The sequence below is a fragment of the Pinus tabuliformis genome, chromosome Q (assembly GCF_031772625.1).
Source record: "Pinus tabuliformis cultivar Carrire ecotype Pingquan chromosome Q, CPIR1, whole genome shotgun sequence".
Classification (NCBI taxonomy): Eukaryota; Viridiplantae; Streptophyta; class Pinopsida; order Pinales; family Pinaceae; genus Pinus; species Pinus tabuliformis.
Genome location: NC_142296.1, coordinates 801,054,293 through 801,126,381, shown reverse-complemented (window position 1 = coordinate 801,126,381; position 72,089 = coordinate 801,054,293). Strand labels below are relative to the sequence as shown.

General features: G+C 43.0%; 1 non-coding gene and 1 pseudogene across 1 annotated transcript; both read left to right on the top strand.

Moving 5' to 3' along the window:
- Positions 1 to 56,817: 56,817 nt before the first annotated feature.
- On the top strand, positions 56,818 to 58,628 carry LOC149221920 (18S ribosomal RNA). The gene has a single exon (XR_016249919.1). It is a non-coding gene; the product is annotated as an 18S ribosomal RNA (ribosomal RNA).
- A 1,778-nt stretch (positions 58,629 to 60,406) lies between these two features.
- On the top strand, positions 60,407 to 65,818 carry LOC149221919 (25S ribosomal RNA; annotated as a pseudogene).
- Positions 65,819 to 72,089: the final 6,271 nt, after the last annotated feature.

The following is a 72,089-nucleotide window of genomic DNA, read 5'->3' as shown; positions in this document are numbered from 1 at the left end:
CTATCATATTTACTTTCCCTCCAAGTGCAACCCTCAAGTCCAATATTTTCCCTTATGTTTTTTCTCCTCACTCTTTTGTCCCGAGGGAGAAATTCAAGGGATGGTCAAGGCTGTAGCCAGGGCCATGGTTGTGGTCATGGAATAACTCAAGCTCAACCTTGAACTACCCGAAATCAAGGTTGCATAAATAAGAATGATTTAAACTTGGAAGAAACTCTGTCTTAGCAAACTAATGCACACCCACATGCTCAGATTATTTTGGGTTGGGAGAATGAATTGAAGCAAGAAACATATAATGAACTGGAGCTAAATTAATGGCAGGATCTCATCCCTAACCCAGGCCATACCAAAGGCTGATACACCTAGTTCCACAGACCCTTTACCTTTTCTAGATGATGAAAAATCTCTTGGCAAAAGCTTTAACATCCAGCTTTGAAGGAATTTCATAGTTAGCAACAAACATACATGAAATCGACAAGGAATTCCAACTCATTCAATGCCAAATTCAACAACAAAATGCTCGTTTAAGTCGTATTGAGAATCATGTTCCTTGCCTTCCAAAAATTGAACTATCGGGCTCCAGTGCCAAAGACTTGACGCCAACTGAACCTTTTGATGCTTATCATTTTTCTTAGCATTGTTTTGACTCTTATTTTTTCTATGTATAAATGAATAGTTGGAATTTTTTATCTTTCTGTTATAGACATAGAGTAAATAGGAGATGTGTAGACACTCAAGTTTATATAGCCCTGCTTAACATTCTCAGGCTTTTCAAATTTTGGATGGCATATAATGTTGTCAGATGGCCAACATACATGGTTTCCCAATGAGCAAGTTGAGGCCATCTAATTATGGATGATGTTTATGTAATTCCTGCCTATTTTTTAAAATAGAATAGAAAGGATCTGCCAAGCTTACTAAAATTATTTATTTAAAAAAATATATATTTAAAATTATAATAACTTTAATAATATAATTGAATTCTAAATTTCCAAAAAAAATAATAAATTACTTGCAAGCAGCACCACAACCTCCAAAAATTAAAAATTAAACCTACCTAACAAGGATCACAACATATAGAATAGGCAAAATACCCACAACCATAGGTAATGCACTGCAAAATTTTCTATCCTCTCTCCAACTACATGGATGTTTTCATGGCAATGTCGCATGTCAAATTTTTGCAAGTCACCAAACACATATATTTTTGGTTGGTTGATGGATGGATGTTATCAGTGACAAGAAGATAAGAAACCGATATGTTAAGGTACAAACAACACAACTATAGAAGACTCACATCGTAAGAATTTGAGATAAGAAAACAAAGAACCAAATGAAAAAATAATTGCATTCGAAGAGGCCAAGTGTGTTTACAGTCCGATGTGCATTTTTATAGGTCGTAATGTATGTTTTCGACAGTTTTTGGCTATATTTGTTTGGTCAAATTTTCCTACGCAATTTGTTTGCAATTCATTGGAATCAAAATTTTGATTTGTGAACTTTGTATAATAGTGGCGGTTTTTTAAGAGCTGAATTCAAAAACAAAAAGCAAGATTTCACCCAAAAATAAATGTTTCCAGCCAAAAATTCCAAAGAAATAAAATATAATAAGGACACAATATCCCTTTTATAAAGTAATAAGGAAAAATGGAAATTATTTTATTATTATTAAATTGATATATTGAGTTTGTCTTGAATAATTGGGATTCTTTTGTCATAATGACTTGGAACCTTATTATTAAATATAAACATAAACATTCTCGATATATGTGATAACATTCCTTCCATAAAAATGGATTTATAAATCCATTTTTCTGCACAACCAAAAAGGACCATCTTTCCTACATCAATGTTCATAATGATAAACCTTGTGACTTATTTAGCTGAAAGTCTAAAATATTTCTCAAGCAGCCTACTCCCAACAATTTTTTTTTTTTTTCTATGTAAAACTAAATCTATTAATAGAAATATAATGTACAGTGAGGCCCCGACCTCTGTGGGTCTAGGTCAGCCATATGACCATTTTAAACAACAAGACTTAAAATCGAGACTGCCCCAGAGCAGAAACCAGTCCAAAAATGAGAGAAAGATAGGTACATTCTGCCCATGCAGAGGCTACAATTCCAGAAATCAAAAATTACTGCCATGGTAAAATTCAAAATTGACTGCCAAAATTAACCACTGTAAAAGATAAAAAAAGAAAAGCAAAAAACTCAGAAGACTGAGCTTGACATGTGACCTGTGGCATGCGAATGCTAGGCGTCTTAGGATGATGGCTTTTCTTCCACGATCGGACACCCATAGTCTTCTGAATCTGTATCCTCTGCCTGCTTGCCACCCGTGTTGTCCTATCTCTCTCTGTCATCAACCTGAATGCCTTTGGCTTTGCTAGTGGCATTGCCACCCAATGTCTTTGAGCCGCTTATGGATGGATAATCCTTAGCTTTCTGCGAATGGCTTGAGCTCGGCTCCCTCTGAACATTTTCGTGTGGCTGAGGAACCTGGTTCTTAGCAGGGCTGTAGGTTGGAGCAATGCATGAGCCAGCTTCCTCCCTAAAATCCACTGAGATGGTGGCAATGACAACCAGTCGGTCCATGGAGCAAGAAAAACAGAATTGAGTGTACTGGGTTGTAGCATTAAGATTGGTTGACTAGGTGGCTCCGTCAATCCGACGAGCCTCACAGGGGTGAGCTCGTCCTCTTCCACTTCGCATATCCGGATATCTGCCATGGAAGTAGGAAGAGGAAGGACTAGAGGGTGGGGAGGTTGACAGGGAAGACGAAGCGGTGGGGGGAAACAAAGAGGGGTGGATGGCACTACCGCAGCTACCACCACGCCTGCATCTCATACGATGACGATGATGCATACTGCTCTGAGTGGGATGCTGCAGCGAGAAGGAAGCCAAAGTGGCAGGAAGCGGGGCAAGAGCAGCTGAGGTGATACTAAAAAGAATAGGGGATGTCAGGTCCGGGATAGAGGCAGGGGCCAAGGCCTCAATTTGCAGGGTGTAGTGTATAGACTGGGAGAAGTGATAACCATTGCCTAATTCGATGAAGTAGAGCAGTGTGCAACGCCTTCCTGTTGCGGTTCGAGAGCTTGGCTCTACAATGGCGGGGTGGCAAGAGCAGTTCATAGGTAGAATGGATGAGTGAAGAGGGCTTGGCTCCATGATTTTGTGCTTGCAGGTGAAGTCTCGATCTGCATAGTGGAATAATTGTGGCGGCCAAGGGGCGGAGTTCTGCCATAAATTCCCATAGGGGAAGGAACGGATTACCATGTGACAGGCCACCTGCCAGGCCAGTGTCGTATCCCCTTGAATGCTCATCTACCACCCGCATCCAGGGCTCCCAACAATTAATTTTACTTTGTTGATCATAACATGATTGTTTCTCATTATTATCACTTCCCAGTTTTCTTTGGAGATTGAACAAATACAAATGGAATACAAGACCATAGAAATCTCAATTCTAGATTTGAACATTTAGAACTCACTCTTTTTGTTTGTTTCTCACCAATTATTCCAAAACCATTAGATTTCTATGCTGAAGTTTTAAATATCACATAGCTTCCATGAGAGAAAATATATTTATGTACTGAATTTGCCTACGGATTTTAAAAATTGAAGTTGCCTCATCTTATCAAGCAACCTAGTCATATATTCCACCTCATCCCCTTCTCAGGTAACACTCAATTTAGGCAATTTCTTCAGTCTCATAATGCAGCAAAAAATGTCTCTCTCTTCTTAGGAAACACACACCTAATTTAGGCAATTTTGTGAGTCTCATAATGCAACAATAGAAATAGATGTCTCCCTTTCACCAAGTTAAATCAATAAAGAGGTAATCCAATTTGTCCAAATGTCTAACTTCAAACTTCAGGGATTAACTCATAGTGTGTCATCCTTATCTCTTCACATACCCTTCGTTGTAGTTAAATCAAACCAGTCTCAAGCCAACTGGGAGATCCTGGAGACACACCTTCACCCACTGATCCCTTTGGAATTCCACATGCTTTGCAAAAAAAAAGTGTTTCCTCCATCCACTATCATGGTTCATGAGTTTTGGCAAGCAGGCACCTAAGAGAGGACATGTAATAACAACCCATTTACCACACAATAAAGCATGGAAAGAGTACTATGATCAAGCCTCACAGTTTTTTGGTGCTAGCAGAGGAGGCTTCCCATAGTCTACTACAACTCAAAGTGCATCAGAAAATTTGATATATGAATGAACCTATGATTTATAAATTTGCATACATACATAATCAATTATAGGCATGAGGTATATAAATAAATTTACAACAACTCAATTTTGGATACATAAATTATTATCTTTGGATATTCAAACAAATTTATAATTCCTTGTGTATATGTTTTCATAGTTATTCATGGTCTTACTTCAATTTTTTGAAATGTTTTTGGATGTTCCAACGAAGTTACAATGTAAGTTTTCACAATTATCCATATTGTTACTTAGACTTTCTCAAAACAAACTATATAAAAAAAAAATTGAAACATCAATATTTATAGTGAACACTCCACTTAGTCAAAAACAGATAAACAAAATATCTTACCCTTGCCTACAAGATCGGAGGGTGGGGTACTTTCAAACTTTGTTACATGGGAAAAAATGACATCATACTACACATGGGTGCATATTCAATTTAAACCTGGGTAGTTATTCACATCACCCTGGTTAAATGCAAAGCCTAATCAACAAGAAATGTTGCATCAAAAGTAAGTGCAAAAACCCAATCCAGATTCTGTTATATGAGGAGAGATAGAATCATTACAAGTTAGGAAGAAATTTTAGCATCGTTGATCCAACAAGTGGTACACTAAGCCCAAGATAAAAACCATTACTTGGAAATTGATGGTGACCATAAACTTCAAAGGGGGAGGTTTAAATCTCTAAGATCAAGTTCAAAGATTTGCATTACAAAGGAAGCTACAATACAAGACATTGTGACCTTAGGGTCAGTTTGCAAGTTGTATAAATCAACTTCTGAAAAAAAGATAGTCCTGTAGGCTGTTACTGCGGGTTTGGAGAGTAAATTTTTGAAGGTACAAGGTGATGGTTTGCAAGTGGAAAATGTGTGATTTGTTTCAATTATTGGAGAAGGGTTTCTTGCAAATCTTCTGCATATTCTCAAATTCTTTGCATTCAATTGCATCTTCACATATATGATATGTCCATAGAAACAACCTCAAAACCCCGTGAAAATGTTCATACTAATGGTGTATATCATATTTAAAAGCATGTTACAAGTTTAGGATCCATTGCATGAGGAGATAGTGGGGATTGGGGCTGCAATAAGTATAATGATGTCTACTAAGGGCCTTACACCTACACAAGGGAAAATTGTTTGCATATACAAGGTAATGGTGTAAACATGTGAATCACATTTGACCCCCATGTCCCCGTATTGTGTAACACAACCCTCCCCCCCACCCCGGTTTCTTTATGTAGTTTGACCAAGTCAAAATTATTTGGGGACAGGATAAGACAAGACATTAAAACATCTCTACCATACTGGTCTAGAGAGTGGCTCTTAAAGCAACTAGAAATATTAGGGTTCATGTGAAGCACATCTTAGCAAAAACAGGGCTTTCCCAAAACCCAACTTCCCAGTCCCATACATTTACAACGATTATCCAAATTTTCCTATACTTTTCACGCATATATATTCACATCGAAAGTTATGGAATTCCTATGTAGACCTTACACATATATAACAACAATGTACTTTCTATATCTAAGATTTCTACTCTGACTTCTCTATAATTTAAACCTATAACAATCTAACTTTCCCCTTCCTGAACGTAACAAGTATCCCCTTATTTGGATCTACTAGTGGAGGTATGCTCAATTTACCAAGCCCTGTTGCTTTTAGTCTCTCTCGGCAGAGGGAATTTGCATTGGCTGAATCTCTGTGAATTTTGCATCAACTGAAATGAAAATTGGACCCATAATCTTCCTATAAGTCTAATTTTCTATGGACTAGGTTCACTTTAATTTTATCTTGGCATCCCCTAATAGTTTTAGCACTAGGCAGTAACACTAGCTTGTATTGATTGCACCTCCATTGTTCTTATGCCAACTCTGAAGAATGTTTAACCAAAGATTGTCACCAGTATCTTCTATCCAAAATTGTAAGCAACACCTAAAACTGGAGGTGGTCCCCATAAAAAGTTCACTTATTGCTTCAAGGTGTCAAAATAAGAAACCCCTGCCACAAATTATCAAAAATGGAGCACGCATTGATAGAAAAACATAATAAAGCCAATATAATACATATATTTATGAAATAACGATAAAATGGAATTATTCGTGAAAGAACAAGTGAGATAAATAATGATTACATAAACAGTGGGAGGCACCACTTCCAAAAGAGATGGATTGCACATTTCTTTCCTTGGGAATGTAAAGAGGCACCCTACCACAGAAAATAGGTGTGATCCTCTGATAACAGTCTTAAAGAAACTAAAGCATCAGTGTCCATCATTTTATTGCACATATGATGGCACTCAATGTACAAAAAGGGTTGCCCTGTCCCAACAATTTGGATAACGAGATATAAAACACATAGATTTAGATTGACTCTAAATAAACCTGCAGAAATAGTACCCGTGTATAGCACATATCATGGACAGTTTAATTAATGCCCAAGATTCGCCATGTTGACTTCAGGAGTTCAAGGATTCCAATTAGACAACTTTTAGGCAAACTAGATAGAGAGACTGATCAAATACAATCCATCCTATGTAATGTCTATTAAGAGAGATCGGTGACCAATGTATGCGATTTCAAAAAATATATGTTTATATCACATCCAATAGCATGTCAAGTCTTGGCACAATACAAAATAAATAGAGAGCATCGAACACAATATGGTGCCTAGGTCAACAGGAGTTGGACAAGAACTCACATCATCTTTACCAGTACTAAGAAACTGTTAAGGTTTATTGACATTCTCCAGCTTATATATATACATATATGGGACCTAATAAGCCCTGTAAGTAGTTACTAATCTATAGAACATGATTCTCCATAGAATCATGAGTTCTAGACCTCACAAGAAAATAACCAATCATTTCATAGCAGTGACCCAAAACATTTGTCACAAAAGTATGTCTGTGTAACCTCAACTACCTTAAAAGTAAAAACCATCTAGTATGGGTTATATGTTATCAAGCTCGCCATGAGTAATATTACACCAATTTATCACTACCATAAGAACAAAGGTCATACTTCTCGCTAATATGAAGCAGAGTTTTGAGAATTCAGAACAACAAGATAGAGCAAAGCACACACTCAGAGATATATTGTCACCAATATACACATCAATACAGCAACACTCATAGATGTATTCATATATGCTATATCACACAGTTGTATATATATTTTTTTAGAAATCTAAGTGTCATCAAGACGTGATCATCCTTGCACCTTAAGAAGATGTGTCTCATGTATTCATTGGACTTAGTAACAATTTCACGAATTATAACATAAGGTCAACTAGAGTGATAGACATGTATCTCTGGGTGACTGAGATGGAGACTTCAACTCTCCTCCCAACCTTAGATTGGACTGCACAGTGGTCCTCCTTGCAGTCCAATAACCCCCAATCTAGATTCTAGAGCATTGTGAGAAACATGCTGATGGTATGCTTGGCTAGAACCAGGTCTCGATAGGGCTGACCACGTCCATGAATTTCATAGGAGAAATGTGACAATAGTTACCACGTCCATGAATTTCAACAGGCCCTTCAACAACTTCATAGTCTACAGGGGCGTGGTGCCCATGTTCCTCTCAATTTCTCAGCGCTTACCCTTCTTTGACATGGGAATGGGTAGAATTGGAAATGAGAATTTACGGGTATGTATGGCTGTCAATCTCTATAAATTTATGTTAATCTTTTCTGGCTTAGCATTATTGATACTACAAAGAAGCCTTTTGTAAAAGCAGCATTGTCTTCTAAAATATCTAGAGTAAGGAATTTTTCAAAGCAACACGGTCCTATAAAATCTCTACATAATAAAGCATTATTTCTACAAACCATACTATTATATAAAAATCAACAATTTTGCAAATGACATCTTAGTTTACAGAAGGGTGAAATTCCCCAATTTTTAGCTTTTATAGGAAAATTTAGGCACCTTCCATCCACCTTTTTACACTATGAATTTGTAATTATAGCAAGAAAATAGTTCTCCTTGAGCCATATCCATGATTGTGCTTTCACGATTGTGATCATGCAAGTCTCAGCTTTCATTAATGCCCCATGCTTTCATCAATCCCCTATGATGACCCACATCAGCCATATTCGGAAGCACCAAGTGACTGATGTTGGAGGCAACACCCAATGACTAATGCTGTTAGAGCATTCTATTATCTTGAGCGCTTGTCCTACCATTTTTAGGAATCAACACGCCCCATATTTCATGGTTACCTTAATGGACAGTGTTGATCTCTCATGGAATCAGAGTGCAGTCTTCATGAGTGTTGTTGCCAATGAAATTCTTAAAAGATAAATTACTATATGGCACAATATTGTGACTTTATTATAAGTGGCCATATAATTTCAACAGGCCCTTCAACAACTTCATAGTCTCCAGGGGCGTGGTTCCCATGTTCCTCTCAATTTCTCAGTGCTTACCCTTCTTTGACATGGGAATGGGTAGAATTGGAAATGAGAATTTACAGGTATGTATGGCTGTCAATCTCTATAAATTTATGTTAATCTTTTCTGGTTTAGCGATATTGATATTACAAAGAAGCCTTGTGTAAAAGTAGCATTGTCTTCTAAAATATCTAGAGTAAACCATTGTGTGTGCAGGGAATTTTTTCAAAGCAACACGGTCCTATAAAATATCTACATAATAAAGCATTATTTCTGCAAACCATACTATTATATAAAAATCAACAATTTTGCAAATGACATCTTAGTTTACAGAAGGGTGAAATTCCCCAATTTTTAGGTTTTATAGGAAAATTTAGGCACCTTCCATCCACCTTTTTACACTATGAATTTGTAATTATAGCAAGAAAATAGTTCTCCTTGAGCCATATCCATGATTGTGCTTTCATGATTGTGATCATGCAAGTTTTAACTTTCATTAATGCCCCATGCTTTCATCAATCCCCCATGCTGACCCGCATCAACCATATTCGGAAGCACCAAGTGACTGATGTTGTTGGAGGCAGCACACAATGACTAATGCTATTAGAGAATTCTATTATCTTGAACGCTTATCCTACCATTTTTAGGAATCAACACGCCCCATATTTCATGGTTACCTTAATGGACAGTGTTGATCTCTCATGGAATCAGAGTGCAGTCTTCACGAATGTTGTTGCCAATGCAATTCTTAAAAGATAAATTACTATATGGCACAATATTGTGACTCTATTATAAGTGGCCATAGAATTTCAACAGGCCCTTCAACAACTTCATAGTCTCCAGGGGCGTGGTGCCCATGTTCCTCTCAATTTCTCAGCACTTATCCTTCTTTGACATGAGAATGGGAAGAATTGGAAATGAGAATTTACGGGTATGTATGGCTATCAATCTCTATAAATTTATGTTAATCTTTTCTGGTTTAGCGATATTGATATTACCAAGAAGCCTTTTGTAAAAGCAGCATTGTCTTCTAAAATATCTAGAGTAAACCATTGTGTGTGCAGGGAATTTTTTCAAAGCAACACGGTCCTATAAAATCTCTACATAATAAAGCATTATTTTTGCAAACCATACTATTATATAAAAGTCAACAATTTTGCAAATGACATCTTAGTTTACAGAAGGGTGAAATTCCCCAATTTTAGGTTTTATAGGAAAATTTAGGCACCTTTCATCCACCTTTTTACACTAAGAATTTGTATTTATAGCAAGAAAATAGTTCCCCTTGAGCCATATCCATGATTGTGATTTCATGATTGTGATAATGCAAGTCTCAGCTTTCATTAATGCCCCATGCTTTCATCAATCCCCCATGCTGACCCACATCAACCATATTCGAAAGCACCCAGTGACTGATGCTGTTGGAGGAAGCACCCAGTGACTGATGTTGTTAGAGCATTCTATTATCTTAAGCACTTGTCCTACCATTTTTAGGAATCAACACGCCCCACATTTAATGGTTACCTTAATGGACAGTGTTGATCTCTCATGGAATTAGAGTGCAGTCTTCATGAATGTTGTTGCCAATGCAATTCTTAAAAGATAAATTACTATATGGCACAATATTGTGACTCCATTATAAGTGGCCATAAAACTTAAGCAGGGACACATACGAATTAATTACACCCTTTAAATCAGAAATCACTACTATAACTCCATATAAAACTTGGTCCTTTTGCATAAACATGTCTATTTGAAGTTAAAAATCTAAATAGCATAGTCATTTCGCAAAATCACATCTATTTGAAGTTAAAAATTAAAATAGGACGGCCAAGCAATGATAAGTTTACTTTCTAATGCATTTTATTCAAAAAATTAAAACAAGATGTTAAAATGGTAATAAAATTGATTTCTAATGCATTTTAAGCTCGATTCATCTATTTATTTTTTAATTGAAATGTTGTTGTTTGCACTTTTTCATCAAAATGTTGTCAAACCGGATTTACCTTTCACAAAATTTCCAAATATATCTGAGGAATGAGTTTTCTGAAATCATTTATATCTTTAGTGAGGCTTCTACTCCCTTAAACTAAACAATTTTTGTGCTAAGAACCTCCATGTACCTTTCACAAAACTTCCAAATTCATATCAAGGAAGAGTCTCCTGAAATCATATATTTCTTTAGTGAGGCTTCGTACGTTGGAGATCTTCCTACACACCATTGACAGGCAAATAAATTTTAGTGAAAAAATTTTAAACTAGCACACCCTCAACTGAGCAATGCTGCCGATAGGGGTGATAAGAACAGAGTGCTCAGGCTTGTGGGAGAGAACGTACTACTTTCTCACTTGCTAATAGTTATTCTCTCTCGCAAGCCTGAGAAAGCCAATAGGTTCTCTCTCGCAAGCCTGAGAAAGCCAGTAGGTTCTCTTGGTTTTCTCACTGTATGTTCTTACCATGCCTAACAATGTTCCCTTAATGAAAATTCCATGTTCCTATCATGTTTATTAACATCCAGTTTATTTTAAATTTCATACAACCAGACGTATTCTTGCTAATTCCAAAATTTGAATTCCTGGCAACTTGGAAGCACCAAAACTCAAGTGTGGACTTTTGTGCTTCTTGAGCTGAATGAACAAGCTCGCTTAAAGGTAGTAGCTAAAGTGGCACAAGTAATACTAGATGAATTTAATCCAGATTCGAGCTTCATTTTCAAATACTATGCTTATAAGGTATAAATCCTGTCCTGGTGAACTGAAGAATGTTTTCAATTTCTGAATCAATTTTGTATATAAACTTTCATAACTGTAAAGAATAATATATAATGTAGAATACCTATTATGGCCATGAACTTAGTTTCTCATGGAACTGGGCTAATCGATAAAAAAATTGGTGTCTTCTTGGCACATCATATTAGCTGAATTCTCTTTATGGCGATCATAATTTTATTTGTTTATAATCTGTTTTTTTGAATCATGTGATAGATATTACTGCATTTTTTTTTGCAATATTTGGTGCCATTGCTTGTTCCTCCTGTATGAATAAATCATTCTACTAATATTGATTCATTACCGTGTGAATAAATCATTTTGCTCATATTGATTCGTTACCGTGTGAATAAATCATTTTTCTAATATTGATTCGTTAAAGAGAGATACAACAAGCCTACTGACCTCAACAAGCTTCTCAAAAGAGACGGCCCAGTGTGGGATCCAGCCTTTGATCACTTCGCCAGCGACAACAATAAACCAGGTCAACCATCCTGCATTAACTCTCGCCTTCGATGTTCCTGGGACAATTCCCAAGCCTGGGATTAGAATTGGCATTCAGAGAAAATTCTCCCTGTGGCTGCAGAGGATGAGAACAAAAAGGATAATGTTGTTGATGCTAATAGTGTCGTTGCTTTTTGGCGTTGTCTAACAACAATGAAACTGGGTCGGAACCATTGTTTTTTTTCCTCTCAATTTAGTCCTATAATCCCCCATGTGTCTGTTCTCAGCCTCAATGCCATGGTCCATGACTACAGGGGCTACCAACGGCCTAGACGCCATATAAGAAGATCAACTATTGGAGGATGCCCCCTTCTCTGTGGAGCTCTCTCCATAATATCTGGCTCTTGTAAAGGGTTTGCTGCAAATGCACCCTATAAGAATAATTACAAAACCTACTCCAGAAGCCCTCCTCTGACAACCTGAAAACCCCAAGAAAATCCTCGAGGAAAAGAATTTAAACCCCAAAATGACGTTGCATCCAAGGCTTGCCTTTCCCGTATTTGCTCTTTTATGAACAAGTCTTCAGCTTGGATCTATCAAAAAAGTAATAAATGCCGCACGCAAAAATACCCTAACCAGTTCATATTCACATCATTTTGTGCGGAGGAAAGAACAAGCTGCATTGCGTCAAGACCTCCTCTTCTTCCTCTAGTATTCTTCTGAAACACGCATCATGGTTTCGAACCCTGTGATATGAAACCAAGCTAGTTGCTTGAAACCCAGAGATACAAATGCACTTAACGACACAGTTTTTCTTCTATTTTCTCTGAACCAGCACGTCCCGGGTTCGAATCCCAGACGCAGAGTGCTTCAATAAAATCTGGAGTTGCACACTCACTAGGTGCAACGCTAACCCCAGCTGAATGGCCAGCATTCTAATTCCGTAAAATGCATGTTAACTTCGACAACCATGGTCTTCTTGTTGACTGTCCCCTAATGCGGGGAGACTATGCCCGCCATTGGGTGCAAGTTTGAATTACTGAGAGATCTATCTTTGTCTCCCATGGATCCAAGGAGGTCATGGCTACCATAGGGTGCAGGTTCGAATCCTTCAAAAATCCATTTTTGGCTAATTTTCTAATTTAGTTTATTGATAGGCATAATATATGTATTTCATTGTGATGATTGATCTAAGATAAGATTTTTTGTTTTTTTTAATCATAGTTATTATTTCTTAGTTTTATAAACTTAATTTTTAATTTATTTTCTGATTTAGTTTACTCATAGGCATAATATATGTATTTCATTGTGATGATTGATATAAGATAAGATTTTTTTGGTTTTTTTATCATAGTTATTATTTCTTAATTTTATAAACTTAATTTTTTAATTTAGTTTACTTATAGGAAAAATATATGTATTTTATTGTGATGATTGATATAAGATAAGATAAGATTATTATATTTATGTCCAATTAATGACCATAAAGTAGGTAAAATGGATTGTTGAGTATAATGATGTCCATACAAAGCGGGAGAACCAAATGGTCTCCCTTAAAAAAAAGATACAATGCGTGAAATAAATCAACATATGGCTATAGCGGAGAAGATCCAGGAGATAATAAGTCTCAGGATTAGATCTATCTCTCCTAACATGCAAGGTTGAATGAAAAGCACTAAAGAAACTCAACAAAGTCTGTTGGGTTGATGAAGAGTCGATGGAAAGTGCAGACTATCCACTAAATCATCGCCTGGGGGGTTCACGCATTGCTGAGGTATGGAAGACTTAGTCCGTCTCCTAGGAATGGATCTAAGATGGATTTTCCGCTGAGATCTCGTGTGGCAAGGTGAGGTCCCATGGATCCTCACCGATCTAGTGTCTAGATACATACTAGTATCAATCAATTTCTTCGTGCCCCTGTCTGAAGGTAGTACCCTGAAAAATGTCGTGATCCTCTATGTGGGGTCTAGTCTGATGGGAGGCTGAAAAATATCCGCTTTGAACATGAGAGCCTCTTGAATATATAGGGCCAAACATCTTTGATTTGGAGAGAATCTCTAATAAAACAATGAAACCTTCCTCTAATCTTGTAGTAGACAGGGCATTCAATAATGAAGTGCACATCAGTCTCCACTTCTTGTAAATGACATACCTGGGAGATTTTGTATGGGCTATCCACCCAGTGGTCCATATTTACCTGAAGTCTATGAGAACCTACTCTGAACTGGCCTAGAGGAATGTGAATATCATGCATTCAATGGTGAAATGTATACTGGGGTCAAACAATGAGCTCGTCTCTCAACTCCAAGAAGTGCTTAGCATAGAAGGCCATCTTTGAGCACAACCCTCTCAGAGGATTGACCTAGGTGACCTAGACGAACTGCCTATAGATGTCCTCCTTCATGATCTTGTTTAGCTCATGTCTAGTAGGTAAAAGGTGACCAGGAGCATCTAAGGAATATTAGAAAGGAGGGAGGTGATCCAACTGAATTCCCACTAACTCTAAGAGATTTGAAAATCCTGTAAACCAACATCTAGCTCAGCCTGAGGGAGTAGAATGGGCAATTCTCAGAAGATAAATATTCCAAGTAAGGATATTAGTCCCTACTCTTTATCGAATATGCAAAGCCTTGGACACAATGCAAGAATGAAACCAATCTAAAGATCGTCTCATGCTGAAAGGGTCGAGCTCCAAACTCTGCAAGGATGATGTGTTGCAGTAGTGTCATTTTACTTCTAATGATGTGGTGGAGAAGAAGAATCTAGACTCTCTGAGATGAAGCCCAATATGACTGAACTAAAGATGATCCCCAAATCTCTAAGCCCTATAAAACAATGGGACAAATCAATGTGTCCATGAGGATCATCTTGGATGAGATGTCCTGGAAGTGATGTCAAAAGCTCTGTCTCTCGAGAAGGGCTAGGGATCCATATTCTTTGTTGATTTGAGGCTGAAGCATTGGTTACAAACTGAAGTGGGGACCTGAGAATTGCACCCCCAAGTAAGTATACGTGCTAGTGATCTCAATATCTCCCCTTTGAATAGGAATTGAAGGTCTGAGGTTTTCTTCACCACATTGAAGATCATAACAAAGGAGATGGCAATAAGAAGCTTTGATGTTAGAGTAGAAGGGTTGAGAGTGAGTTTAGGGTGGGCCCCAAGGGGAGGGATCAGGTGTGTTATCACAAAATCATGTACTGATGGCTGCTACCAGTTAGATTTTATGTAACTACTTCAGACCAGGCTTTAGACTAAGGTTAGCCTCCTTAGTCAGAGAGGGCTCTCTCACAGATTTGTGATAGGAATTATTAACAAGAAAAGATGGCTAATTCTTCAAACATTTTATGAAAACAAGCTGGTTGGAACAACAAAATAACATCTCTTCCATTGGGCTCATGGAGTCAAATACTTCTGCAGTAAACTATAAACCACTCAATCATAGAAGCCAAGGCATATAATGTTTAACACTCAAAACATCTCTCAAAAAGAACCTCAACTCATAAATATACATAGGAAGTCTGAGCACTAGGTGAATTCAGAGTGATTGCATATTTAGTGAGCTGTAAAATATATAGAGGATAATGACAAAACCACACATATTCTGAGCATTGAACACATGATGAATCTTGGGAAGAAAAAGTAATCCTTATATTACTGTCAAAAAGCCTTTTTACATAAGCTGATAAAAACTCTGTTTTTTCATAAATCTCCAACCCCAATTACATCAGAGTTTTCACTATATATAGGAAAACATATTTCACTACTTCGAGTCTCCTCCTCAAGCATGAGGGGAGAGCTCGATGGTCTATCATTAATTAACCTTATCTATTTCTAAACAAACTTATTAAATACACCAGGTATTGTGCTGTAATTACACAAAATCCTAATCAAACTAAAACACTAATTCCATTCTCCTCGTAACATGATTCTTCTTGGATCCTTGACAGCTGTCCTCCTTCAGTTAGGCTGAGATGGCTGAGCTAAAGATGAAATAAACCAGCTAACCTTGGATGCTTGAAAGCGCTGATGGCTCATTAATTGACCAAAAGATGTGCTCTGTTTTTACGGTCTCTGTCTCCCAACATTCTCCGAAAATGTAGCAGCATGTTCCCAAATCTTTAATAACTCAAAGTATTGAACGTTGCTACCAAATACCATGTCTCCAGATGAGCTGTAGGCTATATTGATGTACAGGTGTCTCTCTTCTAACATTCCCAGTCAAACTGTTTATTCTGCATTGAAAACATCACCTACAGCAGTTTCGTAGCGCGCTACGAAACTGCTGTGTGATTTAAAAAACACAGTCTTCCTCTAAACTCCTGTTGCCATTCTTCAGTTTCACCTTTGCTTGTGTACTGTTTAGTTCACGGCATTCTTCAGACATGCTAGAATGTTCTGCATCAAGTGAAAAAAGTTGATAATCCTTTATCCAATTAATAGTACCCATGGAAAAACCGAGTTCATGCATCATAACACATTCATGATAGCCAGCACATTCCTGTAACAGTACTTGAGATGCATTTTCTGTTAAAGTACTCAACCCTGACCAAAATATATTTGCAGTAAAGGTGCGGAATTCTGAAGGTATATAAACAAGGCAGTCCAATATAACTTTGGCTATAACTCTGAGAGCCTGAGTGTCTTAATCAACCTTCTGAGATCTGTCATTATAGTCATATAGAATATGTCGCTTTCCCAAAATCGATGTATGCACAGAAACATCATGACCCTACATCTCCTTTTGCTGCTATTTCTTACAGTTAATGTAATTTTCTGTCTTATCCAAAGGCATAAAAGTTGTATGTTATGATGCTGGTCTACCCATCCAATACAATCAACAAGAAGACTTTATCAATTTCTTCTGTTGCCATACACACAAGTCTGAATCATTCCTTGAACTCTTTCGGCTCAAAAGTGCTGTTATTTCTATTTTCTCACTGTACTTGACTCATGCAAATTGCACCTACCCTTTCGTGAGGCCCTGCATACATATCTTATTTACTGTGAAACCCCTGATGCAACCCGACATCAAGCACAAGCATGCTTCAGTGTAACTTCAAGTCAGCAACATGCATTGCCTCCTCTATTTTCGTTGAAGCCCTGGATACACAGCCTTTTGAAAGAGCCTCCCTATTGGATCCTGGTAGATACATGTTTGAGCCAATGCCTAATCCATAGTGAAGGGTTCCATCAATCTCAACCACATATATAGTGTGTGTAAACCCATGAATACTGCACTCAAGTTCTGGCAGCTCATCCAATAAAGATTCTGCAAGTGCTCTAGGATGGGTCTGTAATCTGAATTTTAGTTTTCATAATGCTTTGCAATCCAATAAAGTTGAATCCTGAGAATCAAATGCACCACCAGATCCAGAAAAGACATTTTCCTGCATTCCTTCATCATTTTTATTGCATGCCCAAGGTTTAGAACTCGGACTCAGAAGTTCTATCAATGACCTGATGTGTGACACCATCTGAACTTTACTAGAGATAACATATTGGCACCAGTACATCCTCATAATATACCCTCGAAGAAAAGTACATAAAATATGTTGTTCAAATTCTTGAGGTGGTACTCTACAATTCCGTAGCAGAACCAAACATGGCCCATTGTATTCCGATTCCACGGAGCCCAATTCCTCGGCACTATCACAGAAGCCATTCTCTCAAGGAAAAGCCAACAGAGTTGGAGAAGTTGCATAGAGCACAAGCCTATGAGCGAAAGCCTGAGATACTGTCTATAGAATCACATCCTGCCGCTTGCTTTCGCCTTCCATCACTGCAGTAGTTTCGAAGTTCAAATCCGTCGGGACTCGGGAGTATCATAGAGCTAGATGGCTCTTTCGAAAGTTTGTAGCGCGAACGGTAGAATGAGAGAATGAATATGCATAAAGCATGAGGTTTTTCTCGTCATTTTTTGGTTTTGTGAAGTTTCATGATATTTTAACACCCTTCAAAACCTCGCTGTACTTGCCCCCTTTTCGCACAACCTCATAGTCTTCCTGATCACTTTTGCAGTGCAAGTAAGGTGAATCGATCTCAAAACCCTCTGCCTTTTCTGTTTCAGTTCCTTGCCATTTCTACAGAAGCTCGTCATGCAAACTATCTACTTCTTCTGGGGATTTCTGAACCTTCCCAATTTCCTCTGCGCCGTTTGCAAGTTGACAAAATCGTTTTCTTTGATTACACTCTGACTTCGGGCTTACTCTTTAGCACTTAACACCGTGGCACTTGTAACAGGTAAACATGTACTGAATTTATCCAAGAAATGGGAAGATACCGAACATTTCCAATGAAATGAACCTTGACAAAAATGGCATCGAAGAGGTCAATCCAGTTCTTTGAGCGCGGCCATGAAGCATAAAAAGCTTCCAACCATTCATTCACCGATTTATCTCGAATTCTTTGGGACATAGTCATTGCCTCTCTGCCACCCGTTTGCGTGGAAAAAGAACTCTTGTGGAGCTAGGCTACAAAGATAATGAACTACATCTCTCTCTCTGGCACTTCATCAAACACTTGCGCCCAAGACATAAATACTATTTCATGAATTTGCCACCTGCCAATAATCGGTTTCACCCACAGCGGAAAGAAATCTCCACCGGCCATGATATGAAAACGGTGCTCTCATATAAACCCGCGTATTGACACATATCTGAACGAAGCACTAAATTATCCATATTACACTTGTTTATACTCTCGATAACCATCTGGGGAAGCCCGCGAAGTGAATGCCCTGTCCATCTTGGAGTTCATAAGATTGTTGTTGGAATGTTAGAATAAGAAGATTCATCAAAGACTGTGTCTGATACACGGCAGACAGCTTCCTTGAAATCATTTACAATAAACAGCTGTGCGTATCTTTTATAGCTTGCAGTTGTATTAGGAAAATCAATATCTACAATTTGAAATTCTCCCGGTCGAGCCTCCTTTCTCTTGAATGAATATCGAGGCTTGACCAAAATCCCTTTACTCTCCAAAAACCTCATAAGGCAGTCAGTTAAAACCTCACCGCCAATAGGAGAAGACACCACAGCCTTTGAACAACATAACCATCATGGACTGCAGCAACAGTTGTCGATCCACCACCACAGTCAACAACTAAAGAAGTGGGATGTCCTGAAACAAAGGAAGTTAATACCGCATTCTTTGCTAAAGTAGGGCTGGCACCTTGTGACTTTCGAACATAAGCTCTGCTGCTCTCTCCCTTTGTTGTCGTGAATTGGAGGATGGTTCAGCTAGCAATATAGGATGCTCCTTTGGGTCAATTAGCAAGCGCTCCCGAAAAGCATGGTCCCATGATCTCCTCAGTATGAAGTGACAATATAATCAGAAATCTCATAAGCTATAGCCCCAGCGTTTGCCAGAAACAATGAAGTGACAACAATGAGAATATGCATATTGCAAACGAACCATATCATCCCCTTCCTTCAACGGAGTATAGGCCCACACATAATAGTTTGATAAACCTTGTTTCCTGCAGTGTTTCCATCAATTCACCTTAAGTATTTGTCATTTCCCAATTTCGCAGCGCAGCCAATGCAAGGTCAGTGTTTTCGCTACGAAATCACTAAAACAGATGGCGCTGCGAAACTGCTAACGAATTTATGCACTGCGAAAACACTCTGTCTTTAAGCTAGGATAAAATTTTTTACAACAGACTTTTCAGTGATAACAAGGTGGATGTGGTGGGTCAAACTAGAGAGAGACGGAAAGAAGTGCATGATCGGCAAGGGGGATGGAGGAGACCGAGAAATGGTGAATAAAAGGGAGAAAGTTATGTCTACTGAGGACATAATCAAGTACACTTGCACCCCCGCCATATGGCCGACATTTGAAAAAGTGAGAGTCTTGGAAATAGGGGAGGCCATTTAGAATCAACACTCCTAGGATCCCCCAACTGCATTAGATGCTTACCATAAAATGTAGTGGGCCCCAAAGCATCATCTGACCTTCGATGAAGCCCTACTGAATTTGGATCTATCCCTTGGGTGCAAAACACATCCTCTGATTGGTCGCGGAGAGGGATCTGGAGATCTCTAGTACGAGCATTGAAGTAACCTAGGAGGATGACTTCCCCAACAATAAAGTACTTAGTGATGTCAGTGTACAAGTCTATAAAGGGATCTCCAAGTGATGTTGAAGTTACCCTTTAAAAGACATAAAACAAAGAGAAAAAGACCAAAGGAAAAGGCCCATCGCAAATCGCAATCAGAGCTTCCAGTAACAACAAAGGAGGGCAGCGAAATCAGCGATCGCCGATATCACAAATCGCATGTCGGAGCTCGCAGCAGTCAAGAAGTATCGGTGAGGGTAAGATCAGCGATCAGTCAATCGCCGATATCACAAATTGGCTATCGGCGGGTCCAAGGCAGAGCAAATATCGCATATCGATAGTCGAAGGCCCATGGGACATAGTATATCGAAAAATCACAATGCAAAGTGCCAATATCACATATCGGCGATCACAGGAACAAAAGGGTGCACACAAACACATGGTCATGAAGCCGCAGATGCTGATAACATGAAAATCACTGAAATTCGGGCCCTCAATGTTAAATCATCCGGAAGGCCAAAAATATTTATCAAAGGAAATCGACACAAAAATAGGGATAGGTGAGCCTTCTTCTCTCTCCTCCAAGGGACCATGTTGTAGAATACCATTGGTCCTTATATATGGCATGGCAATTGACGTGATGATGACATGGCATTACAGAGATGACGTGGCAGTACAAAGGCGACGTAGTAGTACGAAAATGACGTGGCAATACGAAGGACACGTGGCACACAGATTTGGCATTTTCAGTGGTCCTATGGGGAAACTTCTAAGTGACATGTGTCACCACTCACAAGGTGACACATGGCAGGGATGATGTCACCCATTGCAAATCAACTATCGACGATCGTGCAAGTCAAGGCCCCCCTCCATCGAAGATCCTTCCAAGCTGCGATTGCGATATGTGAAGGACCCTCTCAAATGCGAGTTTTTATGAGTTATACCTTATGAGGATTCTGCGTTCAGACAATCGACCAACGCTATGAGAAGAGGTAAAGAGGTCCTTCCTCCTGTATTTATATTGTAATATCTTGGGCGAGCCCATTCCTGCAGATCGACGATCCCAGGTGTCAAGGGGAGACAACAAAGGTTGTGTCAAAAAATGTTGATTACCGATCTCCGATTTAAAGCTTGTTCCCCAGGTCGCAGCCCTTGGTCCTATTATGCAGAAACACAGAAGGGGGTTAAATCACAGGGGGCCAAAAGCGACCGAGATTCATTGTTCTGCGATGCCTCTTAGCATAAAGGTCTCGATGTGGCAATGCCCCAATAGCATGGTACAAAGCTTTAGAGGTGGATGATTCAACAACTAAGGAAATGAATAAAGGTACGGGGTAGTGGGAAATCCATATGGTTCGGTCCTATAGAAGCCCCCACAACACAAAACCAAGGACTATGAGTGGCAAAGGGATGGATTCGACTGCTTCACTGCTCGTCTCCTGTAAGTAAATGAATGTATTGAAGCTTAGGAAGACTTAATGGCTCAGCATGGAGTTGTAATCTGATACTTAGCAAAGTACTACCGGGACAGGCTCTATTTCCACTCTGCGATAGGCATTCATGATTGACTCACTCCCAACTCCGGAGAACGCGCTACTCAAGCAGTTAAAGCAAAAGCGACAGGGACCAGATGAGCAGCTAAAGGGATGCACGGTGATAGAGACGTGGCCTAACCAGAGGTTTTCGCAGGAACAACAAAAGGACCTCTTTTTCCATCATCATCTAGTTTCTTATTATTTCTGGAATTTCCTTATTTCCAAGAGGGACCAAATCCTGATTGTAATCATTTTGGGAAACATAGCCCTACATTTGTCGAGACAACTAGTCTAGCAGATAGCTGGAGCTCTAGCTAAGATCCTTTTGTAACTGTAACCCAAGCTCCTCCTCTTCTAATAAATAGGGGGAAGCAACACTTTAATAAGGCTCCAGAATTTCACACCCGCAAGGTCTGAATATGAGATGCCACTTTTGGTTCTAGTTTCTTATTCATGGGGGACTTGACTGATGTTGTGTTGAATGTTATGGACTAGTTATTTGGACCCTCTAAGTATTAATGAAACTTTCCTAGTGATTCGAAGTAGATCAATGTGCAGTATGTTTCCTCTTCGTAAATCTCATTTCATTGTGTTTTCCCTTCTTTGAAATAGTGTAATGAAGCTGTTGGATTCTCTCTTATTAATGGATTTATCTAAGCTACTAAACAGAGAACAATACATGTGCATATTGCAGACTTACTTGTGTTATTCAATAGCCTACAATACCTGTAGTAATTACAAATTTACTTGTGTTATTGGGTTAACTTGCAATACCTATGAGAGCCCAGATTTACTCATGTTGTTGGCAAATAATAATACCCATGTTATATGCGGCCTGAAACCTTAATTAGCACTCTGTTGTTTCTCCCATTTCACCTCCTTCCTCTTCCATCTTCTTGCTGGAACATTGTTGCTGAGAATTCCGTTTGTTTACAACCCTACACATCATTTTTCTCCTTCCTCTCCTCCTCTCCACCCTTACTCCAAGGTCAATATTAAGTTGTCTCATTATTTTTTGTCAGCCACTAGAAAAAGACATTTCTCTTTGAGATTTCCCCGATATACCCCCCACATTTGGATCCATGTGTTGGCTTGAGTCTACCTTAATGAAAGGCTATTGAACCAAGCCCCCCTTTCAATATATTTTTATTGCATGACAATTGAAGTGTTGCAATAACCCCTCACATATAATCCTCCATCCACTCCTCTACTTAAGATGTCCTAGGCACTGGTCTAGAATCAACCCAGAGGCTGTCTCTAGGAAGATTTCTGTATCTCCTACAACACTTGTGCTACATGTGTTAGAAAAAGCCACAACACAACAAATGATGTTCAAAGCAAGTTGTAAAGATCTAGAATCTATATTCAATGTAAAATCACCTTTTTGTTGAGAACTATATAGGCTGGGAATGAGACTCAATCTATACATTGTGTTAAGTCATTTCTTTGTAGCTTAAATATCTATTCCACATAGTTACTTAGGGTACATTGTCCAGAGTGATTCCTAACAATTGACATTAATCATTATGCTTAAGGTTGATTACTACCTTATTCCATGAATTAGGATAAATTTTGGGTCATGTTTTAGTAGAAACTTGATCAAGTTAGAGGGAAATATCTACTTCTATAGTGAAACATGCAACACAATCTTTAATGCAAGACAATATACACTGAATGCACTAGGATTTATTGCTTAATGCATTTGTCTATGCTCAATATCATCTTTCTATTCGTTGCATTACTTACAACTTTGATCCCATGAACTAGCATGAGGTTAGGGGATATCGGTGCAACCATATAATAGGGGACATTAGCCCATGAATCAACTAGCATAGGAGGAAGACACCTAGTGATCAAGTCAATTTTGAATAATGGTTTTGGATTAGAACCATTATTAATTTAGTGAGAATAAATTAGATGATGTGGCAAATGCATGGGTTAACCCAATTCAATATGGGCACTCATAATTCTTTATTGTTGACAAGTGTGGAGATCAAATCTAGTGTATGAATTATGATGCATGCACTAAAACAACTTAGGTGTTAACACAAATAGTTTTTTATTTTTTATTATTATAGTTGTTTCTTTAACTATTAATATAGATAATATATACAAATTCTTAACAATCCTTGATCACTTGTGAAATGAGGGTGGTGACATTCCCTCACCAAAATTATATATCCCCCTACTACAAGTTAGTCTTTGTAACTCATCATGGATACACAATTTTGGTGAGGGAATATCATCACCCTCACTTCACTAGTGATCAAGGCCCATTAACAATGTGTATATATTATTTATATTAATAGTTAAAGAAACAACTATAATAATAATAAAAATAAAAAACTGTTTATATTAACACCACATTACACACATGCACACACATTAATTTTGGTGTTAATTAGGCAACAACACATTACACACATAAAAAAAATGATCCCTAATGATAAACATCAATACAAATTTTTATAACTATTTAGCAACTTTAATAGAGATTCGAGTGCCAAAAAACAAAGTGCTATATCGACACACACAATAAGTAGATCAAACAATTATGTAATAACATAGATCAAAACAAATGCAAGTGGTAGATCTTCTTTATCATTTTTCGGTGGCCAACTCCACCTCTCATTCAATAGCTCCATGTTCAATGGGACAACTTTTCAACCACCATTCTCTAATTGCTTCTATTATTTTGAAATGCCACGTTGAAGAACCAATAACTTATTAACATTGGACGTCCTGTTGTGGTGAACTTGCTTTGCTCTCCAATAATCTGCTTCTCAAACTTGATCTATCTAAATAAATCATATATGCCACAGACATGTAAAAATAATTACAATATACAACTATAATATAAAAACAAAACTTAATATCAAAAGTTTCAATACAATATACAATTTTTTATCTAGTTTATATTAAAATTGATTTAATACACTTACTATGCCTCATTTCATTTATTTTTAAGATAAATAAGAATATATAAAAAAGACTATAAAACTCTCCAAAAACAATCAAAAACAACATACACATGATTCAGGACACCCCTCTCAATATTCTTTAATATTTCAAAAATTTAAATATTTTTTAACATTTAATTTTTATATTACTCGATCAAAATAAATAAATAAATATATATATATATATATATATATATATATATATATATATATATATATATATATATATATATGAAATTAATGAGACCAATTTTACACTCAACTCTGCTATACAACAATACCCTTTTCAATTTGTTGAGAATGGAACCTTGTAGAAATCTCACAGTAGTCATCCAACCCATCAAGGGTAGATTTTTTAATGTTAACGTAGCTATACAAAATTGAATTAATCCCTCACATGAAATAGGTATTAGTTCCACCAGGTGAACCCTTAAAATATTTAAAATCTTTTGATCCCAAAACTACACAATCTTAAACTAAGCAACTAAACAAATTCAAAGGATTGCTACTAGGCTTTTCTTAGTTGTTGGACTTCAGAGCTTCATTACAGTGGAAGTTCGTTAAAGCTTCCCATGTGCGGGAAATTTGGGGTTTCCATGTCTCGTCGTGATGGAAATCACCCCAGGTGTAGTAAACTTGGTGTACATCAAGTCTGCAACCTCACATCAAGAAAAAGGCTCAGTTCGTCAAGAGAATGAAGGATTCTTCATTGGTAAAGGATCTCACTAAGGATCAAAGGTTGGAGTCTCTTCTAGATATTCCACCAAGGACTATCAAAAGTTGAAAGAAGGACACAGTGCCATTGAATGAAGTGCTGAAGAAACAAAGTGCAGAGAGGAGGAAGCACTCAACTTGTGCTTGGCGGATATTATTGTCAAGGGTGTAGGGCTTCGCAATGACCAATAAGAAGTTTCAATAAGAGAAATTTATGAAATGGTTTTCCTCTTTGAGAGAGAGGTTTTTCCGTGGTAGAGAGCCAACATCTTGTGTTCCTATTCTTATGTTTTCGGCATCAGTTTGATGAAGTAAACACATGCATTAATAATAAGAAAAGAAGATTAAGATAACAAGATAAATTGTAAAAAAGCTTCACAAATTGTTATCCAGTCTAGAAGAATCCCGCTATACCCCATTGCCCCAGATTCTTCAACGCGGTATCGGAGCTAAGGTGACACATCAAGGAAAGGGAATCTCAAGAACATCCACAAGGTTGAAGCATCAAGCCAAGAAGTCTCAATCACATCAAGGACAAGAAGGTCTACCATCTATCATTCATCATGGAAGACTACAAAGCAAGAAGAAACACCTTGTATAAAGGCACCTACAAGAAGAAAAAATCAAAGAGGGACCTACATCAAGCTACACCATCTTGAAAATTGAAAGGCACTACGAGTCAAGTCATCAGTCAAGTCCATTTGAAGAAAGCAACTTGAAGAAAATCAAGATCTAAGGAAGGAAAACCATCAAGTCTTCAAGAAGAAAGCAAGTTCACTACATCTCAAACTCTATCAAGTAATTATAGGTCTCCTTCTTAGTATACCTCAATGTCTTTTTGCAAGGAAATTAACGAATTGGTTGGGACCACTACATGTCCAAAGTCCAATGATTTGGATGCGAAGAATATGGACGCTACAAAAGGGATTGTCCTAAACTTAAGAAGGACAACAACAATAAGAGAAAAAGGGAAGAAGCTCATGTAACTCAAGAAGTGAAAGAAGATGACAAGAAGCAAAAGAAGGAAGATCCTCCTATGACTAAGTCAACCTCTTTGCTTAAAGAGTATTCTTTCAAAGGGGGTATATGTCTCATTGGGGGTCCCATTTATGGGATTCAAGAAATGATGATATACAAGAGAGAGCAGATGAAGCAAGAAAGGCGACACCAATTGAGGGGAACTATCAAATAAAGTCGAGATGATAAAATCATAATCAAGATGAGGTATGTATGCATCAAATTTAAGTCATGTCATCATATATATTGATTGGGTCATGGGAAAAGCTCTAGAATCACGATCAAGAATAAAAGGATCTCTTTCGCCAATGATATTCTCAGAGGCATGTACTACAATGGAGTAAAGGTCACATGAAGAAGTGCTCTCATAAGGAGTATAAGGTGGTTGACTAATCAATCCAAGAAGAAGCAAATGAAGAAAGAGATCAAGCATGTGAAGAACAACACGGTCACAAAGAATAACTATTTGACAAGATTCATCAACATCTCTCGAAAGAAGGCATGACAACTCTGACAAAGGAAGAAAAAGATAAAGGACCCTTGACACCTACGAAGGCCTTGGAGATAGCAAGGTGCAGATAACCGATTCAACTCTACAAATATTTCATGATGAAGAGGCCATCCAACAAAAGCACCATTTGATGTTGAAGCAATATCACGATGAAGTCATGAAGGGCCACTAAATCAAAGTATGGGAACAAGCAAGTACAACTAAGCATCCATGTGATAAGTATTATGAAGGATAGACAAGATGACAAAGGAGTAGCTAGATGACAAAAAGGACCTGATATATATCAAGAAGGCCACTTTCCACGAAGGGAGAAATGACATGACAAACCAAGAGGGAAAGTGATCGATGGTCATACCCTGCCAAGAAGAAGTTCAAACAAAGACTTCATGACATCGAAGGAAAGAAGGAGATCAAGTAGCTGAAGGACCCATGAAGAAGACGTTGCTGATGAATGGACAAGTCCCTAGCTAAGAGGGAGTTCTAACAAGTTCCCAACTACAAAGGAGCTTGGGCATGTTCCTTGTTAGAGGAAACTTGGGCATGTCTTCCTCAATCAAGGGGAAGAGATAGACACAATATTCTTGTCTTCACTTGGCAAGAAAGAATGGTAGGATTAGGTAATCATCTAGCATCTGATTCTCTTTGATGATGTGTAGGGCATCCAAGACAAGAGTAGGCAAGAGGAGCAATATCCTTTGAGGGTTGGGAACCCAAGACAAGAATTGTCCTAGAAGGTCATACTCAGGGAACACCTGGGTGTGTATGTACCTTTAGAGATAATGACTAAGGTGTTTATAAGCCATTGGCCTTGCCAACATTGTTCTCTGATCTTATGAGAGATAAAGTTGTTAGTCAAGGCCTTGCTGTGAACAATGTTGGCTAATATGATAGTATAACGGATTGGTTGCCAATCCGGTTTCTCTTATGTGAATTATTCAAGATTGAAAAATAGCCAAACACCTTGTAATGATTGATGAATACCTCCCTAGTTAAAAGGGGTTGTTGAAGAAAGTGTAATTGGGTTTAGTCTTCATAAATATACTTTTGATATTTGTATTTATTCAAGAAAAGAAATATATATATATATATATATATATATATATATATATATATATATATATATATATATATATATATCATTGACTTTTGCTCATTGAAATAGGCCTAGCACATGTTAAAGTGCTATATAGAGTCAAAGTAAAATGTTGAAGACCTTAAGGGCATGTTACATCAGGTATATTTATGTATTAGAGTCAAAGATATTCCTACCCTCGTGCCTTCGTTCAGGTCATGTGCCCATTCAAACCCCAAATTTCCTTCGTGCGGACCGGGTCATCCCGTGTCGTGCTGTATGTGGGTGCCCGCGCACACTGGCCATGCCAAAAATGCTAAGTCGTGACCGCTTGTGTGCCTTCTGCATGTTCATGTGGCCCGTTTTCCTAACACTCCCTCATGCCTTTGTTTGGGTCGTGCACCCATGGAAACCCCAAATTTTGTTCGGGCAGGTTAGGTCGGCTCGCCCAGGGTGGGTCAGGTCGTGCCATGCCATGTGTGGGTGCTTGGGCACACGTGGCCGTGCCAAAAAAATTAAGTTGTCACCGCCCATGTGCCTTCTGCACACTCATGCAGTCCATTTTCCTGACACTCCCTTGGGCCTTCATTCGAGTCATGCACCCATGGAAACCCCAAATTTCGTTTAGGCCGTGCACACATGGAAACCCCAAATTTCGTTCGGGCAGCTCGGGTCATATGGTGTGTGGGTACCCATGAAAACGTGTTTAGGTGAGTCGGTTCGGGTCATGTCGTGCCATGTGTGGGTGCTCGGGAACATGTGGCTATGCAAAAAAAGCTAAGACGTGACCACCCATGTGCCTTCTGCACGTTTGTGTGACCCGTTTTCCCAATGCTCCCTCGTGCCTTCGTTTGAGTCGTGCACCCATGGAAACCCAAAATTTCATTCAGGGGGGTAGGGTTGTGTCATGCATGGGTGCTCAAGCACACGTGGTAGTGCCAAAAATGCTAAGTCATGACCCCCCGTGTGCCTTCTACACGTTCGTGCAGCCTGTTTGCCCTACGCTCCCTTGTGCCTTTGTTCAGGTCGTGCACCAATGGAAACCCCAAATTTCATTCGGGTTGTGTATACAAGGAAACACCAAATTTTGTTCAAGTTAGGTCATGTTGTGTTGTGTGTGGGTACTCGTGCAAACGCGTTTGGGCGGGTCGGGTCAGCTCACCCAAGGCTGGTCGGGTCATGTCGTGCCATGTGTGGGTGCCGGGGCACACGTGGCTGTGCCAAAAATGCTAAGTCATGACCGCCCATGTGTCTTTTGCACATTCATGTGGCCCGTTTTCTGGACGCTCCCTCGTGGCTTCATGCGGGTCGTGCACCCACGGAAACCCCAAATTTCGTTCGGGTCGTGCGCCCATGGAAACCCCAAATTTCGTACGGGCAGGTCGGGATGTGTCGTGTGTGGGTGCCCAGGGCACACTCGAGTCGAGTTGGGTCATTTCGTGACATGTGAGGGCACCCAGGGCACATGTGGCTATATAAAAAATGCTAAGTTGTGACCAGGGGTGGGCTTTGTGCACGATCATGCTGCCCATTTGCCCAACTCTCCCTTGTGCCCTCATTTTGGTCGTGTGTCATAGCCCATGTAAAGTCATTCGTGTGGGTCATTTTCCATGTAAACACGTTCGGGCAGGTCATTTGTCCTTGTAAACTCATTTGGGTGGGTCATTTGCCTGTGTAAACTCGTTCGGGTGGGTCGTTTGCCGTGTAAACTCTTTCGGGTGGGTCATTTGAGGGCACCTATGTAAACTTGTTTGGGCAAGTCGTTTGCCATGTAAAATCATTCGGGCGGGTCGTTTGATGGCACCCATGTAAACTCATTCGGGAGGGTAATTTTCCATGTAAAATTGTTCAGGTGGGCATCAGTGTAAACTCATTCGAGGCCATTAGTGTAAACTCGTTCAGGCGGGTCGTTTGAGGGCGTCTGTGTAAACTCGTTCGGGCGGGTCATTTGAGGGCATCCATGTAAAATTGTTTGGGAGGGTTGTTCGGGTGGGTCATTTGAGGGCATTCGTGTAAACCCGTTCAGGTGGGTCATTCGAGGGCGCTTCTGTAAACTCATTCGGGCAGGTCGATTAAGGGCGTTCGTGTAAACTCGTTCGGCCAGGTCGTTCAGAGTGCACCCACGCACACGAGCTCATATCAAAAATGCTAAGTTGTGACCAGTGGCGGGCTTTGTGTACGTTCGTGCAACTCGTTTTCCCAGCTCTGCCTTGTGGCTTAGTTTTGGTCGTGTGGGCACCCATGTAAACTAATTCGTGCAGGTCGTTTGAGGGCGTCCGTGTAAACTCGTTCGGGTGGGTCGTTTGAGGGCATCCTTGTAAACTAGTTCAGGCGGGTCGTTTTAGGGTGTCCATGTAAACTCGTTCGGGCGGGTCGGGCGAGGGCATCCATGTAAACTCATTCGGGCGGGTTGTTCGGGTGGGTCGGGCGAGGGTGTCCGTGTAAACTCGTTCGGGCAGGTCGGACGAGGGCATCTGTGTAAACTTGTTTGGGCTGGTCAGGCAGGACGGGCGAGGGCGTCCGTGTAAACGCGTTCGGGCAGGTCAGGCGAGGGCGTCTGTGTAAACTCGTTCGAGCGAGGTTGGGCGGCTCGAGTGAGGGCATTCAAGTAAACTCGATCGGGCAGGTCGGATGAGGGAATTCAAGTAAACTCATTCGGGTGGGTCGGGCGAGGGCATCTATGTAAACTCATTCGAGCGGGTCATTCGGGCGGGCTGGGTGAGGGCATCCATGTAAACTTGTTTGGGTGGTTCGGGCAAGGGTGTTTGTGTAAACTCGTTTAGGCGGGTCATTTAGGAGGGTCGAGTGAGGGCGTCCATGTAAACTTGTCCAAGCGGGTCGGGCAAGGGCGTTCGTGTAAACTCATTCGACTGGGTCGTTTGGGTGGGTCAGGCGAGGGCATATGTGTAAACTCGTTGGAGTGGGTTTGGTGAGGGCATTCGTGTAAACTCGTTTGGGTGGGTTGGGTGAAGGTGTGCCTGGGCACACGAGCCCGTATCAAAAATGCTAAGTTGTGACCCAGGGTGGCCTTTGTGCATGTTCGTGTAGCTCGTTTGCCTGGCTCTCTGTTACACAGTAATTTGTCACTATCTCCACTCCAGTCTTCCTACTGTGTCATGTGTCCAAGTCATACATGTTCATATTAGACAAATGCTCTCTGATCCTACCAAATGACCCAATTTTCCAAAGGTTTCTACCTCATCGCGTCTGTTGGCTAAATAGACACAGTGATTGGTGCTCCAAAACAGTCCAGAAGCGCTGCCATCACGGAAGTACACGTGATTCCCGCGATGGTCCGATTTTATGTGCCAGAACAACTGTTGCTTGTAATCTTCCGTGATGACCTGACTAGCTACATTATTCAATAGCGATGTTAGCGCAAAAGGCCAATTATGTGCCCACGATGATCCAAATTGGGTGAATTTGTTCCAACAGTCGACCTTCCAGATGGCTCCAAACTTGGTTGTTGGCCTAGTTTATGTCGCCCTCCTTTCTCTGGTGTGGCTGTTCCATCATTTTTGCTACCTTCCTTGGAGATAAGCTCATCAAACCACCTTTCATGGAGACTCCTTCTCCTATTTAAACTCTCACCATTCCTATGTGCTGCTAGTTTTGGAGTTCTTAGTCTTTGGAGTGGTTGCTGGTAGTGCTGTTAGTATTTGTGAGTTTTCTAGATAGCTGGTGTGAGTGTGACAAGTGTGGGATTGTTGATAGCTTGAGGAAGGTTGTGAAGTGACTTTAATCTTGTGTAAAACTTGTGAGTGAGAGAGACTTGTGTATTGGGAGATCCATCTTCAAAGAGTGAATTCTTGAGGAACATGTTGGTTGGATCCCTCTGAGAAGGCTTGTGACGTCAAGACTTTGGTTGTAAGCTTACTCTTATTTCATAATTAATGCAATCAATGATGTTTTCCTATGTCTTGTATGTAATGTACTTGATAGCTCATGACTTCTTGACTTTGTGAGTAAATAGATCATTGTTGTTCCGGTTACGTGCTTTGTTGTATTTCCCTTGCATTGTTTCAGGTTGATTACTCATTAGGAGAAGGAAGCAGAAGCTGGAGCAGTGCAACGGAAGACCATCGACCACTGGTTGAGGTAGGCCTCCAACTATGACTGTTTAAGGAAAGCTATTGTTGATCTGTCCTTGTTTGTGACTAGACCCACTCTAGGGCTAGAGGGGTTGCCTCTGTCTGCAGAAGGAAAACTTTCCTGCATCACAAATTGGCGACTCCGTTGGGGAGGCCTTTTTTCTTTTCTTATTTACTCTTGTCTTGAATTTTTGATTTGGTCTCTTTTGAAGTTTCGGTGATTAGTTACAAGTCTTCTGAGTTTCCTGGCCTGATCTGGGAAATGCCATTATTTGATTAAAGATTGAATGTCTTTGATTTGGGAGTTTTTGTTTCACCTGTTACTATTTTTAACATCATCACGGCTTCTAATTTAACAATCGCGTTGTCATCGTGTCACCCCTTTTTGTAGTATCCTGTTCATCGTGTAATACGCTTAACAGTCGCGTTGGTTCTGTAAATCGAACCATCGCAGAAAAGTCATGTACTTCCACGTTGACGTCGCTTTGTTGCTACGGTGTGCTCTTTATCAGCGGTTGTTGCTTGTGTATGACCCGCGTTGATTACTGTAGAATTGATTTTTTCAATTCTGCCTCCTGAATCCATCAGTCTTGTTGGTCCCTTGTTATTCTCACTTGTTTGATGACTTGTTTTTAATTGTTTAGAGGTTGTGGCACTCTCTTGCGAGCTTTGTTAAATGAATCTTGTTTTTCTTGCTTTCTGACCTAGTTTCATTGTTTCAAGTCTTTTGGGTCAATTTCGCTCGGTTTCTTGTTTGCAAGGATTCATTTGCTGCTTTATGTTGGTTTGATTGCGCCTTCCCCTTTGCTTACTTTTGGTTGATTGTTTTTGTGATTGTTATTGGACCAATCTCGGCATTGATTCGATTTCTCTTCACTACCCGTACATAGATTAGAATTGTTTGGATCAACCATTTTTCCACATTTGTTTGTTGCTTATTGGTTTCTTTTATATTAGAGGCATCAAAATTGAAAAGGTTGCATTTCATTTAGCATGCGAAAGTGAAAGTGAATTTGCATTTCAGGTTGCATTTTGAAAAGCGAATGATTAAATCTCTCATTAGTAGTATCCGTGCACTTTAGGAATTGATGTCTAGTTGCATTGAGTGACTGTTTTGTTGTTTTGGTTTTCTTGGTTTGGGAATTATCTCTCTACCCTCCCATAGGTAGGTGTTCATCAAAGGAAAAAGATATTTCATTCATTCTAGCTGCATCCTAGGTTCTATTATATACGTACGGTAAGGCCTGAAAACTGAAACTTTATCCAAGATCAACTTTAAAATGAACTAAATAAATCTAACAACGCATTGGAACATAACGCACACATTTAGAGGTCTAGCCTAGAGATGTGCTCCGGCGTTGTTAAACCTAGTCACTTTTGTTTCCACTCAAGGTTGGGTGATTCCTCCTTTGGTGACCTAATAGTGGTCTAGCACGCATTTGTGCTCCTATGTACCATCGAGTATATGCTGGGAGACCCCACTAGGTTGTCATCCTTTATCCATAGGAAGCTGTGTCTGCCGCCTTACAAGCCATAACGCACTGAACACAGCATTCGAGAAGATTGACTGCCGTACGGAAAGTCCTTGGTTTTCATATGACTGCCAAGGTGTATATGCAGTTTTAAGGATTTGTCTGGTAAACATTTTGCCTAGTTCTCTAGAGTAGTCACTTTCATTCCTTTTCGGACTCCCTAAAAGAAAATGTCCATCTGAGCACTTGCCACTTCAGGCTCATTAAATATTCGAAGGTTTTGTTCTTGTGTCTTAAAATTTATTCGGCCACGATTCACATTTACCCCGTTAGATCTTGTTTGCGTTAGCTTGAGTAGGGTCCTTTCTCATTAGTTTGCCTAGGATATTTTGAAGTCATCATCCTGGCAGAATCACTAGTCCCATCTCCCGTTCCAAGTGACCAAGGGTCTCCTTCTTCTATTGCTACTGAGGTACCGGTTGTGAGTGATACTCTCCCTGTTATTCCGAGTATCCAACTGATTAACTCTCGCGTTCCAGACAACAAGACTTACAAGATTCACTGGAACCCCGTTTGGGAACCTTCCGAAGAAGATATTCCTGGTACTCCTCCTAGTGTTTCAGTCCCAATGTCTTCTTTCGATATGGAAGACACATCCCCCATCACAAGTGAAGAATCCATTGCGACGAGCGGTGAAATTCCCACCTCACCAGAAACTCCACCTTTTCATATCACCCCTCTTGGTGTTACGTTTCCTTTACGCTATAAGGCGTTGAGGGATGTTATGTCTTCTACGACTCCCCCTACGAGTTCTATGTGGTCGCACACCATCACTCCAACCTCGGAGTCCTTTTTTCCTCAAATTCACAATGTGTTTGTCACTTCCGTTCTAACTATTCCAACTGTGTGTGTGGCTTCTTCAACCCCCATTGTCGGTGTTACTGCATCCTCAGTTGTGACTGCTACTGCTGGACCTTCTTCAGGCTCAGCTAATAGTGGCCCATCGGCATCCGTACCCGAGGTTGTTGACCCTAAACTAGGTGCTCCACCTTCTTCTGGTTCCATTCCAGCAAGGGGGGCATACGATCAATATTTGCATGCTCTTCAGAATGCGGATCCTCAAAATCCGTTTCATTATTATGATTCTAGAGGGGCTCATATCTATTACCACAGACCTTTGTCACCTCAACCTGCTGTTGAGGTCACGGTCCCATTATCCATTGCTTGGACCACCACTGGTTATGGCGGTCACCAAGTATCGCCTGCACATCTTCAAGGACCACCTCATCAAGGCCAACCATCTTACATGCAAACCTCTTATGGGCAGCAATATTACGGGCAGTCTTATCCAGGGCAACCTGGAGGCCCACATGGAAAACCCTTTCAGGGAGAACCTTCGGCATCTGGTGGTCCATCTTTTACTTATTTTGCGTAACCTTCTGGTAATCCGGGACAACCTTACATGCAACAAGGTCAACCTGGTGTCCAGCAAGGCTATCCTTCTGGGCAAGTCGGTCAACCTTACGTTCAGCAAGGCCAACCCACTATCCAGTATGGTCAAACATCTGGACAAGTCGATCAGCCTCAAATCCAATCAGGTCAACCAATTGTCGAGTCTGCTCAGCCATCCGGTCTATCGGGACAACCCTTAGTTGTGCAAGGACAACCCAACACCTAGCAAGCTCAACCTTCTGGGAAAATGGGTCAATTTCAATCTCAACTGGGTCAACCTTCTGGCCAGATGGCTCAACCTCAATTCTCTCAAGGACATCTTTCTGGGCCTGCTCAACCGGGCACTCAAATGATTGTTGCTTCTCAAGCTTAACCCGGTTTTCAGCCCCAGGCTGGGCCCCAGACCCAATCCGGTCTTCAAATACAAGTTGGACCTCAATCCCAACCGGCCTATCAAACACAGCCTGCCTCTCAGGCTCAGTTTGGAGCCCAGTCGCCTTATGGTTTCCATCAATCCCAAGGGAAAATTCAATTTGCCCCCTATCAAAATTATCAACAACTGTAGGTGAGTCCTTATTAGAATTACCAGCGGCCTTATGTTGCTCCTGCAGGACAAGTTGGTAATCAGTGGAATGCTGGGGGGTAAATCCAGGGTCAGCCATCCTATAACCCGTATGGAAAAAATCCCTACGGACAAAACCCTCCAAGGCCAAATCCGTCCGGACAAAATCGATTGGGGAAACCAATAGCTAGCTGGAACTTTGGTACTACTTCCTACTCGCAGCCCCAGATGTCCTTTAACCCTCAATTACCCTTTTTAGCGACGTTGGAATTACCGGATGTGTCCAAACTAACCAATGATCCTATTCTTCATAATTCGTATTGGCCCCCAGTTCCAACTAAGATTCCCTGTGATTGTCCCAAATTTGATGGTAAAGCTGGAGAAGATCCCTAGGCTCACGTCATGACTTATCATCTATGGTGTTCATCAAATTTTTGGCTGGATGATTCAATCCGGCTTCGCCTTTTTCAAAGGACTCTCACTGGCTCGGCTGCTAAATGGTATATTGAGTTATCTCGTGGGTCTTTTCAGGATTTTAACTCGTTGGCTATGGCATTTTTAACTCATTTTCAGTTGCCAATTCAATATGAAATAGGCACACACCTCCTGACATCCTTAAAATAGACAACGACTATGCATATCTCTGATCATATCCATGAATGGAGACGGCGTCATCGTTTGATTAAGTTTTGGATTCTTGATCAGCTTCTCACCGACTAGTTCACGACCTCATTCGTCGGTCTGATAGCATGGGACATTGCTATGGGGGCATGTGTAACTGAAGAGTAGGCTATTGCGCGCGCTCAGTACCTTGACTTGGTTTACTCCCAATCTGGTACGCTATATGATTATTTTCCTGATGCCCCGAGACCCAAAATTTTCAAAGCCCCGGCAACACCATCTGTTGACGGTATCATCGGTTCCATTAATCCTCCCTCAAAGAAAACTTCTGTGAACCTTGGGAAGAAAAAGTCAAATGCTCCGAATGAAAATACTTCTCAGGCTGTATCCAATTCTGGTAGTACTTTCGAGGTTAACGTCGTCCAATCCACCACGATGGAAAAAGCCTCGAAAGGAAAAAAGAAGGGAAAAGGAAAGAATAAAGCAGATCAACTTAAGCAGGATTCCCCTAAACCTCCACCCGAGGAGGGCACCAAATGCAAGCCCAAGTACCCTTGTCTTATCTATGATGAGGATCACTATACCAAAGATTGCCCAAGGCATTCTAAAGTTAGTCATTTGTTGAAAGGTGCTCCCGGGACTCCTTCTGTGCTCAAAGAACCTTTTCCCTCATAGCAAACGCAAATGGTGGCTGATCCATCCCAATCCTCCTCTCCCTTTGGTTCTCAAGTATTCACGGTTGAGACGATTCCCATCCACATCAATACTCAGGAAAACGATTATCCGTCGCCTGCTGGGAAAGAGCCTGAGGTCCCCTCTAGCGCTCCTCCGTCTAGTTCTAGTCCGCTCCATATCGAGAGACCTAGCACTGAGACCCCCATCCGACCCCCTCTGAAAGGTGTACTCTGGAAATCTTCTTACAACTCTAATGCTCATGCTGCCAAACACTACAGCATCGTCGAGGACTTACCCTAGGCTCTGTCAGTTATGTCCGCTTTAGAAGTACTCCAGAGCTGCCCCTCTCAGAGGAAGTCCTTGTTATCGGCCATCGGTGGCATAGACCTGGCTGACTCGGATCTGCTTACTTTTGACCTGGAAAGCCATATACCGAGACTGCCTCACCAAATTGCCTTCCTCATACAGGTCATCATCAATTCCAAAATGATTCATCATATAGTCATTGATGAAGGTGCTTCATCTTGCATCATGTCTGTTTCCTATTGGAAGGCTATTGGTTCTCCGATTTTGAGCCAGTGTCCTACAACCTTGGAAGCCTTTGATGGGAGAGAGTCTCGCCCTTATGGTATACTCCAATGTTTGCCCATTACTTTGGAAGGGAAGATGGTCGAAGTGGAAGTTGAAGTTGTTGATTCTAATATTACCTACAACCTCCTTCTAGGACGTAGCTGGACATACGCCATGCGAGCCGTGGCTTCATCTCTATTCTGTGTCATTCGTTTCCCTCATCAATGGAAGATTGTCACCGTAGACCAGCTGTCCTTCTTTGCTTCCTCTTCCGAAGGCAACGTGCCTTTTGTGGAGCATACCTCTATACCATATGAGAGTGTGGGAGCTAGAATTTTTAAAGATCCTGCCCTGATGGGTGTTTTTTCACTCCCACCTCCTAATGTCGCTCCTATCAATATGATTTATGTTTGCTCTAATATGTGGGTTCTTCCCCCCACTAATCAGGTAGAATCTTGGGGCGATGAGATGTCGTTGAGTCCTACCGAGCTCAATTACGTCAAAATTGTTTATGCATCGGCTCCACCTCCTGAACCTGCTCCTTCGAGCAGAGCTCCTAACACGTGCGCTCATTCCCCTTGGCTTGGAGATGATGCTTCTTTGGATCCTTTAAACGAAATATTTCCTTCTGATGAAGCCATTATTGAGACCATGTCTCTCGAGGAACCCCCTTGGTCTGATCATCGCCATCGTTCCTCATTTCTCCCTGCCCACCTGCAAATGCTTACCTGTCTCGAGTGATTTTCTCCTTGTCTCCCATCCCAACCCCTTCAGACACCCATTCAAGTTTATCAAGTGCCTTATGAAGGAAATATGGGAAACATCGCGCAGACCCAACCCATCAACATCTCTGTGAAACCAGGGATTGTCGAGCATATTCATGTCAGAGTAACTTGTACTCCGGAGGAAATTCAGCTCTATACTGATATTTTTCATGAACTTTATGATATCTTTGCTTGGTCCTACGAAGAAATGCCCGCCATTGATCCTAGCATAGTGGTGCATGAGATACCTATGTATTTGGGTGCTAAGCCTGTTCGCAACGTCTACGCCCCGTGCACCCCTGAAAGGCTGCAGCCATTAAAGCGGAAGTTTTAAAGCTTCTTAAGGCTGGTTTTATTTACCCCATCCCACTCACAGAATGGGTCTCCAATATCGTCCCTGTGACTAAAAAACAGGGTACCATTCGAGTCTGTGTTGATTATCGTGATATTAACTGGGCCTGTCCCAAAGATAACTTCCCCACACCCTTCATTGACCAGCTCATTGATGAGTGTGCTGGGAGTGAAATGTATTCATTCATGGACGGTTTTTCTAGGTATAACCAGATCAATATTGCGCCCGCAGATCAGCACAAGACTGCCTTTATCTGCCCGTGGGGCACTTTCGCCTACAAAAAGCTCCCTTTCAATTTGAAGAACACCTGTGCTACCTTCTAACGTGCAATGTCCTATGCATTCCATGACATTCGACACATTGTATAACTGTACCTGGATGATCTACTAGCTCATTTAGCAAAACGACAGGACCATCCTGCTCATCTTCGCGAAATCTTTCTCTGTTGTTGACACTACTACATTAGGCTCAATCCTCATAAGTGTGTCTTCTTCATTGAGTCAGGCAGACTACTCGGGTTTATCGTCTCCCTAGAGGGCATCCGTTTGAATCCCCTTAAAGTTGAGGCTATTCTGAATCTTCCTCCCCCTGCTTCTTTGCAGCAACTGCAGAGGTTGCAGGGCAAAGTGAATTTTTTAAGACGATTCATTCCGAACTATGCCGAAGTGGCTAAAGGTTTCACGCGGTTATTAAATCGAGATACCCCTTTTCATTGGGATGCCACTGCTCAAGAGTCCTTCAAGCATCTCAAGGGTCTCCTTGTTTCTGCTCCATTTTTGCATTCTCCGAATTATCATCGCGACTACACTCTGTATTTGGCCGCTGTCGATACCACTATTGGCATGGTTCTCGTTCAAGATGACGATGATGACACTGAGCATGTGATATATTATCTCAGCCACAATCTTCTAGATATGGAAACTAGATACGCTTAAGTCAAGAAGTTGGCATTGGCTGTCGTTTGTGCCGTCCAACGTTTCCGCCATTATATCTTGTTGTGCACTACGACCGTGGTTTCTGATTGCAACCCGATGACGTACATTCTTTTACGTCATTTGCTGGGGGCAAGTACTCGAAGTGGATCATCATCCTCCAAGAGTTCGACTTGGAATTCACCACCGCCAAGTCTAATAAATCCCTTGTCTTTGCTGAGTTACTTTGCTCTTTGCCATCTCCTACCACGCCCTCTCGGTCAGAGGGCCATATCCCGGACGAAACTCTGTTCCTAATTAGCACCCTCGATCCTTAGTATGGGGACATCATTGTATATCTGTAGACGTCCTCTTTTCGTCCCGATGTGTCTATGGATGCTCGGAAATGGATTCTTCATCAATATCAACCCTATCGTATCATTGGGGACACCCTGTACCGTCTCGGCACCCACTCCATTCTCCGCCGATGCTTAACATTCAAGGAAGCTGAGTGAGTTTTGAATGACTACCATTCTAGCACCTGTGGTGGTCACATGTCCAGATATGCTCAAAAGATCCTTCACGTCGGTTATTTTTGGCCCTCCATCTTTAAAGATTTCATTCTTACTGTCCACTCCTATCACGAGTGCCAGATCTTCCAGTGGAAGGTGCGTGCGCCTCCCGCTCCATTGCACCCTGTTGTTACCGTTGGCCCTTTTGCAAAATGGGGCATTGATTATATGACCTACAACCCTCACTCAGCTGGGGGCATGGGTATATTATCATTGCCATTGATTACTTCACAAAATGGGCCGAGACAATGCCCACATTATCTAAATACGGTCACACAGCGGCGCAATTTTTGTTTAATCATGTTATTTCACAGTTCGGAGTCCCTCAGGCTATCGACACTAATCACGGGAAGCATTTTCGTAATCACATGATCACCGAGCTAACAACCCAGCTAGGCTTATCGCATGATAGTTTGAATCCATACTATCCTCAGGCCAATGGCCAAGTAGAAGCCGTTAACAAGGTTCTAGTTACGATGCTTCAACGTACCGTTGGCATACACAACTATAACTGGCACTTGATGTTGTTCTCCGCCTTGTGTGCCTACCGAATCTCTGTGAAGGATTCCACCGGTTTTACTCCATTTCAATTAGTTTACGGACTGGAGGCTACCCTTCCAATCGAGTGCGAGATCCCCTCTTTGAAGTTGGTCGTCAAATTACTTCCCAACACTACTCCGGTAGAAGAACGCCTTCTTTCCCTAGAATGGCTGGACGAGACCCGATGCCTAGCCTCTCTAGCTATCGAAGCATAGAAGAAGAGAGTGAAAACTCACTTTCATCATACTGTCCATCCTCGTTCTTTTGTTGAGGGAGATTTAGTCCTGCTCTACAATCAAGCGAATGATAAGCTAGGGGTAGGCAAACTCGAGCCCATGTGGCTTGGGCCTTATATTGTAAAGAAAGTTTTGCAGAAAGGGGCCTACGAGCTAATTGATTATGAAGGGAATCCTCTCAATAAGCCCCGAAATGGGCTTTACTTGAAAAGTTACTATGCGTGAATCCCATGCACTTTGGTTTGTACATACGTGTGTTTTTAGAAGGTGTGTTGAGTGTGTGTGTTTTCATGTTTTTTGGCTTGGTGTGAAGGCGTGATTGTCGCTTATTGTGTCTTTTGCTTCTTGTGTAGATGTCTAGTGCACCTTACGTTGGTTTCACCGATGGAGCCTGCTACACTACCCGCAACTTGTCATCTGCGGCGTGGGTGATCTACGATCCTCATGGTGAGTTGATAAATCTTCAAGGTGTTTGTTTAGGTTGTACCACAAACAATGTCGCTGAATATAGTGCTATGATTGAGTTACTGGCTGAGGCGATTAATTTTGGCATTCGTGCATTGGTTGTGAACCTGGAATCTCAACTTGTCATCCACCAGCTCAATGGGCGATATTCCATCAGAGACCATCACATTTTATGGTTGTATTTACGTGTTAAATTGTTAGAGATGAATTTTGATTTCATTACATATCAGCATATTCCAGAACGATTAAACACGTTAACTGATGCATTGGCTAATCATGTATTAGACAGACATTTGTGTAACATGTAATCAAAACATCATACAAGAAAGCATGTAAAGCATAATAATAGACCATAGGAATATATATATATATATATATATATATATATATATATATATATATATATATATATATATATATATATATATACATACATACATATATCATGTGGCGCACCAAGGCGCTAAAAAATAAGTGTACATGTCCAAATAGAGTCTGTGTTCTCCGTACATCTGAGACACATGTCTCTCAAAATCGCCAGCAGGAAATAAAAACCTAGGTGTCTACTGTGGTCGGTTGTGCTCCCTATAGTACACCGCCGCTCGTGTCACCCGCCTCAACAGGCGGTGCATCCTGGGTTCCACTCCTACTATGTGGATCTGGGACTCTCTGGGGACCTCCTCGATCCCCATGTAATCTAGAATCCCTGCTAGCAGGCCCTCAAGGTTCTGGATCACTGTCTCCATCTTATCATCTTCTAGAGGAGCCAGGGCTAGTGCTGCAATGCCTTGCGCATCCCTCTGGACCTTTGGATCCAGCCCGATGGGTCTCACTTGTCCTACATCTGCATACCATAGCATTCGTCATTAGGACATGTACATGAAAAAATCAACAAACATTATAAAAATAAAAATGCAAAAAATAAGATCAAGTGTCTTACCACCGTCATCCCACTGCTCTCCAGTAGGCAGCTGCATGTCAGGATCTCCGTAGAAGTCCATGCTGGCATATGGCCAATCCTCCACGAAGATCATCTGTCGCTCCAGCCACTCTTGGAAAAATGTCCCCCCACGCCACTGGTCGTCTGCCACCTCCTCGTGGCATGACGTGAGCCCGTCGCGTGGCCCTTGTCTCACGTGGCCTGGGTAAGTCCAAATCCATGTCCTGTAACTGCAGTGCTGGCACCCGCTCCAGCATGAGCGGGACTAAGATGGATCCATAACCAAACTTCTCTATCTCTCCTCGACGGCAGTTGGTGAGTTGCCTCTTTATGTTCGTCGTCACCGTCTCTGCCCAGTTGAACATGGTGGGATTGAGACACTCGAAAGCCAGCCCGAGCTGGGTCTTCGAAGCTTCATGTTGGGCTTGGGAGCCCGCTGCCCATGTCACCATCAAAAGCATAGCACGAAGGACTACGTCGTCCACTGTTGGGATTGCCACCTTCCCACTCCTTGTCTTGTGTGCCAGTGGGCACACTTGAGCTATCAACATATCTAAGGAATCACCCACGGGTCGCTGCCCCTCCAGAATGGGCCTCTCACCTTGATGGGACAGCCCGATAAAAAAATATATGTCTGTAGAGTCAAACTCAATATCCCGGCCTCGGATGATAAATTTCCCATCTCTGGGATTCCAGGCCCTAATCAGTAGCTCCAGCAAGTCAGGTTGTGACCGCAGGTGTGGAGTTAGGAAGAATTTGAGCAATCCGCATGCCCGTAATGCATTTCAGCACCCCATATCTGCAAAAGCTTCTATATCATTGTTATCATGCGTGTGTTCTTGCCAGACGAATGCCATTATAGCCTGTAGGGTGAGAAAAGTTGGATTAGCACTTCATTTGGAAATTTCAATGCGAAATTTACATAAAAACACATGTTTGTGTCGCCATCATGTCTGTTTTCTAAACAGATGTGATGGCCTGAGGTCGCTAGTTCAGGCTTTTCATGATCATTGCGGAAGTACACCACTTTTCCGCGATGATTGGAGCATGCCTTGTGTAAAAAAATTTCGGCCATCGCAGACCCAATAGGGTAAACCCGCGATGACCGAGCGGCGAAGCCCGATTTGAAAACCTGCCTGAACTAATACATGGAACGTTCAAAACACATGAAAAGAGTATTAAATTGAAGTGCATGGCAACGTGTGTCTACCTGGAATAAGTTTCGGGATGAATGATGCATGGACGGGGCTGAATTTCACTCGCCAACTTCAGTGCTCCATGTTGCTCCATGGTGAATTGAATAGTACTATGGTAAAAATGAATGGGTTAATCCTTTTTTATAGTGATTTTTGCAAATTGAAAAATTACATTTTATAAATGTGGGCTTTTCTCATTGTTTTGCCATATAGATAGTCAAAATATGGTTTTTAACTATGTTTTTATGTGTATTGTTCATATTATCTCGAACGGGTTTACGTGTGACGTGTTTTTTGTGCAGAGCTTCAAGTAGTGGAATTACGATGGTCTCATAAACACTTGATCCATGAAGTCATCTTTAAGCTCTTTTCTAACTTGAAAAATGAAAATATCGCCGAATTTTCCTCTTGACTCGTCAAAGGAAACGAGAGGCGGTCGTCTTTAAGCTCTTTTCCGACTGTTTAAACACAACAAGGTTGTCGGGCTTTTATCATTTCAAGCTCGTTATTGGTTGCGAAACGACGTGCTTCTGACCACTTTTCTACTTTTTCAGGTCGAAGTCACTAGTTACGAAAAGTACTCCTCGATCGTAATGGTCAGGCAGTTATTTCGAGCATCGTTTTATATTTTTTCGGGCTCGAGAAACACAAATTTACGAAAAAGGACAACCCTGGAGTTTTCTTTTCCGTGTCTTTTCAAACTCTCTAAACATGAAAAAGACTCCAAGTTTTACCTATGTCGGACTCGTTAAACCCTGACGACATTGGACTTGTCACCATGACGAGACTCAAGCTTCTCCTTCCTAGGGCTCGTTAAATTGTTACTAGGTTGGACTCAACAACAGGTTTATCATTGATTGTCTATGGCAGCTAGTCACTCTTGAACATCGACACTTCTGCTTCTTGTCGGGTTGGGACATCCATATATCGTCATTTTTCCTTCCACGGGTTTGGGTTCTCATTCTAGCCTCATTCCATCCGACTCATGTCGTTTCCATCGAGCCTCTGATCCCTTGATTCGTGAATGCTGCCACCCCCCTCTGGAGTCGTGTTGCCAATATGTTCAAGAGTATAATCCTTCTATAATTTACACCCTCGTCTTCTCCTCTGATACTCTATTTCACCATCTGCCCCTTGTTCCTTATCTCGTGTCGTTGATGGGGGAAACATTATGGCCCTCCTGCGATGGGTCATCTCCTGTCGACATCAGCTCGTTATCCAGGAGATTGACCTAGAGATCCCCTTTGGTACCTTAGAGCTTGCATGCCTCAATGGCAAGTTCTTTGCACTTGACGGTTGAATTTCACCATTGGTCGTCGATTGGGTGATTCCACGAGTGTTCAACTTCAACTCCTTTTTCACACTTCGTGGATTGTGATGGACAATACCTTGAGAGCCATTGGCATTATTGGTGGTTTCTCTCGCGCTTGTTAACGGTTTTCATCATTGACCGGTAATCAAGCGACTTTCTATCATGCTCGACCTCAACACATCTATTTGCATGTCAGGATTTGTACTATGATCAGATGGGTTCAAGACCCCGAACTCAGATTTACACATGTTCGGGCTGTGTGGATTGGTTTATGATTACAAGACTCATTGATGGATGGCTGTGACCATACCTAAGTCTTCATGGATGGCTGGGACCATACCTTTATCATCATCATGGTCTCATTAGCTGGATGGCTGCATCCATACCATATACCTATTTTGTATGTCTTTTGGATGGCTGCGCCCATGCCTAGACTACATGTATTTCATTATCAGAGATATCAGTTGTACTTGCATGCAGGTTCTTCCAGATGGTGTTCCAGCTCAGTCAGTTTCGTAAAGCAATTCACCCCTCCCTCTCTCTCGGGGTTCATACTTTAGGGGGCATCTGTTACATAGTAATTTGTCACTGTCTCCACTCCATTCTTCCTACTGTGTCATGTGTCCAAGTCATACAAGTTCATATTAGACAAATTCTCTCTGATATTACCAAATGACCCACTTTTCCAAAGGTTTCTGCCTCATCGCATCTGTTGGCTAAATAAACACGTTGATGGGTACTCCAAAATAGTCCAGAAGTGCTGCCATCACAGAAGTACACGTGATTCCCACGATGGTCTGATTTTATGTGCCAGCACAATTGTTGCTTGTAATCTTTCGTGATGACCTGACTAGCTACGTTATTCAATAGCGATGTCAGCACGGAAGGCCAATTATGTGCTCGCGCTGATCCAGATTAGGCGAATTTTTTCCAACAGTCAGCCTTCCAGATGGCTCTAGACCTAGTTGTTGGCCTAGTTTATGTCGCCCTCCTTTCTTTGGTGTGGTTGTTTCGTCATTTGTGCTACCTTCCTTGGAGATAAGCTCATCTTCCCACCTTTCATGGAGACTCCTTCTCCTATTTAAACTGTCACCATTTCTATGTGCTTCTAGTTTTGGAGTTCTTAGTCTTTGGAGTGGTTGCTGGTAGTGATGTTAGTATTTGTGAGTTTGCTAGATAGCTGGTGTGAGTGTGACAAATGTGGGATTGTTGATAGCTTGAGGAAGGTTGTGAAGTGCCTTTAATCTTGTGTAAAACTTGTGAGTGAGAGAGACTTGTGTATTTGGAAATCCATCTTCAAAGAGTGAATGCTTGAGGAACATGCTGGCTGGATCCCTTTGAGAAGGCTTGTGACGTCAAGACTTTGGTTGTAAGCTTACTCTTATTTCATAATTAATGCAATCAATGATGTTTTCCTATGTCTTGTATGTAATGTACTTGATAGCTCATGAATTATTGACTTTGTGAGTAAATAGATCATTGTTGTTCCAGTTACATGCTTTGTTGTATCCCTTGCATTGTTTCAGGTTGATTACTCATTAGGAGAAGGAAGCGGTAGCTGGAGCAGCGCAATGGAACTCCATCGACCACCGGTTGAGGTAGGCCTCCAACTATGACTGTTTAAGGAAAGCTATTGTTGATCTATCCTTGTTTGTGACTAGACCCACTCTAAGGCTAGAGGGGTTGCCTCTGTCCGCATAGGGAACACTTTCCTGCATCACACTCTCGCTTGTCCCTTCATTTTGCTCATGTGGGTGCCCATGTAAACACGTTCAGGCAGGTCATTTGAGGGTGTCTGTGTCAACTCGTTCGAGAGGGTTGGGTGACGACGTCCGTGTAAACTCGTTAGGGTAGGTTGGGCGAGGGCACGCCTAGGCGAACGAGCCTGTATCAAAAATGCTAAGTTGTGACCCGAGGTTGGCTTTGTGCACGTTCATGCGGCTTGTTTTCCCGGCTCTCCCTTCTCCCATCGTTATGGTCATGTGGGTACCGATGTAAAATCATTCGGGCGGGTGGTTTGAGGGCGTCCGTATAAACTCGTTTGGGCGGGTTGGGCGAGGGCATCCATGTAAACTCATTTGGGTGAGTCGGGTGAGGGCGCGCTCGGGCGTATGATCCCATATAAAAAATTCTAAGTTGTGACCTGAGGTTGGCTTCTTGCACGTTTGTGCAGCTCGTTTGCTCAGCTCTCCCTTATCCCTTCGTTTTGGTCGTGTGGGCACTTATGTAAATTCATTCGAGCGGGTCGTTTGAGGGAATCCGTGTCAACTCGTTCAGGCGGGTCAGGCGAGGGCATCCATGTAAAATTGTTCGGGCGGGTCGGGCAAGGGCGTTCCTGGGCGAACGAGCCCGTATAAAAAATGCTAAGTTGTGAGCCGAGGTTGGCTTTGTGCATGTTCGTGTAGTTCGTTTGCCTGGCTCTCCCTTGTCCCTTCGTTTCGGTAGTGTGGGTGCCCATGTAAACTCATTCTTGTGGGTCATTTGAGGGTATCCATGTCAACTCGTTCGGGTGGGTCATTTAGGCGGTTCGTTCGGGCGAGTCGGGTGAGGGCGTCCATGTAAACTCGTTTGGGCGGGTCGGGCGAGGGCATCTATGTAAACTCATTCAGGCGGGTCGGGCAAGGGCATGCCCAAGCACACGAGCCCATTTCAAAAATGCTAAGTTATGACCTGGGGTGGCCTTTGTGCACATTCGTATAGCTCATTTTCCCGACTCTCACTTGTCCCTTCATTTTGATCGTATTGGCACCCATGTAAACTTGTTTGGGCGGGTCGTTTGAGGGCATCCATGTCAACTCGTTTGGGCGGTTCGGGCGAGGGTGTCCATGTAAACACGTTTAGGTGGGTCAGGAGAGGGCGTGCCCAAGCGAACAAGCCTATAACAAAAACGCTAAGTTGTGACCTGAGGTTGGCTTTGTGCACGTTCGTGCAGCTCATTTGCCCGGCTCTCCCTTGTCCCTTCATTACAGTCGTGTGGTCAGCCATGTAAACTCGTTCGGGTGGGTCGTTTAAGGGCGTCTATGTTAACTTGTTCGGGCGAGTCGTTTGGGCAGCTTGTGTGGGCACCAATGTAAACTCATTCGGGCGGGTCGTTTGAGGGCTTCCGTGTCAACTCATTCAGGCGAGTCGGGCGAGGGCGTCCGTGTAAACTCGTTCAGGTGGGTCAAGCAAGGGCACGCCGGAGCAAACGAGCTCGTATCAAAAATGCTAAGTTGTGACACGAGGTTGGATTTGTGCATGTTTGTGCAGCTCGTTTGCCTGACTCTCCCTTGTCCCTTCATTACGGTCGTGTGGGCACCCATGTAAACTCATTCGGGTGGGTCGTTTGAGGGCGTCCATGTCAACTTGTTCAGGTGGGTTATTTGGGTGGGTCGAGAGAGGGCGTCCGTGTAAACTCGTTCAGGCGGGTCGGCCGAGGGCGTGCCCGGGCATTAGAACCCGTATCAAAAATGCTAAGTTGTGACCCTAGGTTGGCTTTATGCACGTTCGCGCAGCTCATTTGCCTGACTCTCCCTTTTCCCTTCATTACAGTCATGTGGGTGCCCATCTAAACTCGTTCGAGCGGGTCTTTTGAGGGTGTCCATGTCAACTCATTCTGGCGGGTCAGGCGAGGGCATCCATGTAAACTCGTTCAGGCGGGTCGAGCGAGGGCGCGCCCAGGTGAATGAGCCCATAAAAAAAATGCTAAGTTATGACCCGAGGTTGGTTTTGTGCACGATCGTGCAACTCTTTTACCCAGCTCTCCCTTGTCCCTTCATTACGGTCGTGTGGGTGCCCATGTAAACTCATTCGGGCGGTTCATTTGAGGACGTCCATGTCAACTCATTCATGTGGGTCATTTTGGTGAGTCAGGCGAGGGAATCCATGTAAACTCCTTCAGGTAGGTAGGGAGAGGGTGCGCCCAGGCGAATGAGCCCGTATCAAAAATGTTATGTTGTTACCCGAGGTTGGCTTTGTGCATGTTCATGCAGCTCATTTTCCCAGCTCTCCCTTGTCCCTTCATTTCGGTCATGTGGGAACCCATGTAACCTCGTTTGGGAGGGTTGTTTGAGGGCATCCATGTCAACTCGTTCAGGCGGGTCGGACGAGGGCATACGTGTAAACTCGTTCGGGTGGGTCAGGTGAGGGTGCACCTGGGCGAACTACCCCGTATCAAAAATGCTAAGTTGTGACCCGAGGTTTGCTTTGTGCACATTCGTGTAGCTCGTTTTCCCAACTCTCCCTTGTCCCTTCATTTCGGTCATGTTGGCGCCGATGTAAACTTGTTAGGGCGGGTTGTTTGAGGGCGTCCATGTCAACTCATTCGAGCGGGTCAGGCGAGGGCGTTTGTGTAAACTCGTTCAGGCTGGTCGGGCGAGTGCACGCCCGGGCGAACAAGCTCATATAAAAAATGCTAAGTTGTGACTCGAGGTTGGCTTTGTGTACATTCATGCAGCTCATTTTCCCGGCTCTCCCTTGTCCCTTCATTACAGTCGTGTGGTTGCCCATGTAAACTCACTCGGGTGGGCCCTTTAAGGGCGTCTGTGTCAACTTATTCGGGTGAGTCGTTCGGGCAGGTCAGGCGAGGCCATCCATGTAAACTCATTTGGGTGGTTTGGGCAAGGGAACACTTGGGCGAATGAGCCCATATAAAAAATGCTAAGTTGTGACCTAAGGTTGGCTTTGTGCATGTTCGTGCAGCTCGTTTGCTCTGCTCTCCCTTGTCCCTTCGTTTCGGTTGTGTGGGAGCCTATATAAATTTGTTCACACGGGTCGATTGAGGGCATTCGTGTCAACTCGTTTGGGTGGGTCGTTCGGGCGGGTCAGGCGAGGGCATGCCCAAGAGAATGAGCCCGTATCAAAAATGTTAAGTTGTGACCTGAGGTTGGCTTTGTTTATGTTCAGGCAGCTTATTTTCCTGGCTCTCCCTTGTCCCTTTGTTACGGTCGTGTGTGTGCCCATGTAAACTCGTTTGGGTGGTTCGTTTGAGGACGTCCATGTCAACTTGTTCGGGGGGACGTTCAAGCAGGTCAGGCGAGAGCGTCTGTGTAAACTCATTCAGGCTAGTCAGGTGAGGGCACGCCCAGGCGAGTGAGCCCATTTAAAAAATGCTAAGTTGTGACTCGAGGTTGGCTTTGTGCACATTCGTGCAACTTGTTTTCCCGGCTCTCCCTTGTCCCTTCATTTTAGTTGTGTGGGCGCCCATTTAAATTCATTCGTGTGGGTCATTCGAGGGCATCTGTGTCAACTCGTTCAGGTGAGTCGTTCAGTTGGGTTAGGTGAGGGCATCCATGTAAACTCGTTCAAGTGGGTTGGGCGAGGGCGCGTCCAGGCGAACAAGCTCGTATAAAAAATGCTAAGTTGTGAGCCAAGGTTGGCTTTGTGCACGTTCATGCAGCTCATTTGCCAGGCTCTCCCTTGTCCCTTTGTTACGGTCATGTGGGTGCCCATGTAAACTCATTTGGGCTGGTCGTTTGAGGGTGTCCATGTCAACTCATTCGGGCGGGTTAGGTGAGGGCATCCGTGTAAACTTGTTCAGGCTATTCGGGCGAGGGCGCGCCCGGGCGAACGAGCCCATATCAAAAATGCTAAGTTGTGACCCGAGGTTGGCTTTGTGCACGTTCGTGCAGCTCATTTTCCCGGCTCTCCCTTGTCCCTCTGTTACGATCGTGGGGCACACATGCAAAGTCATTCAGGGAGGTTGTTTGAGGGCATCTGTGTCAACTCGTTTGGGCGGGTCGGGTGAGGGCGTCCGTGTAAACTCATTCAGGCGAGTCAGGCGAGGGCGCACCTTGGCAAATAAGCCCATATCAAAAATGCTAAGTTGTGACCCGAGGTTGGCTTTGTGCACATTCATGCAACTCTTTTTCCCAGCTCTCCCTTGTCCCTTCATTTTGGTCATGTGGGTGCCCATGTAAATTAGTTCGGGCAGGTCATTTGATGGCGTCCATGTCAACTCGTTTGGATGTGCGCGGGCGAATTAGCCCATATCAAAAGTGCTAAGTTGTGACCTGAGTTTGGCTTTGTGCATGTCTGCGTAGTGCGTTTTCTCGACTCCCCTTGTCCCTTCATTACAGTCATTTGGGCGCCCATGTAAACTCATTCGGGCGTGTCATTTGAGGGTGTCCATGTCAACTCATTTGGGCAGGTCGTTTGGGCAAGTCATTTGAGGGTGTCCGTGTAAAGTCGTTTACGCAGGTCATTCAGTGTGAGGGTGCGTTCGGGCACATGAGCCCATATCAAAATCGTGCTAATGTTGGCCATGCTCATTTTGGTTCCTCGGTCGGCTTTTCGAGTGAAAGGTGGGTTGGTAATTGAGTTGTTTTTTCAGGTTTACCGGAAGAATGGCCTTGGGTCATTTGTAGGGTGGCCGATTTTCATCTTCTCTCCATAGCCACTCGGTAGCACATGAGCGATAATGTTGGCCATGCTCGTCCCAGGAGGCATATGTTAACAATTCCCCTTCTGCTCTTCGAGTTGTTGGTGTTGTATGGGCTATTGTGGTGTGGCTCCTGAGCTCGTCTTGGTCCCTCGTGGCCATCCAAATGATAAAAGTGACAAGTTTGCTTTCCGTGTGGAAGGTGGATGGTAATTGAGTTGTTTTTTCGGGTTTGCCTAAAGAATGGCCTTCGGTCAATTGTAGGGTGGCCGATTTTCATCTCCTCTCCATTCCCACTTGGTAGCACATGAGCGGTAATGTTGGCCATGCTTGTCCTGGGAGGCATATGTGAAAAATTCCCCTTCTTCTCTCCAAGTACTTGGAGTTGTATGGGTTGTTGTGGTGTGGCTCCTGGGCTCGTCTTCGTCCCTTGTGCCCATCCAAATGATACAAGTGACAAGTTTTCTTTCTATACGAAAGGTGGGTTGGTAATTGAGTTGTTTTTCAGGGTTTGCTTGAAGAATGGCCTTGCGTCATTTGTAGGGTGGCCGATTTTCATCTTCTCTCCATCCCCACTCAGTAGCACATGAGTGGTAATGTTGGCCATGCTCGTCCCGGGAGGCATGTGTGAACAATTCCCATTCTGCTCTCCAAGTTCTTGGAGTTGTATAGGTTATTGTGGTGTGGCTCCCAGGCTCGTATTGGTCCTTTATTCCCATCCAAATGATACAAGTCACAAGTTTTCTTTCCGTGTAAAAGGTGGTTTGGTAATTGAGTTCTTTTTTCAGGTTTGCCTGAAGAATGGCCTTGGGTCATTTGTAGAGTGGCTGGTTTTCATCTTCTCTCCACCCCCACTTGGTAGCCCATGATCGGTAATGTTGGCCATGCTCGTCTAGGGAGGCATATGTGAAAAATTCCCTTTCTTCTCTCCAAGTTCTTAGAGTTGTATGGGCTATTGTGTTATTTCTCCTGGGCTCGTCTTGGTCCCTCGTGCCCATTCAAATGATACAAGTGAAAGGTGGGTTGGTAATTGAGCTGTTTTTTCGGGTTTTCCTAAAGAATGGCCTTGGGTCATTTTTGGAGTGGTCGATTTTCATTTTCTCTCCATCCCCACTCGGTAGCACATGAGCGGTACTTTTGGCCATGCTCGTCCCGAGAGGCATATGTGAACAATTCAACTTCTACTCTCCAAGTTCTTGGAGTTGTATGGGTTGTTTTGGTGTGGCTCCTGGGCTCGTCGTGGTCCCTCGTGCCCATCCAAATGATACAAGTGACAAGTTTGCTTTCCATGTGAAAGGTGGGTTGGTAATTGAGTTGTTTTTTGGGTTTGCCTGAAGAATGGCCTTGGGTCATTTTTAGGGTGACCGATTTTCATCTTCTCTCAATCCCCACTCAGTAGCACATGAGCGGTAATGTTTGCCATGCTCATCCTGGGAGGCATATGTGAACAATTTCCATTCTGCTCTCCAAGTTCTTGGAGTTGTATGGGCTATTGTGGTGTGGCTCCCGGGCTCGTCTTGGTCTCTCGTGCCCATCCAAATGATACGAGTGACAAGTTTGCTTTCCGTGTGAAAGGTGGGTTGGTAATTGAGTTGTTTCTTTAGGCTTGCCTAGATGATTGCCTTCCGTCATTTGTAGGGTGGCTGAGTTTCATCTTCTCTCCATCCCCACTCGGTAGCACATGAGTAGTAATGTTGGCCATGCTCATCCAGGGAGGCATATGTGAACAATTCCCCTTCTGCTCTCCAAGTTCTTAGAGTTGTATGGGTTGTTTTGGTGTCGCTCCCTGGCTCATCTTGGTCCCCTCGTGCCCATCCAAATGATACAAGTGATGGGTTTTCTTTTCGTGTGAAAGGTGGGTTGGTAATTAAGCTGTGTTTTTGAGTTTTCCTGAAGAATGGCCTTGGGTCATTTGTAGGGCGGCCAATTTTCATTTTCTCTCCATCCCCACTCGGTAGCACATGAGTGGTAATGTTGGCCATGCTCGTCCCGACAAGCATATGTGAACAATTCCCCTTCTTCTCTCCAAGTTCTTGGAGTTGTATGGGCTTTTGTGATGTGGCTCCCAGGCTCGTTGTGTTCCCTCGTGCCCATACAAATGATACAAGTGATAGGTTTTCTTTTCGTGTGAAAGGTGCGTTGGTAATTGAGTTGTTTTTCAGGTTTGCCTAAAGAATGGCCTTGGGTCATTTGTAGGGTGGCCAATTTTCATCTTCTCTCCATCCCGACTCGGTAGCACATGAGCGGTAATGTTGGCCATGCTCACCTCGGGAGGCATATGTGAACAATTCCCCTTTTTCTCTCCAAGTCCTTGGAGTTGTATGGGTTGTTGTCGTGTGGCTCCCAGGCCCGTCTTGGTCCCTCCCATCCATCCAAATGATACAAGTGAGAAGTTTTATTTGCATGTGAAAGGTGGGTTGGTAATTGAGTTGTGTTTTCAATTTTCCCTAAATGATGATCGTGGCTCATTTGTAGGGTGGTCAATTTTCATCTTCTCTCCATCCCCACTCGGTACCACATAAGTGGTAATGTTGGCCATGCTCGTCCCGGGAGGCATATGTGAACAATTCCCCATTCTAATCTCTAATTTCTTGGAGTCGTATGGGTTGTTGTGGTGTAGCTCCCTGTCTCATCTTTTTTCCCTCATGCCCATCCAAATGATACAAGTGACAGGGTTTCTTTCCATGTGAAAGGTGGGTTGGTAATCGAGTTGTTTTTTCAGGTTTGCCTGAACTATGGCCTTGGGTCCTTTGTAGGGTGGTTGATTTTCATCTTCTCTCCATCCCCACTTGGTAGTACATGAGTGGTAATGTTGACCATGCTCATCTCGGGAGGCATATGTGAACAATTCCCTTCTATTCTCTAAGTTCTTAGAGTTGTATGGGTTGTTGTGGTGTGGCTCCTTGGCTCGTCCTAGTCCCCTCGTGCCCTTCCAAATGATACAAGTGACAGGTTTTCTTTTCATGTGAAAGGCGGGTTGGTAATTGAGTTGTGTTTTTGGGTTTTCTTGAACAATGGCCTTGGGTCGTTTGAAGGGTGGCCGATTTTCATCTTCTCTCCATCCCCACTCGGTAGCACATGAGTGGTAATGTTGGCCATGCTTGTCCCGGGAGACATATGTGAACAATTCCTCTTCTGCTCTCTAAGTTCTTGGAGTTGTATGGGTTTTTGTGGTGTGGCTCCCTGGCTCGTCATGGTCCCTCGTGCCCATCCAAATGATACAAGTGATAGGTTTTCTTTCCGTGTGAAAGGTGGGTTGGTAATTGAGTTGGTTTGTCAGGTTTGCCTAAATGATGGCCTTGGGTCATTTGTAGGGTGGCCGATTTTCATCTTCTCTCCATCACCACTCGATAGTACATGAGCAATAATGTTTTCCATGCTCGTCCCTATCCCTCTTGCCCATCCAAACGATAAAAATGCTAAAAGTTTGCTCGGCGCTCCTTTGAGCCTTCTTTATTATGGTCCCAGATGGAAACCCCAAAGCTCCATCATGCCTATGTCGCTCTCATGCCCCTCGATTGTTGTGAATAGAAAATTTTGATTAGGCTGGGCAACCATGTGTGGCTCCATTTATATTTTTCACCTCCTCCCTATTTGGTGGGGAGATTTTTGCTTTTCGTGTGAAAGGTGGGTTGGTAATTGAGTTGGTTTTTCAGGTTTGCCTCAAGAATGGCCTTGGGTCGTTTGTAGGGTGGCCGATTTTCATTTTCTCTCCATACCCACTTGATAGCACATGAGCGGTAATGTTGGCCACACTTGTCCCAGGAGGCATATGTGAACAATTCCCCTTTTGCTCTAAGTTCTCGTAGTTGTATGGGTTGTTGTGGTGTGGCTCCCTGTGATGCCTAGCCTCTTCATTGTTCAGCTATTTATGGTGTCGTTTTCTTGTGCTTGTACTCTTTCTGTGTTGGCATTGTCGGTTGGGATGCATACATTTAAGAGGAACGTGGAATGGTTTCGGTTGTAAACCACCTACCCTCCCTCTTCATTACTTTTTCCGTCGGTCGATGCGAGGCGTTGTTCTCCTTATTGTAAAGTTAAGGGTTGACATTCCTTTCAAAGTGCACATTGTCTGTGGTTGCATTTGCTTTGAGGTTTTGATAGATGTGTTGGCCCATATGTTTTATCGAGTGGTCAGCTTTTTCCTTGCATCTCGCGTGGGTGGCAGGATTTTGCGGTTGGAAATGTTAAGTCACAACATTTATGGGCATTTGTTGTTTCAATTGTGTATGCGCTCATGGTCCAATGGGGAGGAGGCTTGCTACGTCGATGGTGGGGGCTATCTGGAAGAAGGATTTCAAGGTGGAATGCTTTGACCTCCCTCCTTTGCGTGGAGGTGTTAATAGGTGAAAATTATACATTTTCCAAATGGTAAAGCCGTGGGAAATCTCCTAGGTTTCCTATACATAGGGTGCGTGGGGTGCAGAGCTGCCCGATCCCTCCTCCTGTTTGGATATGTTCTTGTATTATGTAGTGAGCCTCTTGATTTGCAGTTATTTCCTTCCATTGCCTTCGCATTGTGGTTGCCGCAGGAGGTCAAGTGATTGAGGTCCACCATTGCTGCTGTCCGGGTGGACTCCTAGGTGGCCTCAGTGCGGGGCGTGGAGGGACGGGGGGCAGCATTTCTAAGAGAGGTTGTGGGCTCAGTTGGTCTTGTTTTATTTCCTTCCATTTCCTTTGCATTGAGGCTACCACAAGAGATCATGCGATCGAGGTCCATCCTTACTGCTATCCAAGTGGACTCCCAGGTGGCCTCTGTGTAGGGAGTGGAGGGTTGGGGGGAATTTCTAAGGGAGGTTGTGGGCTTGGTTTGTCTTCTATTATTTCCTTTCCTTTCCTTTATGTCGAGGCTATTTTGGGTGATCATTTGATTGAGGTCCACTGTTGCTGCTGTCCGGGTCGACTCCTAGGTGAGATCGGTGTGGGGTGGGGAGGTTTGTATGGCCTCTCTATGATAGGATTTGTGGTCAGTCATCCTCTTTTTATTTCCTTCCTTTTCCTTGGCATCGAGGTTGCCACAGGCAATAGGGAGATCGAGGTCCATCATTGCTGTTGTCTAGGTGGATTCCTAGGTGGCCTCGGTGCAGTGGCGAGGAGGGTCGGGGGGCAGCATTTTGAAGAGAGGTTGTGGGCTCAGTTAGTCTTGTTTTATTTCCTTCCATTTCCTTTGCATTGAGGCTACTGCAGGCGATCATGCGATCGAGGTCCATCATTGCTGCTATCTGGGTGGACTCCTAGGTGGCCTCTATGTAGGGAGGGGAGTGTTGGGGGGCATTTCTAAGGGAGGTTGCAGGCTTTGTTTGTCTTGTATTATTTCCTTCCCTTGCCTTTGTGTCGAGGTTTCGCACATGATCATCCGATTGAGGTCCACTGTTGTTGCTTTCCGGGTGGACTCCTAGGTGGCATCAGTGTAGGGCGGTGAGGTTTGTATGGCCTCTCTATGATAGAATTTGCGGTTGGTCGTCCTCTTTTTATTTCCTTCCTTTTCCTTCGCATTAAGGTTGCCACATGTGATCGGGAGATTGAGGTCCATCATTTTTGTTGTCCGGGTGGATTCCTAGGTGGCCTCGGTGCGGGGGCGAGGAGGGTTGGGGCTCATTTATAATATATAGAGGTTGTGTGGTTGGTCATTCTCCATTTATTTCCTTTGCATCGAGGCTACCGCAGGCGATTGGGAGATCGAGGTCCACTATTGCTGTTGTCCGGATGGACTCCTAGGTGGCCTCGGTGCAGGGCGTGGAGGCTTTTGGAGGCATTTCTAAGGGAGTGGGTGAGTGATCACTCCTTTTCTTGTTGTTTGGGGCATGGTTGCAAACTCTAGAGTGGCCTTGGTGCATTGTGGCTCAGCAGGTTTACCCATTTGTTCGCCACGTCCTTGGCATGTTGCGTGTGCTTCCTTCTTGGGATGCAAGAGGTGCAAGGCATAAAAGTTTTACATGATATTTTCACATCTCTTTGACTTGATGGGTGTTCAGGTTGGCTCTTGGTAAGAGAGCACCTAGAATGCCCTTTGAAGTGGGAGAGTGCTACCTGGTTGATCCTGCCAGTACTCATATGCTTGTCTCAAAGATTAAGCCATGCATGTCTAAGTATGAACTAATTTAGACTGTGAAACTGCGGATGGCTCATTAAATCAGTTATAGTTTTTTTGATGGTACCAAACTACTCGAATAACCATAGTAATTTTAGAGCTAATATGTGCACCAAGTCCCAACTCTTTGGAAGGGATGCATTTTTTAGATAAAAGGCCGGCACGGGCTTGCCCGCTTCTTCGATGAATCATGATAACTCGACAGATCGCATAGCCCTTGTGTTGGCAATGCTTCATTCAAATTTCTGCCCTATCAACTTTCGATGGTAGGATAGAGGCCTACCATGGTGGTGATAGGTGATGGAAAATTAGGGTTCGATTCTAGAGACGGAACCTGAGAAATGGCTACCACATCCAAGGAAGGCAGCAGGCACGCAAATTACCCAATCCTGACATGGGGAGGTAGTGACAATAAATAACAATAATGGACTCATCGAGTCTGGTAATTGGAATGAGTACAATCTAAATCCCTTAGTGAGGATCCATTGGAGGGCAACTCTGGTGCCAGCAGCCACGGTAATTCCAGCTCCAATAGCGTATATTTAAGTTGTTGCAGTTAAAAATCTCGTAGTTGGATCTTGGGTCGTAAAGATCGGTCCGCCTACTTGATGTGCACATGCCATTCTGTCCCTTTTGTCGGTGGCATGCTCCTGGCCTTAATTGGCTGGGTCGTGGCTTTAGCGCTGTTACTTTGAAAAAAATAGAGTGCTCAAAGTAAGCTTATGCTCTGAATCCATTAGCATGGAATAACATGATAGGAGTCTGGTCTTACTGTTGGCCTTCGGGAGCGGATTAATGATTAATAGGGACTGTCAGGGGAATTCGTATTTCATTGTCAGAGGTGAAATTATTAGATTTATGAAAGATGGACCACTACGAAAGAATTTTCCAAGGATGTTTTCATTAATCAAGAATGAAAGTTGGGGGCTTGAAGATGATCAGATACCGTCCTAGTATCAACCATAAATGATGCCGACCAGGGATCGAAAAATGTTGCTCTAAGGACTTCGCCAGCACCTTTTGAGAAATCAGAGTGTTTGGGTTCCGGGGGGAGTATGGTCGAAAGGCTGAAACTTAAAGGAATTGATAGAAGGGAACCACCAGGAGTGGAGCCTGCGGTTTAATTTGACTCAACACAGGGAAACTTACCAGGTCTAGACATAGTAAGGATTGACATATTGAGAGCTCTTTCTTGATTCTATGGGTGGTGGTGCATGACCGTTCTTAGTTGGTGGAGCGATTTGTCTAGTTAATTCTGATAATGAATGAGACCTCAGCCTACTAACTAGCTACGTAGAGGTTCCCCTTCACGACCAGCTTCTTAGAGGGACTATGGCCGTTTAGGCCATGGAAGTTTGAGGCAATAATAGGTTTGTGATGCCCTTAGATGTTTTGGGCTGCACGCACGCTACACTGATTCAACCAACGAGTTTTTCTTCCTAGTTCGAGAGGATCAGGAAATCTTCTCAAATTGCATCATGATGGGGATAGACCATTGCAATTATTGGTCTTCAACGAGGAATTCCTAGTAAGCGCATGTCATCAAATCGTGTTGACTACATCCCTGCCCTTTGTACACACCACCTATCGCTCCTACTGATTGAATGATTTGGTGAATTGTTCAAATTGCGTCGACGATGGTGGCTTGCTATCATCGATGTCGTGAGAAGTTCATTGAACCTTATCATTTATAGGAAGGAGAAGTCATAACAAGGTTACTGTAGGTGAACCTATGGTAGGATCATTGATAGCAGGGGTTTTCTTTTTTAGTTCGGGTTGGTTGGGTTTCGATTGCAATGTGGGACTGTGTGGTGTGTCTCTAGGGGAGCAGGTTTGGTGTTTGGTGGGAACATTTTTGGTTGCTTGTCTTGAGGTAACGCTTGCTTTTTCGTGTGTGTGCTTGCAAGCCATGCTTGTGCTTGTCCCACCCATCCTTTATTTTTCTTTCCCCCAATGTGTTTCTGTAGGGGGTTTGGAAGCTTGTTTCTTGGGGGCCCTTCCAATGATCTGTTCGGCTGGGCATGGTTGATGCAGTTTAGGTGCTTGGGAAATACGATGGATAAATTTAGACTCATTCGTAGCGGCGATGCTTGGTATTTTGTTTGTTGGAAGGCATGGGCCAAGGGTGCGGGCCTCCATAATTGGTTCTCTCAAAAAGGCGACGGTGGTTGATGTGTTGCTTGGGTGCACTGTTTTGCTGGTGGTTGGGTCGAGGGAGAGGTTGCACGTGCGTGTGGTAGCTCAAACCTTTCGTGAGGGGAAATTTTCGAGGTGGGGTTAGTATGGGATGGATGAAGAGTGGTTCAACCCATTGGGCTAGCCACTGTAGTCCTCCTGACTATTCCTCAACATGCCCTCGTGGAAGGGTTGGGCGTCCAGGGAATGAAAAACCCCTCCCTCGATCTGAGCTCCATCGAGATCGCAATCTTCCCTACTAATGGGCATGAGGGTGGCAATATTATCTCGTTCCTTTATCGTCGAGGGAATTCCTTGTCCTCTCGTGAGCCACTCCCCTTCTAAGGGAAAAAGAAGTAGCGGGTTGTGTCTTTGTTCCTCCCTTTGGATTGTGGGTTTTTTGTGGGACTTGGTCGTTTCTTTGTTTTGTGGTGTGTGCTGTGCTGGCATCCCTCTCTTTAGTGGCCTTGCACCATCAATGTATTTATGGCCCGTGGCTTTCTCCAGCATTGAGTGTCAGCCCGTGACAACTCCTCTTTGGAGTTTGATTCTTGACCGCCGTTGACTTTCTTGCTGGAAAGGTTGTTGGGTGTTTTGTACACGGAGGGGTGCAATAGCAGGGTGGGTTTGTTATTAGTAATCTATTTGTCATTTGAAGACTTGTGTTAGGTTGGGGGGTTGCTTACCTCTTAGTAACGTGATCTAGACACTGGTCTCGTCGTAGCCCTTGTCTTTTCTAGTAGTTAAGTTTAGGTTGTGATTTGTTTGCTTGGTTGTTTGATTGTTGTTTGTTATGTTGTAAGTTACAAAGGGTGTTGTGCCGTAATGTATGTGGGAGGGTGTGAAGAGGTTGGATGCTTTTTGATTGGGTGCCTTGTTTGATTTCTTTTTGGTTAGCAGACATCTAAATTGGCGTGTTGTTGAGCTTATCTCTTTTCTTGGGATATTTGTTTCTTTGGTGTTGTTTTCTTCCCTTCTTCCTTTTGCCCCTAGATTTATAGAGAAGAGGTGGGATTCTTGTGGATTGGTGTTCGGGAAGGATGAAAAGCAGTGCGAGTTCCCAGGGTGGCCACCCTAGTCCTTCTCGATCACCGTCCCCTGAAGTTCCCCCCTTTTTGTGAAGGCATGGGGTTTGGGAAGCTTGTTCTCTGTTTGAGCCTCCCCTTGTGAGCTGGTAGCCATGTTTGATATCTCTTACTTTCATGTTGTTTTCTTCCCTTCTTGCTTTTGGCCCCTAGCTTTACAGAGAAAAGATGGGATTGTTGTGGATTGGTGTTTAGGAAGGATGAAAAGTAGTGAGAGTTCTGGGGGTGGTCACCCTAGTCCTTCTCGATCGTCGTCCCCTGCAGTTCCCCCCATTTTGCGAAGGCACAAGGTTGGGGAAGCTTATTCTCTATTTGAGCCTCCCCTTGTGAGCCGGTAGACACATTTGATATCTCTCTTTCTTTCATGTTGTTTTCTTCCCTTCTTCCTTCTGGCCCCTGGCATTATGGAGAGGGTGACAGCCCCATCAGGCGGGGACCATGTTGCATCACGAGGCGTTGTCGGCGAGTCAGGTTGTTTGGGAAAGCATCCCTAATTGGGTGGTAAATTCCACCCAAGGCTAAATATGGGCAAGAGACCGATAGCGAACAAGTACCGTGAGGGAAAGATGAAAAGGACTTTGAAAAGAGAGTTAAAGAGTGCTTGAAATTACTGGGAGGGAAGTGGATGGAGGTTGTTGATGCGTCTCGGTCGGATGTGGAATGGCTCAAGCTAGTCCACTGCTCGACTTGAGGTGCAAACCAACATAGGTTGCTGCATCATCACAAGCGTGGGTGGATTACTGCATGTTGGTTTGCCATTACGGTGGTCTAGGAACGAAGTGTGCGCCCTTGTGGTGGGTTGTGTGCACCTACGCGCTCGTGGTGTTGGTTGGCGGGCTTTCCATTTGACCTATCTTGAAACACGGACCAAGTAGTCTAACATGTGTGTGAGTTGGCGGGTTTGAAAACCTGCGAGGTGCAATGAAGCTGACATGCGAGACCCCCTCTCTAGGGGGGTGCATCGTTGACCGACCTTGAGCTTATGTGAAGGGTTCGAGTGCGAGAACACCTGTTGGGACCCGAAAGATGGTGAACTATGCCTAAGCAGGGTGAAGCAAAAGGAAACTTTGGTGGAGGCTTGTAGCGATACTGACATGCAAATCATTTGTCTGACTTGGGTATAGGGGTGAAAGACTAATCGGACCATCTAGTAGTTGGTTTCCTCCGAAGTTTCCCTCAAGATAGCTGGAGCTCACACGCGAGATTTATCGGGTAAAGCAAATGATTAGAGGCATCGGGGGCATAACGTCCTCGACCTATTCTCAAACTTTAAATAGGTAAGAGGGTGTGGCTGCTCCATTGAGCTGTGCCATGGAATCGAGAGTTCCAATTGGGCAATTTTTGGTAAGCAGAACTGGCGATGCGTGATGAACCATAAGTCAAGTTATGGTGCCAAATTGCGCACTAACCTAGATCCCACAAAGGGTGTTGGTTGATTAAGACAGTAGGACGGTGGTCATGGAAGTCGAAATCTACTAAAGAGTGTGTAATAACTCACCTGCCGAATAAACTAGCCCCGAAAATGGATGGCACTAAAGCACGCAAAATATAATCGATCGTCGAAGCAATTGCCTAGCTCCAATGAGTATGAGGATGCGGGGGTCGTTGAGAAACCTCGGGTGTGGGCTTGGGTGGATCAGCCCCTAGTGCAGATCTTGGTGGTAGTAGCAAATATTCAAATGAGAACTTTGAAGACTGAAGTGGGGAAAGGTTCCATTTGAACAACACTTGGACATGGGTTAGTCGATCCTAAGAGATGGGGAAGCCTTGTATCAAGGGTGCACTCTACACGGGCATCGAAAGGGAATCAGGTTAATATTCCCAAACCAGGACATGGTAGCAGGCAACAATGTTAGGAAATCCGGAGACGTCGTTAGGGGCCCTGGGAAGAGTTATCTATTCCTTTTAACAACTTGACCACCCCAGAATCGGTTCACCCAGAGATAGGGTCCAGCAGCTAGAAGAGTACCACATGTCTTGTGGTGTCTGGTGTGCCCTCAGCGGCCCTTGAAAATTTGGAGGACTGAGTACCATTCATGCCCGGTCGTACTCATAACTGCATCAGGTCTCCAAGGTGAACAACCTCTGGTCAATAGAACAATGTAGGTAAGGGAAGTTGGCAAAACAGATCCGTAACTTTAGGAAAAGGATTGGCTCTTAGGGTTGGGCCTAGGGGTCTGCGCCCTCAACTCATGGGCTATCGGTAGTCTACCCGAGTTGCTCTCATGGCGAGGGCAGGCAGTCGTGTGTTGATTGGTCTATGGGAATAGAATGCCCCCTGCCGAGGGCTTTTCCCTAAGCGTCGAATAGTCGACTTAGAATTGGTACAAACAAGGGGAATCCGACTGTTTAATTAAAACAAAGCATTGCGATGGTCCCTATGGATGCTAACACAATGTGATTTCTGCCCAGTGCTCTGAATGTCAAAGTGAAGAAATGGTAAATGGTGGGAGTGTGGGAGTAACTATGACTCTCTTAAGGTAGCCAAGGGAATGGGCTTGGGAACGGGCTTGGTAGAATCAGCGGGGAAAGAAGACCCTATTGAGCTTGACTCTAGTCCGACTTTGTGAAATGACTTGAGAGGTGTAGAATAAGTGGGAGCCATTTTCGGCGCAAGTGAAATACCACTACTTTTAACGTCATTTTACTTATTCCGTGGGGCAGAGATGGGGCACTGCCCCTGTTTTTGGCCTTAACGCACATTTCGGCGGGTCAATCTAGGCGGAAGACATTGTCAAGTGGGGAGTTTCGCTGGGGCACAAATCTGTTAAAAGATAACACAGGTGTTCTAAGATGAGCTCAACGAGAATAGAAATCTCATGTGGAACAAAAGGGTAAAAGCTCTTTTGATTTTGATTTTTAGTATGTTGTAACTCCGATACCACTTGTTGTAGATCTAACCCGGAAATATTATAGATCTGATATCAAAACATAAGATAATGCAAATATACCCAGAAATAATATGAAATGATACTTTATTGATCAAACCCTTATGGTAGGGCAACATCATACATTCACTCCTTAAGGAAGGAGAACACTCCACAAGCCATATGCTTGTTCATACAAGAATACTTCTCTTCCTCTTCATATCTCTCCATGTGGAGTCTCTAGCCTCTATATAGGCCTCATACATACAATACCATGCATCATTACCATGGTTTCCTCATACCATCAACTAATACCATGGGCCCATTACATTATTATTAACTACTTGTGGTCCCTTACATGACATGGGTTAACCACCTTATTTATTACTATGGCCCATCCCATTATTACATTATTACCTTGGGTACCTCCCTTGGTACCCCATATTATCCCCCCTAGGTACATAACATTCCACCCCCCTAAACATGTTTCATCCCTGAAACATGGGAAGAACATAAATAATAAGATCTACTCAAGAGAGTAGTCCACTGATACCATGCACGTGCATCTAGCCATCCAAGAGAAAGGTGAACCCTCGATCTCGCTGGTGCCTCGCTCGCTTGAGATGGAAGTTGACCGTGGCAGCTCTTCTGTGTTGATGTGTAGTGGGTGGATCTTCTCTCCTCGCTATTCGTCATGTGACTACTTGGTTTCCATCTTGATGGTTGTCTTGCGGGGTGATGTGGGTGATGATATGTTGAAGTTTTAACCCACGATGGCCTTTTCTTTACTTCACCCTGCTGTGGTTCCTGTTGTGGTGTCTTCCATTTCAATATGACTTCAACCACTGAGCCATCCTCGGATGTATCAGCACCTATAGTTTTTTCTGCTTCAGCCTCTATTTGTGTTTGATTATCTATCATTACTAGCTCATCATCCGACTCTGGAACATCTTCTGCTTCAGTCTGCTTGGACTCTACCTGCTTATTAATGGAAATATCCTGTAATGTAATTTTCTTCTTTTTATACCAAAGCTTCAGGAATTTCTTCTGCACATTAATATTTATAGTACCCACGGATTCCATCCAAGGATATCCCAAAACAACATCCATATTATCCATCTCTGAAGCATAAAAATCACCATGCAACACATATTTATCCAAAGAAAGCTTCAAATCCTTATAAATTTGAACATCCTTATCATCAACCTGTGTATGTTCAATTTGTTTTGTTGGGACTTGCAATTTTTTTGCCAAATTAACATTGATAAAATTATGCTTGCAACTCGGATTTATAGACACAATGATTTTCTCCTTCTGAATCAATCCATGAACCTGCAATAAGGATATACCAGTAGGAAATAATCCCACATGTTTCTCCTTATCTTGTTTTCTAGCATGAGACCATCTGTCTAAAAGTAATTTTTCAAATTCTTCATCGGGCAAGTTGGAACACTTCTTTTGGTTAAGTAATCCCCACCATGTGGTAGCCTCATCTCTAAAGTAATACACTACCCACCGTTTCCAACTTTTGTCCCATACTATCTTTTTTTGTTTGATGTATTCTTCAATAGTAAGACCGTTATCTTTCCCTGTAAAATATAGCTTATCCATGAGAAAAATTCACTTACTTGGCGAAAATGTGGAATTCACTTACTTGGCGAAAATTCACTTATTTTCTAGCTCTGATACCAATTGTTGTAGATCTAACCCGAGAATATTATAGATTAGATATTAAAAGATAAGATAATGAAAATAAACCCAAGAATAAGATGAAATGATTCTTTATTATCAAAACCCTTAAGGTAGGGAAACACCATACATTCACTCCTTAAGGAAGGAGAACACTCCACAAGCCATATGCCTGTTCATACAAGAATACTTCTCTTCATCTTCATCTTCATATGTGGAGTCTCTAGCCTTTATATAGGCCTCATACATACAATACCATGCATCATTACCATGGTTTCCTCATACCATCAACTAATACCATGAGCCCATTACATTATTATTAACTACTTGTGGTCCCTTACATGACATGGGTTAACCACCTTATTTATTACCATGGCCCATCCCATTATTACATTATTACCTTGGGTACCTCCCTTGGTACCCCATATTATCCCCCCTAGGTACATAACACAGTACGAATACAAACCGTGAAATCTTGGCCTATTGATCCTTTAGATTTTCGGAATTTGAAGCTAGAGGTGTCAGAAAAGTTACCAGAGGGATAATTGGCTTATGGTAGCCAAGCATTCATAACGATGTTGCTTTTTTATCCTTCGATGTCTTCTCTTCCTATCATTATGAAGCAGAATTCACCAAGTGTTGGATTGTTCACCCACCAATAGGGAACGTGAGCTGGGTTTAGACCGTTATGAGACAAGTTAGTTTTACCCTATTGATGAACCGCACCGCAATAATAATTGAACTTAGTATGAGAGGAACCATTGATTCACACAATTGGTCATCGTGCTTGGTTGAAAAGCCAGTGGAGTGAAGCTACCATGTGTCAGATTATGATTGAATTCCTCTAAGTCAAAATCCATGCTAGAAGCGGTGCATGTCACTCTTCGACTGTATCTCAATCCATAGTAGCAGTGTCACTTTGTTGCCCCCAGGGGCCTGTGTCATTTGCAAACCATGACCGTGAAGCATCTCAATCGAGGCAACTTTGAAGTTCAATTCCAAACAGTCGTTGAGAAGAATCCTTTGTAGACGACTTAATTACACGACAGGGTATTGTAAGTGGCAGAGTGGCCTTGCTACCATGATCCACTGAGATTCAGCCCTGGGTCACCTCAATTTAGAGGTTCTCTCTTTTCACAAACAAATTTGGACAACCCTCCCGCTCTCGTGCCTTTACCTCTTCCTCCAGACAACAATTTTTTATTTCTTGGGGGTGGGAAATTTAGGGTTTCCACACCGCGACGAAAAAAGGTGTCGAAGCTCTGGAAAATTGGGGTTTCCATGTCGCACTCTGGCGCCCTAAATCTTGGGGTTTCCATGTCGCACCCCGACACCCAAAATTTTGGGGTTTCCATGTTGTGCTCTGGCACCCAAAATTTGGGGTTTCCATGTTGCGATGAAAAAGGCACCCAAGCATGGGAAAAATTGGGGTTTCCATGCCGCACCCCGGCACCCAAAATTTGGGGTTTCCACTTGGTGCCTAAAATTTGGGGCTTCCATGTTGTGCCAAAAATTTGGGGGTTTCGCTCGACAAAAAAAAAATTGGGGTTTCCACCCGACGCCTAAAATTTGGGGCTTCCATGTCGAGCCAAAAATTTGGGGTTTCCACCTGGTGCCTAAAATTTGGGGGTTCTTCCCAATGCAACAAAATTTGGGGTTTCCATGTTGCACCCAAAATTTGGGGTTTCCATCTTGAGCCTAAAATTTGGGGCTTTCGCCCGGCGCAAAAATAATTGGGGTTTCCATGGTGCACCCAAAATTTGGGGTTTCCAAGTTGTGCCCCAGCGCCCAAGCCTGGGGAAACTTGGGGTTTCCATGTCATTCCATGACCGAAACCGATGGCACCCAAGCTTGGGGAAAGTTGGGGTTTCCATGTTGTGCCTTGGTGCCCAAGCCTGGGAAACTTAGGGTTTCCATGTCGCGCCACGACTGAAACCAGTGGCACCCAAGCCTAGGGAAACTCGGGGTTTCCATGTTGCGCCCTAGCACTCAAGCCTAGGAAAATTGCGGTTTCCATGTCACACCACGACCGAAACTAGCGACACCCAAGCCTGGGGAAACTTATGGTTTCCATGTCCCACTCTTGATGGAAACGCGGGGTTTTCAACAATGCCCCAACGTGGGGAACTTGGGGTTTACATGACGATGCAAACCAGCTCACAAGTCTCAGGAACTTGGGGTGTTTCAAAACCACTACCCAAGTCTAGGGAACTTGTGGTTTCCATGTCACACCGTGACCAGAACCACCAATGGAAACCACCCAAGTTTGGGAAACATGGGGTTTCCATGTTGCTGCACACCCTGAATTGCCCGAGAGTCTGTGGAACTTCGGATTTCCATGTCGTGGGGTGACAAAAAGCTGCCAAAATTCTGGTGAACTCAGGGTGTCCATTTCACGGCATGATGGAAATTGCTACCCAAGTCAGTGGACACACGGGGCTTCCATTTCATGTCACAACAAAAATTGCAACCCAAGTCTGGGAAACGCAGGGTTCCCATGTCGCTCACGCCGCGGCTAAAATTACCACCCAAGTTTGGGGAGCTTCAAGTTTCCATATCATCGCGCGACAGGGAACAGCTGCCCAAGTTTGGGGAGCTTCAGGTTTCTATGTCATCGTGCGACAACAAACAACCGCCCAAGTCTACCAAACATGGGGCTTTCCATTCCGTGGCATGACAGAAACTGCCCAATTATGGGAAACTCGTGGTCTTCCATGTCCTGCCATGATAGAAACCGTAACCTCGGTATAGAGAACTCGGGTTTCCATGCCGCGAAATGATAGAGAACCGCCCGATTTCGTGGAACCCGAGGGCTTTTGTTTCATGGCACGATGGAAACTGCCTAATTCCGGGAACCTCTGGGGTCTCCATCTCCCGCTCGGGTGAAAACCACGATCCCAATGCGGGGAACTTGGGTGTCCATGTTGCAACATGACTAAAATCATCCAAGTTTATGGAACTCAAGGTTTCCATGTTGCGGAATGATGAAGAACTGCCCAAGTCTTGCGAACTCGGGGTTTCCATTTCGCGGCGAGGTGGAAACCTCTTGCGTGGTTCTTCTCTGGAACTTGGGGTTTCCATGCCTCGTTGTGACGGGAGCCATCCAAGTGTGGTGGAAGCGGGGTTTCCCTACCCTGCTGTGATGACAGATGCCCAAGTGCGTGAAATCTAGGGTTTCCATGTCCCATCGCGGTGGAAACCTCTACCACATACACAAGGGGTGGGGGCCTGGGGGGCCTGGGGTGTCAGGTATTCGATTCGGGAGCACCCGAGAGAGTCGAAAGACTGAACCCATAGTATGGGCACCTGTGTTCTGTTATATGCGACTTGGTTGAGCATTCGATTATATGTGAAGACTTGGCATGGCATTTGCATATGTGCGATGGTGATGGGCGCACTCATAGTGGGTGCGCCATGTTGGGCATGGTGCATGCCCCTTGATACCTACACGATGGGTGAGTGAACAATGAAAGGCACGCGGGCGACCCTTGTTGGTTGCTCGGATGAAAGAGGTGACCATGTGCAGATGAGTTAGGATGCAGGCAAGTGTGCGACGTGCGTAACGGGTGTAATTGGCTAAGTGTTGGAGTCAAGCCATGGGTGCGACGATGCACACGAAGGGACGCGGCTGTTCATTAGAATGGGGTGTGTCGAGGTTATGTAGCAGGTTAGTTGGGCATGCATGTTGATGGAGCCGACCCTTGTTATCCCCGAGAAACACGGCCCTTGGGCGACAGAATGCGTATAAGTAAGGAGGATGGCATTCGACGAATGGACATCGAACTCAGACTTTCACATTGGAGAATAAGTGTGAACGAAGGAGTTGGGAGAAAATGGAAGGAAGAAAGGATGCAAGTAATAGGGCCACATCAGTGGGCAGATTATAGCGATAGGTGGACTTGATAGTGCGGACAGGAAGAGTGGGGCGGGTTACCTTCTGGGTGGCTAGGCCGCACTGTGTGTAGTCCATGCACCCTCACTATGGACCGCACTGATGGGCAGAGTTTGGGCACCGCGGAATGGAAAGTCGGGCAGACAAGTTCATAGTTCAGGTGTGGAGTTGTGTCGTGCAGGATGCGGGTAGTGCAGCATGACCGCACGACACAACAGGTTGAAAGAATAATTGAAGAAGATAAATTTATGGTAAGTTATTTTCGCTGCATTGTTAAGAACACTTATTGGGAAATTGACTGAGTGTTGAAGTAGGCGCAGACCATGTACTCAAGTATTGGTAAAAGGAAAAAATACGGTGGTGCCGCACCCGCTTATGTGTGGTTGAAATACTATCACTAGGATAGGAGCGTGACATGGGGTCGCTCAGTCCCTCCTCAACAAAAGTCACCAAATTGCGGGGAACCCAAGGATTCCATGTTCGTCTTGTCGAAAACCTCCTAAGTGTGGGAAATTTTGGGTTTCCATGTCTCGTCATGATGGAAATCACCCCAGGTGTAATAAACTTGGTGTACATCGAATCTACAACCTCACATCAAGAAAAAGGCTCGGTTGGTCAAGATAATGAAGGTTTATTCATTGGTAAAGGATCTCGCTAAGGATCAAAGGTTGGAGTCTCTTCTAGAGCTAGTCCACCAAAGACTATCAAAAGTTGAAAGAAGGACACAGTGCTGGGGAACGAAGTGTTGAAGAAACAAAGTGCAGAGAGGAGGAAGGACTCGACTTGTGCTTGGAGGATATTATTGTCAAGGGTCTAGGGCTTTGCAATGACCAATAAGAAGCTTCAATAAGAGAAATTTACGAAAGGGTTTTCCTCTCTGAGAGAGAGAGGTTTTTCCCTGGTAGAGAGTCAACATCTTGTGTTCCTGTTCTTATGTTTTTGGCACCAGTTTGATGAATTAAACACACATGCATTAATAATAATAGAAGAAGATTAAGATAACAAGATAAATTGTAGAATAGCTTCACAAATTTTTATCATGTCTAGAAGAATCCCACTATACCCCATTGCCCCAGATTCTTCAACGCGGTATCAGAGATAAGGTGACACATCAAGGAAAGGGAATCTCAAGAACATCCACAAGGTTGAAGCATCAAGCCAAGAAGTCTCAATCACACCAAGGACAAGAAGGTCTACCATCTATCATTCATCATGGAAGACTACAAAGCAAGAATAAATGCCTTGTATAAAGGCACCTACAACAAGAACAAATCAAAGAGGTACCTACATCAAGCTGCACCATCTTGAGAAATGAAAGGCACTATGACTCAAGTCATCAAGCAAGTCCATTTGAAGAAAGCAACTTGAAGAACATCAAGATCTAAGGAAGGCAAGCCATCAAGTCTTCAACAAGAAAGCAATTTCACTACATCTCAAACTCTATCAAGTAAGTATATGTCCCCTTATGAGTATACCCCAATGTCTTTTTGTAAGGAAAGTAAAAAATTGGTTGGGACCATTACATGTCCAAAGTCCATTGATTTGGATGCCAAGAATATGGATGCTACAAAAGGGATTGTCCTAAACTTAAGAAGGACAACAACAACAAGAGAAAAAGGGAAGAAGCTCATGTAACTCAAGAAGTGAAAGAAGATGACAAGAAGCAAAAGAAGCAAGATCCTCCTATGACTAAGTCAACCTCTTTGCTTAAAGTATTCTTTCAAAGGGGGTAGATGTCTCATTGGGGGTCCCATTTATGGGATTCAAGAAAGGATGATACACAGGCGAGAGCAGATGAAGCAAGAAAGGCTACACCAATCAAGGAGAACTATCAAATAAAGCCGAGATGATAAAAGCATAATCAAGATGAGGTATGTATGCATCAAAGTTTAAGTCATGTCATCATATATATTGATTGGGTCATGGGAAAAGTTGTAGAATCACGATCAAGAATAAAAGGATCTTTTTCACCAATGATATTCTCGGAGGCATGTACTACAATGGAGTAAATGTCAACATGAAGAAGTTCTCTCATAAGGAGTATAAGGTGGTTGACTAATCAATCCAAGGAGAAGCAAATGAAGAAAGAGATCAAGCATGTGAAGAACATCACAGTCACAAAGAATAACTATTTGACAAGATTCCTCAACATCTCTCGAAAGAAGGCATGGAAACTCTGACAAAGGAAGAAAAAGATAAAGGACCCTTGACACCTACGAAGGCCTTGGAGATAGTAAGGTTCAGATAACCGATTCAACTCTACAAATATGTCATGATGAAGAGGCCATCCAACAAAAGCACCATTTGATGTTGAAGCAATATCACGATGAAGTCATGAAGGGCCACTAAATCAAAGTATGGGAACAAGCAAGTACAACTAAGCATCCATGTGATAAGTATTATGAAGGATAGACAAGATGACAAAGGAGTAGCTAGATGACAAAAATGACCTATTATATAACAAGAAGGCCACTTTCCACGAAGGGAGCAATGACATGACAAACTAGGAGGGAAAGTGATCGATGGCCGGTACCCTGCCAAGAAGAAGTTCAAATAAATACTTCATGACATTGAAGGAAAGAAGGAGATCAAGCAGCTAAAGGACCCACGAAGAAGATGTTGTTGATGAATGGACAAGTCCCTAGCTAAGAGGGAGTTCTAACAAGTTCCCAACTACAAAGGAGCTTGGGCAAGTTCCTTGTCAGAGGAAAATTTGGCATGTCGTCCTCAATTAAGGGGAAGAGATAAACACAACATTCTTGTCTCCACTTGGCAAGAAAGAATGGGAGGATTGGGTAATCATCTGGCATGTGATTCTCTTTGAGGATGTGTAGGGCATCTAAGAAAAGAGTAGGCAAGAGGAGCGATATCCTTTGAGGGCTGGGAACCCAAGACAAGAATTTCCTAGAAGGTCATACTTCGGAAACACCTGGGTGGATATGTACCTTTAGAGACAATGAATAAGGTCTTTATAAGACATTGGCCTCGCCAACATTGTGCTCTGATCTTATGAGAGATAAAGCTGTTAGTCAAGGCCTTGTTGTGAAGAATGTTGGCTAATATGATGCTATAACAGATGGGTTGCCAATCTGGTTTCTCTTATGTGAATTACTCAAAATTGAAAAATAGCCAAACACCTTGTAACGATTTATGAATACCTCCCTAGTTAAGAGGGGGTGTTAAAGAAAGTGTAACTGGGTTCGGTTTTCATAAATGTACTTTTGATATTTGTATTTATTCAAGAAAAGAAATATACATACATACATACATACATACATACATACATACATACATACATACATACATACATACATACATACATACATACATACATACATATATATATATATATATATATATATATATATATATATATATATTTATCATTGAGTTTCTTGCTCATTGAAATAGGCCTAGCACATGTTAAAGTGTTATAAAGAGTCAAAAGAAAATGTTGAAGACCTTAAGGGCATGTTACACCAGGTATATTTATGTATTAG